This window comes from Oscarella lobularis, chromosome 6 (genome assembly GCF_947507565.1).
Source record: "Oscarella lobularis chromosome 6, ooOscLobu1.1, whole genome shotgun sequence".
Lineage (NCBI taxonomy): Eukaryota > Metazoa > Porifera > Homoscleromorpha > Homosclerophorida > Oscarellidae > Oscarella > Oscarella lobularis.
The window spans coordinates 2,120,147-2,187,739 of NC_089180.1; the positions used below are offsets into that span (position 1 = coordinate 2,120,147).

Genomic DNA, 67,593 nt, shown 5'->3' on the forward strand with positions numbered 1-67,593 from the left:
AACCTAAAAAATTAATAATAATAATAATAATAATAATAATAATAATAATAATAATCAAATTGTGTATTTATTTTAAAAACAACGGGTCCTATATATGGATCACTACTGCCCCTTTACGATGACCGCAATTGGCTTGAGAAACTATCGATTCTATTACTTGTTTCTCATTTACGTTCTTCTTGGTATTTCGTTTGCTGGACACTGTTGTTTCAATGCAGATGGTCGAGAGAGCGAGCCGACGAGGACTATTGTTTTGATTTGGGCACAAATAGCATCACGTTTCTACCAGTCGTCGTGGGATGGTGCAGCATGGGAACTCTGCTTCTCTTCCAGACGTTTCTCCTATTGGGTGACATGTCGACGCGAGATTTTCTTCGACAGCTCGGCTCGGATCCGCCGTCGCTGGCCATCTGTTTGGGCAACATTCGTCGTGGACGTGCACTAGCTGCGTCGGACAGTCGACTCAATTTGCTTCTGTTGAAGTCGTTTGAGCGACGGTGGCATTTTTTCTTACCAATTTATCCTGCTCTGCAATTGGCGTTGAGCACAATGAGTAATACGAAACAATGAGCACATATAAAAAGTGATTTGCTACCACACACACACCACTCGTGTCCAAAACATATTATACTCGTGTCTTTCACATCTGTCTCAGCTTTGCCAATCTTTGGGTCAGTTCATCCTAAAGATTATTTCAGTCAAAAGTCAGTCGATGTCATAATACGTCACATGTTTGTTGTTACCTGTTCTGCTGACGCCGTTGATGCCGTACCAACTGCAGTCGTTTGAGCACCAGGCAATTCCATTTTCAATTCAAGACTACGCACAATTGTTTATTTTAAAAAAAATATATATATACAGTGGGGTCAGAAAGTTTTCGGCACCTTTAAGATTAACATAGTTTATGCCTTGACGATGCAATCTGTACACTAATATCCACAAAACACTGTTTAGTGCCGAAAAACACGTTTAGAAACCCTTGGTGCCCGGTACGCCTTTGTTTCAACTAGCAAAAAGGGTAGGCGTTTTGACACTCACTGCAGTCAGGTGTTAAAAGCGATTTTCCTAGCTACTAGTATAAACAAAGGTGTCCCTATTATATCAGATACGTGGTTAGGGGAGTTTTGCTGATACGAAATATACGTATATTTGCATGTACTTTCCGGGTAAAGAAACTCATCAGATCGCACATGCATGAACTGAGTAAATTTGGATGGTGCCGAAAACTTTCTGACCCCACTGTATATACAGTAAATCTTACCCTGCTGCATCCGCAACTTCTTGCATTAGGCAATCCACTTGACCCTATCAGGTGAAGAAATGACTTGGTATTCTTACTGTAGGGTGAACTGCGCACTGACCTGAGGAACAGTTAGCGATGTAGTCGAACTCATAGCGTCTTCCATCGCCTGAGACTGAACGTCCAGCGTTTCAAACTGACGCTCAAACTTTTCCATTAGTGAGGCGACCTATAAAAATTTGAAATATAAATTCTTTCACTATTCTCCAACCAAAACGCCTCGACTTTTTCTAGATTCATCGACTTCAAAGCCGAGTCCATGGACTTGACGACGCCCGCCATCGATCTAGTAACCTTTAATTAAAGAAAAAAATTTTTGAAATATTACCGTTCTTCATTTCTCATTTATAGATCCAACCTGACGCATAGTGACAGCCGATTGGACTCTCTGGGCCACGGCGTCTACTCGTGCACCCATTCGCAAAAAGTTTAACGACTAAACGAGTTCTCCTACATAGAAATGACGTCATCTCGTCGTCATCTCCTTCGTACCTGGTTCTTCTGTCGAATGGCGTTTTCGGCGTGAATTCGAGCTCCATCCATGTTGCCTTTCTCTATCGCCTTGATTAGGATAGATTTGGGTTTGTTTTTATCGCGTTTTCGGTCAATTGTACCCTTTTCAATTTGACTTTTTCCGCCTTTTCCTCTTCGTCGCATTTCTTCGCGTTCCTATCCAATTGCTTTGCGGCAAACTAAATCGAAAGGAGGGTTTCGAGCGCGACAAAAGTGGTCACGATCGTGGCATATCACCTTCAGGTTGAATAAATGGTCTTCGAAACGAAGTGGAGCAAGTCAAGAAAAAAAAGCGACAACCCCCAAAGGAGACCCCAGTCCCCGAAAAACCGAGCAAAGGATACTACTATCCATCGTCGCGCAACGAACGTCTTCGCTCCTTTCGACGTGGACGCAACTTAACTTCAAGAGCGCGCGTTAAAATCAGCAAAGAATGTCGGAATCCGAGCGTTGTTACAGATTTGAAGACTGCTGTTCTTCTCCTGATCCTTTTTTTGAGGACTACGACGAATACGAGGGATCGGAAGTTCCAGTCGTAATAGACAACGGCGAGTTTCCCCTTCGCTCACGTTTCTGGCTTGAAAACATCTCGTTTACAGGAGGATACCAGTGCAAAGCCGGCTGGGCAGGCGAATCACAACCAAAACTGATATTTCGAAACGTGACGGCCAAATCGAAAAAGAAAAGGGTAAGAAGAACAGAGACAACGACGAACTTTTGAACCCGACTCTTTTTTAATTAAATTATTTAAGGAATTTGATGCGTCTACCGTTGGAAGCGATATAGGCAACTTGGAAACCGTTCGTTGGGCGTTGCGATCTCAGTTCGACAACGTCGTCACTCATTTCGAAACGCAGGTACAAAGATCGAATTCGAAAATTGCTTCTTCCGGGTCTTACGATTCTTTCCGAAGGAACTTGTTTTTGATCACGTGTTCAGTCGCTCGGGAATTGCTACGGAGAATTTCGTTGATCATCCTGTCGTTTTGACGGAACCGGTTTGCATTCCGGACTACTGTAGAGGAAGTGCGTTGGAAAGGTTTCTTTTTATGAGGGAAAATGATTGACGCGTTTTTGTTTATTTCTAGTGATGTCTGAACTTCTGTTTGAATGCTATGGAGTGCCGAGTGTGGCTTATGGAATTGATGCTCTGTTTGGCCTGCATTTTAATCAAAAGCCACCAAGTTAGAGCACATTATATCTGTTTGACTTTGGCTGAATTTTTTTCTTTTTTCAAGATTCAGTTGATTCACTAGTCGTTTCATGTGGCTATCAGACGACGCATATCTTGCCTGTTTTAAAAGGCAGACTTGACGCCAGTCAATGCAAACGGTGTCTCTTTCTATAGACCAAGTTAAGCTTTATTTGAATTTGCGTGCTTCTGGTGTATAGTATCAATGTTGGCGGCAGTCACATTGCCTGGTTTCTCCAGCGTCTTCTTCAGCTCAAACATCCAGCGCACCAGCAAGTGGTCACGCTGAGCCGAGCGGAAGAGCTCATCCATCGGTACGCGTACATGGCTCTCGATTTCGCAGAGGAACTCAACAAATGGCAAAATCCCAATCAAATGATTGACAGAATTATAAAGATGCAATTGCCATACACGCCGGTACGACGAGGTGATGAACAGTTAGGACTATGCTACTGCCGTCTCCAGATTCCTGTTTTGGATCGTGAAGCGGCTGCTCTAAAGGAGGAAAGAGAGAAAGAAAAGAAGGCAAGGCAGGGACAGCGTCTTCAGGAAATGGCAGCGAGAAAGCGCCATGAAAAGGTTGGATAAATGAAATTTGTAGAAACTAAAATGTAATCTTGGGACGCAGCTTGAAGAGAACGAGCGACAGTTGGAAGGTTGGCTGTCATTGCTGGCGTTGCGAAATAGTGATCCTGATCAATTTGAGGTACGGCGTAATTTTTGACCGCGTGTTATCTTCTTGTTCATCTCGTCTTTTAGAGATTATTATCACACTTCGGGTTCGACTCAGCTGATGTAAGATAATTGATGATTGAGATTGTTAAAGCCAGGGCTGCAATGGACGCATTTGTCAAAGACGAAGTGAAGATCTGATTTCGCATCAAAGTTAAACGTTATTTTTCTAATCAGGTCAACAATCATCGGCGGCGGAGATCGTTTGTTCGTTTCCCTAGTACGTAAAACGATCCCCGCCCGCCGCGCGGGCCCCCAACATGCATTCTCCGGCGGCAAGTCGCAATAAGTCCGTCAAGGAAAAGGTGTAAGTGTGAGGGAAAGCGGCCGGCGGCGGTGGCGGCGGCTGAGTGGTGGCAAAATCAAAAAGCTACGACGCTTCGGCTCTCTCACCTGCCGATTGAAAGCTTTTAGATCGTCACCAGAACCAGGATCGTCCGATTGGAGCGGTGCCGAACTCAGCCGAAGAGATTCGAGCGCACAATCCGTCTGTCTACAATAGAGGGGTTGCACGGTGACGTCATACCGCACGTGATCATTGACCGTGGTGGGCAAGCTAAAGCTGGGACAGCTGGTCCGCATAGGGTTATTTAGGGGTTTTTCGCCGATTTACCGTCGTCGTACTTAGATATGGTTCAAATATGCTGCGTAGTCGGACTCGGTGTTGATATCATGTAGATTATCATATCGCTCGATTTCACGTCGGGAATCTCATCAGGAGACGCCGTCCACTCATCAATCTTGTACGGATCAACGAGCAAGCCAGCAGCAATGACTTTCGTCCTATATCTCGCCTGTGACTCGCGAGAAAGACCAGAGACACGGCTCGAAAGTCGTTCCATCACACGCGCACCCAGAAAACGCAGCAAATACGCTTGACGCGAAATTCTGTGACAGTATGGAATAGCTACACGCGATAGGCACACCTTCTCCCGCTAAAGTAAGGTCCGAGTCAGCATAAATTAGAGCCTCGTCGTCAACGAGTCACGCCCCCCAAATTAGCTCGCCGCTCCGATACTTGCGGGTGTAGAGCGAAATTGGCAGTACTAAAGGCCTTAGAAAGACCATTCCCAAGTGATGAGTACGCGGTCCCCGACGGATAGGGTGGATTCTCATCGGTACACACAGCTGCCCGCAGGCGCGCCCACCAGTTTGCCCACCACGGTCAACGTCACATGGATCATGACGTCACATGCAACCCCTCTATACGGGACACTTTGTCACCTCGCCCACGCAACGAAGGACGAGCGTTCTTAGAAAGAGTCTCTAAATCTCTTTCTGAGCTAGTTCTTATTTTTGTAAACAAATCCTCCGTTTAAAATTAGGCCAAAATCACAATTTTTTGTCATTTTTTGCGAGAAATCAATGAGCAAAAAATTCATTTTCGCATCTCAAGCGAAAATGTAGCGAAATTATTACGTCATTACACTACTAGATGCGAAAAACCATAGCTTCTGTTTTTGGCGAGAAAGGGCCAATTACGCGAGAATGAGAGGAACGCCCACCTTCGTTTAACCTCCTAAGAGCTAAGTTGCGCTTTATGCGCTGGATAACCTAGTCTAGCTACATCTACAGAAGCTTTCGAGCTACTTTCGAAGAAGCGAAACTAAAGATTCGAGGCAGGAGAGCTATTTTCCGCCTATCGAACTGGACTTGTTGTCTTTATTCCAGCAACGAAACTTTTGAGGGAGCGGTTACTCAACTACAACAAGATATTAATAGTGTGACTTCATGGTACTCTGAGAATCTGATGGCTCTCAATGGTCAAAAATCGGCTTTTCTGCTTTTTCCCAAGTTTCGTGATACTGAAGACACGTCGATCTATACGGTTTCGGTCAATAATGTCATTCTGTCGCCTTCACCTCACGTGAGATACCTCGGGGTTTTGATTGATAGTCGTCTATCGTGGAAACCGCAGATGGACAACGTCATTAGGAAAGTTGGCCGAAAAATTGGTGTTCTTTACCGATGTCATCGTCTGTTATCCAACGCAGCTCGACTAGCGTTTGTTCGCTCAGTCATTCAACCGGACCTTGACTACGGGGCTGCCGTTTGGGCGGACGGATCAGCTGGCGTAATCAGCCGCTTAGCACAGATAGAAAAGAGGTATCTCCGTTGTCTGGCTGGTTTGCGTTATGACGATTCTACGGCCTCTGTTGGAGGAGTAGCAGCACTTCTCGATCTATTTCGTCTCAATCCAATTCGCACAAGGCATGCTACTCAACTAGGAATGTTGAGTTACCGCTGCTTGTGCAACTCCGCCACAGCTTCTGTTCTCGCGGCGAAAATTGGGCGTATTCAGCGCACCGGTGCCGCCACTCGTCTCAGTGCTTCTGGGGTCAACGTCATCCGACCACGCACCGAGGCATGCACTTCGTCGTTCTCCATTCTTTCGGGCTCAAACTCTATGGAATTCGCTTCCGGCAATCATAAGAGGGAGTAATGATCCCGCGATCTTTAAATTGGGCCTGAAGAACTATTTCAATCAAAACTCTGTGTACTGATTTAGAGGTTATATAGTTATAGTTGTAAATATTGTCATTTTTCTCTTTTCTCCTTTTGCTGTCATTCCCCTGTATACGGTTTCCTGGAAGATCGGCCCACGTGCTGAAGGATTTCCGTATTAAAATAAAACTGTGAACTGAACTGACTGAACTGAATGGCACACCCCCTGCCCAGTTCTCCGAAACCCCGCGTCGTCGGTCTTCGTTTGAACGTCCCACGGCGATCTTTCGTCGCCGCGAAGCTGTCTAACCGTTCGCTTTCGCCCGAAAACTTTCGGAAGGCTCCGTTTTCGAGCTGTCGCCATTATCGATCAAGTTCGAAAGTCGTTCGAACGGCTTTCTCGACATCAGGGTCGCTTTATTACGCCTCCCTAAATACCCTTCCACTTTCGACTGGCGCCGAGGCCCCCTTCAGGAACCCGGCGTTTTTCTCCGTAAAGCGCTCACTTCGGCGGGTCCATCGAAGTCCCGACGACGTTTTTCTACTCTTCGAAGCTTTTTCTCTCGCCGATTCGCGCTCACATCGCTTTCGAAGCCGTGTTTTCAAAGTCGCGCTACTGTGCTGTTGCGTTGATCGATTGCGCACAACCGCCTTCCAACATTATTCCCTGTATTGCATTTCTCTCCATTTCCGTTTTCTGTTCATTCGAAGACCTCCGCACAGTCGACGGCAATCTCTACACCAGCTTTCGCGAAGCGTGTCGTGCTCTTGGACTGCTCGAAGATGACGCTCATTGGAGAACTGGAATGGAAGAAGCTTCCGCCCACGCCTCACCTCATTCTCTGCGCGTCCCATTTTCCATTCTGCTCACTTCCTGTCAGTTGCTGATCCTCTTCATCTATGGGAAACGCACAAAAATTCAATGACCGAAGACTTTCTTCACCGCTATCGTCAAGCAACCCGCGAGTTTGACGCTCCTTTCACGCCGGCATTGTACAACGACGCTCTAATCCGAATTGAAGACATTGTGCACGAAATATCCGGTGACAACCTTACTCATTTTAGCTTTCCTACTACAAACAGAACTCATTCTGATTCCTCGGCATCCGATTACGCTAGAGAGACTGCTTACGACGTCACAGTTCTTCAACAATTTCTTGACGAATATGAGGACAACATTACACTTGATCAACGAATTATATACGACCGCATCAGTCAACTGATTGAGGAAAGACGAGGAGGATTCTTATTCATCGACGCACCAGGAGGAACAGGCAAAACCTACCTTGCGAAAATGGCTCTCAGTCGCATTCGAAGTCAACGACTTATAGCCCTTGCAACGGCCAGCAGTGGAATCGCTTCGCAACTACTTCCCAATGGACGAACATCGCATTCTACATTTAAAATCCCTCTCGACCTTACCTCTTCCGACCAACCAATGTGCAACATCAAGAAAGGAACGCAAACGCCAAAATTAATCAAAGAATGCTCTGCTGTCTTCTGGGATGAATCAACAATGATGAACAGAGTTGCACTCGAAGCGGTCGATCGCACTTTCCGAGACATACGAGAATGTCAAAATATTTTTGGCGGAGTTCTCTTTGTTCTTTCCGGGGACTTTCGCCAAACTCTTCCAGTCATCCGCGGAGGAACATGGGCAAACGAAACTCACTCTTACCTGAAATCGTCCCCACTATGGCGTTACGTAGAAACCCATTCTTGACATCGAACATGAGCACCTACACAACGATCTCAACGCAGCAGCGACAACCTGGAAGACAACCACGCCGACATTGACTGGCTGATGGAAAGAGCGATTCTGGCACCTCTCAACGAGACCGTCAACGCCATAAACAATACTCTACTCAATAGATTTCCAGGAAACGACGTCAAACCTATAATGCAATTGACAGCGTTCCAAACGAAGATGATGCTACTCAGTATCCTTTGGAGTTTTTGAACTCTCTGCAACCATCTGGAATGCCGCCCTATCAACTTCGTCTCAAAATCGGTTTGCCTGTCATGGTCCTTCGCAATCTCGCTCCAGGAATTGCAAACGGTATAAGACTCATCATAAGGAAGACTATGGAAAGATGTTTAGAAACCGTCATCTCCACCGGCTCACGAAAAGGGGAAATACTCTACCTTCCAATGATATCACTAACGCCATCGGACACCGGATTGCCTTTTACGTTTACTCGACGCCAGTTCCCAATCAAACCTGCAATGGCGATGACAATAAACAAGTCTCAAGGACAGGTCTCGAGTTACAAGACCCATGCTTTAGCCACGGCCAGTTCTACGTTGCATGCAGCAGAGTATCAAGCAACAGCAGTATCTTTATACACGTAAACACACCGTCCACCAGAAACGTTATCTACCACGAAGTTCTGTCCTAAACTGCCACCACCTATCTACATCACCCCTCTTAAAGTTTGTCTGTGTTTGTGTAGTTTTTGCCTCTCTCTGATTCGCATCTGTGCATGTATCCTCTCTGCGATTCGCATCTGTGTGTTTGTCTGTGTTCGCATCTGTGTGTTTGTTTGTATAGTTTCTGCACGTCTGTCTCCGCCTTCGTGTTCTGTCTGTGTACTTTCTCCCTTTCCGTCTTTGCATTTGTGTGTTTCTCTATGTAATGTCAGCCTGTCTGCCTTGCCATCTGTATGTAGTTTTTGCCTGTCTCTGATGCATCTGTGTGTTTGTCTCTGTACTGTACTGCTTGCCTCTCCACATATGTATATTTGTCTGTGTAGTCTCTGCCTGTCTGTGTCCGATGTATGTTTGTTAGCATAGTTCCTGCCTGTCTGTCTCCCCTTTCGTGTTTGTCTGCCTGTCTGTCCTTGCATTTGTCTGTCTGTCTGTCTGTCTGTCTGTCTAAAGTTTTTTCGCGTCTGTCTCCGCATATCTGTATTTGTCTGCGCGTAGTTTCTGCCTGTCTGTGTCCGCATCTGTGTGTTTGTTTGCACATTGTCTGTTTGTTTGCGTGTCTCCGCATATATTTATTTGTCTGTGTAGTTTCTGCCTGTCTGTATCCCAATTTGTCTGTTTGTTTGCGTACTTTCTGTCTGTGAGCCTACGCCTTCGTGATTTTTTGTGTAATTTCTGCCAGTCTGTCTTTGAATCTGTCTGTTTTGACCACTCAAAACGACCACCAGTTTGGGCAACGAAGCGTCTGGACCTCCACGCTGGTGTTGCCTGGGTAATGCTAACACAGACGCGAAAACATCACCTCAATACTCACGGGCTCCCGCCGAAGGCGGGTGACTTAGCTAGTCTCCTCTAAGATCCGTGGACAGACAAACACTTTGAGATTTTGGCCGATCACGTTTGAGAGCCCCTCCCACCAGGGCGCGCGCGGGCTTCGCCCGCGCGCGCCCTGGTGGGAGGGGAATTAGGAATAGATCATATTCATGTGACGTCAGGAGGTCATGTGTGGCAAGGTCTAACATGGTCAAAAGCTGTTGCGCGATAGGTTGCGCGAACCGCTTTGTGCGAGGATCTTCGATAAGCTTTTACCGGTTTCCTCCCGAGGGTACAGAGAGCCGGGAACGGTGGATAGCAGCGATTCGACGAAAAGATTGGCGCCCTAACGAATTTTCCTACGTATGCTCGTCTCACTTTGTCTCGGGAAGCGCGATGACGAAACCATTGGTCTGTTCTTCGATTGTTCTCGATTGAGATTCGGAAACAACGATTTTGCTAAAAACATCTTCGCTCGCTTCCAAAATCTCGGAATAAGAAAGGGTAGCTAATGAATCGTCATATAAATCTGTCAGGATCATGGGCTATCCGTTTCGAGAAAAGCATCCCAATAGTTTGGCTGCAGCGAAAGTATGACTGACTTGCCTTGCCCGCACTTCGACAAGTTTTCGTACACTGTAAATTGAGCTAGTCTCCTGAGCCCTTATACTGAGTTGGCCTGACACTCTGAGAACTAACACCTGGAGGTCTTCCTTATCACTCTCATGCAAAGTGCCTGGTTGCACCTTGTTAGTGCTCGTCCGCACTTTGGTGTTCCCTAAACCCGAAGTTTGGGATGGTTTTTGCCTCTATATCTTTGCATGATCTACAACCGCGATTTCGTGACGGAAAGAAAGTGCGTTGCTCGATCTGGCTCCAAAAGAAGCGTTTGATATATTCGTCTGTGTTTAGTGAGGCAAACGACCGATTCTGCTTTTGACTAGAATTAAAAGTAACGCACGCTATTTCATTACATTTGTGGTCGCAGACAGTCGATCGTGCGTGGATGGCACTCATCGCCTGAACTTTCTCCAAAGACACCGCGAGGTAAGAGTATCTCTAGAGAAATGCATGATCAATAGAATACGACCAATAGTACCCCGGTCTTTCATGCACACTTTTACGCACGACAAACTTCGCATTGCGTAGTTTGGAACCGTAGGCCTTAATACGACTCGATTTAATGCTTTGTAACTGCAAAAAAGTAATGGTAGAAAGCAGATAGAAGCAAATACCTAAAAGAAGGTGCGAATGTTGCACAGCAACGTTCACACCTGCAAACAGGTATGCAGCTTCATCTTTAGATTTCTAGCGCATACAGCCGCAAAAAGCTAACTTTTGTTAGTATGATGTAGTTCATGCATGGCCCTCTGCTCGAGATCGGTTCCTGTATGCTCGATTGGCTTTATTTGCCGTCGAGTGGCGACAAGGAGATCTCCGAACAGAACGCATGCGCGGGACTAAACAAATTACGGCTTTCCAAAAGATCCTGTATGCTCAACTGCTTGCAGATGAGTGGTGACATGGAAATGTGGAAAGTCATTTATAGACTAAAGTTTACTAATGAACTCGATCAGAACCTGTATGCTCGACTGCTAAGCAGAAGAGTGGTGACACGGAGGAAATCTGAGAATTTGGCAGTGTTACATTGAATTTTTTAAATTTCAAAACATTTTGCTAGAGGTACAAAATTATGGCTTTCCAAAAGATCCTGTATGCTCAACTGCTTGCAGATGAGTGGTGACATGGAAATGTGGACAAAGTCATTTACCAATTATAGACTAACGTTTGCTAATGAACTCGATCAGAACCTGTATGCTCGACTGCTAAGCAGAAGAGTGGTGACAAGGAGATCTGAGAATTTTGTAGTGTTACATTCAATATTATTTTTAAATTTCAAAACATACTTTGCTAGAGGTAGAAATTTCGCTACTGTGTAATAAAAGATGTCTTTCTTTAGGTTGGATGCGATAACAAAGTATTTTTGACAAACGACTTTCTCTTTTTCAATGCATAAGACTCTGTTTAATAATGTATAATTGTAAATTTTTTTAGGAATTATTTTAATGAAGTTGCAGTTATCGGTAAAGATATTTGTTTGAAGCATTGTTTATGTAATTATTTTTCTCTTTCAGTGGTTACGTCTTTTTTTCAAATAATACAAGAAATAATTTAGCGTATAATTAATGATGGTAAATTTTTAGTTGTCCTAATCTAATTTCTGCTCGGCTGCGACAAAAACATTCTTGAAATGACTCATTTCAAATGAATGTCTGACAGGTTAGTCTCTGTATATTTACTGTTGAAATCTCACAATAATTTTTGTATGTTTTAGTGCTATTTGCAAAATGTGAAGCAGAATTGGAAAACAAAAAATCTTGGTTGGTAAAATTTCTACGAAGAGAAGAAATCGTTCTGTATTATTTTTCATTTCTAGACGTATCAGGGAAGAGAAGAAATATCAGATTGTTTAGGCGGGAAAAATATCAGGAATGCATGATCAAATAGTTCATTTGCATGCCTTGTAAGGAAAATCATTATTTTAGAAAGCATGTATAAATTAGAATGAGTGCGCGTACAGTTTTAGAAATAGGGTCTGTTTTAAAAACAGCTATTATTTTTTAAATGAAGATTTAAGTAAATAAAAAGTAAAAACTCCATCACCGGATTTAAACTGCGTTTAGGAGGCTGCAGTACCAGCGAGGTAGTTTGCACAACCTCAAAGTTGTTCTAAGCAACACCCTTTGGAGGTTTGCGCAACTCCAAGAAAGCGGTTTTGGCAAACACCTATAAGAAGCGTTTCCCTAACACCTAAACTAGCTTAGAATAGTGGCAGACTTCTAAACTCCCATTTGGGGTCACGCGTCCACTAGCAATTTAACAGTGTAGAAGCTTTCTAATTCGTCGTTCGTCGGAGCGGAACAGGCCACTGCCTTAGTCCTTGGCGCAGTTGCGCTGCTGCTGCTGCTGCTTCCTGCATCAGCGCTACTCGCAGAGAGATTCATCTTCTTCTTCGGAGGGACAAAATCGATTTCGGCTGTTGGAGCGAAGGGAGCCGCTTTTCCAGATAGATCAGCCCACCGACATGGTACTGACGTACACGACGCATTATTTGCCCTTTCTGCTGTATAAATGGCAGCAAATAGCAGAGCCGCCACATGCGAGCACGCTTCACCCAATCCTGCCATGCACGTGCAGTGGGCACATAAGACGGTTCCATTCTCTTCGGCTCCCACCCAAGTGCGTAAATACGGAGCGTTAACTGCTTGAGAATTTCCAACCTTACCGAGGACGACGTATTTTGATGGCTTCGCTACACGAACGTCTGTTACCCACCCAGCCGTGAAAAACTTGTACCCGTCAAGACTTTTGTACGCCTTCAGCGATTCTTTCGTGTACAGGCTTGGGGTGTTGATAAGATAGTTGTAGACGTCAGGAAATTCGATGGAAGGCCAAGCATCACTCGTTGCAGCTGAATCTATCACGTACGGATCGTCAACGTCGGGACCGATGATGGCGAGTTTCTCCAAGTAGCGACTCTTAGCTTCGTCTTCGAGAGCGAAAAAGTAGGAGGAAAAGCGTTGCGAAGACATGGCAGTAAGCGAATAAGCCGCTGCTAGCGCGTGCGAGTGAACAGCGCATGCCACCCAAACCCCCAAGACTTTTTTGCCACCCATGCGCACGTCCCTGTGACGTCATGAATATGATCTATTGATTCGTTCGTCTTTGGTCATGCAGCACGAAAAAGGAACGCCGCACGCCTCCGGCGAACAGTTGAAATATTCGTTCAAATCCCAGTCGTTCTGATCGCAGCATTCGAAATATTCGTGAATCGAATCAATGACGTCGTTCGATGGCGTTACTAAGTATTTCTCGACCGCCGACGTGAGTTCGATGCGAAAAACAAAGGCGAGCACGGCGGTGATGATTTCGAGAAGAAAAATGACGGACCCTTGAGGATGAGTCCCGGACAAAACTGCAACGTGTGGTCTGGGCGTCAGTCCATCCTGACGCGCTTCCACGGCCCATCTCCCCGAGTCGAAAAGGTGAATATAATGGTAAGCCCTTCGTCGCGGGGATTTTGGGACTGGACTACGGCGATTTCTTTGTTGCGCAGACGACCGCGAGCGAAGGAATCGACGAAAGCGGATGCGAGACGATCCCGAATCGAATATTCGTCGGCGGCATTGCCTTCAGAGTGAGTGCACGGGAAGATACTAGTAGACACTCTAGTAGACGAGGGGAGATGGAGCGCAGAGTGTCGCGCGCCGTACGTGTTCACCTAGTATCTAACGTCTGACACTGTTTTTGACGTTCGTAGACAACAGAGCTCGAACTGAAGATGTACTTCCAGACGTTTGGCGCTGTGCGCGACTCGACGATCATCACCGATCAAAAAGGACTATCGAAAGGGTAAGAAAGCCGACGAAAAAAAGCAAAAACGAGCCAAACGATGGAAACATGGACTTTTTGGGGGGAGCCTAGGTACGGTTTCATTACGTTCGAGTGCCAAGAGGACGCCAGTCGCGTGCAAGAGCAGGTAGAACGTGCGCGTGTTTCGTTCTTTTAGACCCGTCTTTCTCTCGTGAGAAGAAAGGCGGGGCCTCTAACTCTCCTATTATACAGGGTACAGTGTACTTGAAGGGGAAGAAACTGAACATCGGACCAGCGATTCGTAAACAGGTGAGAAATCTAGACGATTCGACGCGTTGCATTGGCGAATTTCGACTGACGTAGCGATTTTAGTCGACGACGTCGAGAACACGGAAACGAAGCGTCGACCGATCGTCGGACGACGACAGTTTCGAGTCGCCGCAGCCGAGCGCCGCCTCGTCGCCGCCGAGCGCTCCAGTCGCTCCAGTCGACCTGTCTCAATTCAGTCACAAGACCGTGACGCCGATGTGTACCTTGTGTTGTACATGTCCCGCGGGGCTCGCTTACGCTGCCCCGCCGGCTCCCACGCATTCGCATTGCAGTCACCCGCCGGGATTCGTCCCTGTCGCCTCAACGCCGACGAATGCTTGGTATTATCCGGCACCGACTCAACAGTTTTGCCAGGTACTGTACGATTTCGATCGGTATCATAAAGGTCGATAACAGCTCCTCTTGCCTTTCGCAGGCTCCGTTAATGCAGCAATCGTTAATGCAGCAATCGCAGTGTCGACCTTACGTCGGGCAGGTGCTATCTATTCTAGTTAATTATAGGGCGTGCTACAAAACGCGCGTCTCGATCTTCCCAGACGAACAACGCCAGTTCGACGTATTATTATTATAACGGCGGCGCGCTCCTTTCTCCCGATCATCGTCTCGTTTTTCCGACGCCTACATCCGCTCGATGTATGAGGATGCCCCGCCTCCCTCCTCAATGACGGCTGGACCGCGTGGCGGAACTCCACCTCCCCAGTCTACGAAATAGAAGGAGGAGCGGGGTCTCTGCATGTCTCGCTGACTGTCTGTGCAACTGTGCATGTCGTCTGTCTCTTTTAGCTTTTATTAGAGTCTCTTTTCACTCACGACCGCTACACCAGCGCGGAAATATTTTCTTATGCGGTGCTAGCACCCGTGGGCGGACCGTGCTTCTACTAATTCTATTAGTCTTCTTCGTCGCTGTCCAGGGTCAAATCAATAACACGTGCTTTGGAGACGGGTGGTGTAGGAACGCTGTCTCTCTTCCCAATATTACCTTGATTTCAGAAGGAAGTTTTTTATGTAGATCTGCTTACTTTCCGCGTGGGGTAGTAGTGACGCAAGAGACCCCAATTCGCGTGTTTTACCTGTCCGCTTCTCCTTGAAAACACTCCATGAACCATCTTGACTAAACTCGATATCCAGCCCGCTTGGATTTGACGCCAGAATGTCAAGAAAGTATCTTAGTTAAGTCAAGGAATCGCTAACAGAATAAATAAATCATGATCAATATACCCGTCAACAGTCAAGTCATCAAAAGGCAGAAAATTCTTACAGAGAGGGCAACGCCAAGACGACTTTCTGTTGACAAAAAAAGTCAGGAAGATCCGTAGGTATTACGTAAAGCTTACTTTTCGTTCATCTGCACCTTTTCGTTCATCTGCACGTAGAGCTGCACGTAGAGCTCCCCGTCAAAGCACTGCAAATGCTTACAATCAGATCCCCTAGATAAAAAAACATGCAGTCTGTGATGAAAAACTCTCTTTCTTTATCGCTGACCTGCACGGCCATTTCATTTTCATTTTTCCCAACTACGGTTATCAGAAAAACCCTCCCCCCGTCAGTCTAACAATAAATTAATAAGATGCACGTACCGGGCATAGTAGGGACACCCTCAGACTCATCAGAGCCACTTCGCTCTCAAAGGAATTCTTCATTTTATCCTTGACTACACCGCCGTAAGTTCACTTTTTCTCCGTCTTCTTTTTCACTTACTCATTGCTCTTGTGTAATCCGAATTTCGAACTTTTGAACGCAACTTCGTTGTCAAGTCAGAGCCGGCGACCGCTTTGACAAGGCTGACTTGAAAGGCATACTGTTTTGGCCATGCATAGAAAAAGACTTAACTAAAGGCGACCTTTTGAAGATGCGTCGTCTCACTTCATGGTCATTTTTCCAATAAATAATCAAAACGTTCTTCCTTCCTTCTGTCAGTTCACAATTGGACGTCAAGTCAAACGGATAGTACGGATTGGCTGAAGAATCCTGGAGTAGGAAACGATAGAATTAATTTAAAAGCACACGCGGCTTCTTCTCACTTTATAGGACAAGTTGAATGGAACGGGAAGTTCGGTGTCATTCATTAGAATTGATTTGACTCTTGGGATTCTATCGCTTTGCTCGCAGCTTGATTCATATAGACAAAACCTTCAAAAAATCAAATTCAAGAAACTTTAATTAAGGTACGTCACTATTCTATTGACCTTAATATTAATTTTGTTTTATATGTCATCACGGCGGACCCTGAGATAACGTCCACACCTCTGAAAATGTCAAATATGTATTCCACCCCCAGCCACTCTCTCTCCACTCACTTTCCAGCCACTATTTGTTCAATCTGATTTCTCGTCAAAGAAAATTCACATCGCATCGAGTATCGCGACGTTCCATCACGCAGATACGAGCCCTCTGAGAAAAATAGTCACGTGGATGATTTTATCAGGTCCTCGTCATCTTGTTTCGTCGTACGTAAAAGTGACGGGTGAATAATGACGTCACACTGGTGAAGGAAGGACAGCGAACGAAATCGGACGTCGATCGGATCGTAAGACGTCTCGCTCCCTTTCGCCTTTTTGGTCGGTGACGATGACAACGGCGGCGGCGCGTGGTCGCCTCGAAAACGACGGGACGCGCTGCAATTTCCACGTCGCTATTTTCACGTCGACGCCTTGGTGTAGGAAGAGATTGACGATGTCGAAGCAGCCGTTTTTGGCTGCTACGTAGAGAGGCGTCTCGCCGATGAGAGAATGTGAATGAATCGACCGGAATCGGCGGTTGGTTTTCCTATCCAATCTCCCGATTTCATGATGTCGTTTGAATTGACTTTCATTATCGCTTTGCCTTGGAGAAGCTTGGCGAGGTATTTGCTCCAGGGTCCGATTGTCGCGTAGGATTCGATGTATTCGTCCGCCTTGGCGCTTTTACGAAAAAACAAAAAAATGATGAGAGCGTCAAATTTTCCTCTATCTTACTTCGAATTCTTTGAATGCGTCGAAAAGTACGGCACCCGGCTCCGATGAACCAATGAGAAAAACGTTCTCAACCGCCTCTGTAATACAAATATCAAGAAGTTAGGGCTTTGTACGAAATCGCGACGATTTTTCTAAGATTTGTTAGAAAACGAGGTCCACTTTCGACAGGCTAGTGTCTTCAACTCGAGCGACGCTTACGGATCAGGCGCAAGGAACGCCAGCGCATATAAAGAGTGCTGGAGGAAACGCCTACTTTTGGGGTGCAAGTGTCTTCTTTGTTTGCGCGCGAGTGACGCTTACGGATCAGGCGCATGGAACGCCACACGCGCATAAACAGTGCTGGCGGGAACGCCCACTTTCGGGGGGCAAGTGTCGTATGGAACGATAAACCGGCAAATATTCGCAACGCGCATATGCATTCGCAACGTGCGCATATGCATTCGCAACGTGCGCATATGCATTCGCAACGTGCGCATATGCATTCGCAACGTGCGCACATCTATACCTTTAATCTATACCTTTAAATCTATACCTTTAAAGCCCAAACGACGCCATCTATCTTCTTTCTTCTTCCCATCTTCTTCTTCTCTTCCCATAATTTACGGAGCTTCGTACGGGGCCTGCGTTTCCCATGCGGGACCTCGCGTTTTCGCCTTCAAATTTCGCCGCCCGACGCCGCCGTGACCGCGCTTCGATCGCGCCGCTGCGCTTCGAACGCCCTTCCGCGCGATCGATTGAACGCGCGTTCGTCGGGACCCCCGCCGCGGATCCTCCTCCGCCGCCGCTTTCCCGAGCCGCCGATCGCGCCGCAATTCCAAACGCCACGTCTCGCGCGGGTTCTCTACCGGTCCGAATCGAGCAATCGCCGCCGTGAAGTCGCGTTTCGCCACAATTCGAATCGCCTTAGAGTGCGCTATGCATATTTTCTCCGCCGCCATCTTCCTTTGTCTTTCCGTTTTTCCATGGCTTCTTCCGCGCGAAAGCGACCTCGCTGCGAAGTTCCAGCGACTCCTGGTAGAGTGCCCTGCCCTTGCAATACGTGTATCCCTGATGCATGTTTACCGCATAGTGGAATTCGCAGTGTACCATTCCCTGCTTGCAGAGTACGTATCACTGATGCATGTTTTTGTGCAATTGACACTGTACCACTTCCTGCTTGCAGGGTATGTATCCTTCAACAGAAAACACATTGAGTACCTAAAACAGAAAACATATTGAGTACCTACAACAGAAAACACATTGAGTACCTACAACAGAAAACATATTGAGTACCTAAAACAGAAAACATATTGAGTACCTACAACAGAAAACACGTTGAGTACCTACAACAGATCACACATTCAGTACCTTCAACAGAAAACACATTCAGTACCTTCAACAGAAAACATATTGAGTACCTACAACAGAAAACACGTTGAGTACCTACAACAGAAAACATATTGAGTATCTAAAACAGAAAACACATTGAGTACCTACAACAGAAAACACATTCAGTACCTTCAACAGAAAACACATTGAGTACCTACAACAGAAAACATTTTGAGTACCTACAACAGAAAACACATTGAGTACTTTCAACAGAAAACACATATTGCAGTTCACTTGCGTGGCAGCTTTAAATGATGGGAAGATAAACGATGTGCCGATTTTGAAAAGACAAAATCGTTAAACTCATCTTTTCTGCGAAATAGAATTAGGTTAATTTGCCCGGTTGCGGCTCTTGGACAAGGACCGGTCTATTCACAGCTGCAAAGCGGCTCCGGTCTATTAGTAGCGCTGGAAACGAGAGAGGTTATTTCGCATCTTCAGTAGGCTGGACCATATGCAACAGCTAAACGCGCGACTACTGCGCAGATTGATCTGAGCAGTGAATTGACAGACGCCACTACTGCTGCTGCTGTTTCTTCTGCTGCTGCATGCAGCGATTAGCCCGGTTGGAGCAGCTGTGAATAGATCGTGACCGTCTGCTTCTGCTGCGATGGGACCGCGCGATTGGGTAGAGGAGCGGTTTACTTATATGCCGAGGCCCGCTACTGAAGCTTTTTTAGTGGGCAAGGACTATCATGTACAGCAGTTACGAATGACTTACGACCGGATTCAGCGCAGCCGCAAATTACCAAGGATCGGCTGCTGTACATGGACCCGACCGATTACCGAATGTCCAAATAGATGACAAAATAGTTACGATATGTTAATCGGGCGCCTCCAAACAAACCAAGTTGGTTTACAGCGTAGGAAATGACCAGAGTATACAGCCTGCATGAGATTTCTCCTTGAATAGCTTTTGCAGCTGTAAATGAGCTTCGACAAGAAACTGCAGCTGTATTCCAATAAGCTAACGCGGGTAAAAAAGCCGTAGCTAGCCCACGTAGGTCGAATTGCAGCGGCGCTTAAGAGACCCGATTCGTGCATTAGAGATAGATATATAGCAGAATAGAGTCGTAACGGTCGCAGAAAAACCGGCCTATCAGCGAGCGGCACTGCGGGTTGACAACACGCTGTAAAATGCCGTTAGAATATTGCAAGAAACGGCCGAATAAGCATAATTTCATATTTTAATGGGCAAGGACTATCATGTGCAGCAGTTACGAATGACTGAAGAGCGTACTCAGCGCAGCTGCAAATTACCCTGGATCGGATGCTGTACATGGATCCGACGGATTACTGAATATCCAAATATAGATGACTAAATAGTTACGATATGTTAATCGGGAGCCACCAAATGAACCAAGTCGGTTTACAGCGTATATGCAATGACCAGACTATGTACAGCTTGAGATTTAACCTTTAAAAGCTTTTGCGGCTGCAAACAAGCTTCGACAAGAAACTGCAGCTCTCTTCCAATAAGCCTAACTCGGGTAGAAAAGCCGTAAGTAGGTCGAATTGCAGCGGCCCAAAACTATCTCTAATGCACGAATCGGGTCTCTTTTAATTAATTAAAGAGACCCGATTCGTGAAGTTATAGCATTAGATATAGCGTGCAGATATAGCGTTGGAGATATATAGCGGAATAGAGTCGTAACGGTCGCAGAAAGACCGGCCTATCAGCAGGCGCGGCACCGCGGGTTGACAACACGCTGTCAAATGCCGTTAGAATATTGCAAAAAACGGCCGATCAAGCATTATTTCATATGCGCTCATGTTTGAATACAAACGCCTAAACAACCCGTTCGATGAACGGGTAAATCAGCTAGTACCTTTAAAGCCCAAACGACGCCATTGCCGATACGGGACCGAGCGCCACGTGATCGCCCTCGATAATTTTACGTTGCCGTCGCGTTCCCCCCGTGACCTGCCGGGACCGCGCGGCGATGACGGCGATGCCCCACCGCGAACGGGCGCCGTCGAACAGCCTGCACTAGCCCGTCGCTCGGCTTACGCGCTCTTAGTATGCGTAGCTTCGAGCGTACGCCCGAGAAAGGCCCCGCCGAGAAAGGCCCCGCAGAGCGTCAGTGGGCGCCCGCTGGAGTATTTCGGCGATGGTGCAGTGATCCCGGAAAATCAATTCCGTAGAATTGGTGTAAATGAAGTGATTGGCCTAGGCGTCCTTCGTGTAGCCTCTACAGATCTAGCGAACGCCCGAAAAAAGCTTGCGGAGCGTTAGTACGTGGGCGCCGCAGTGAAGTCATCTCCGTCAGATTCCGGTAATGATAAATACCAGAAGTGATTAGCCTTCGTGGCCTCAAGCAAAAGCCGAAAAATGGCCACATACGCGGTAGCGGGCGCCGTAGTGGAATCATTCCCGGAAAATTCCGGTACTGATTAGGGAACGTGAAAAAATCTTATTCGCCAAATTTATTATTTTGTGAATATATTATAAGAGGGGTGATTAGCGGACGCGCCCTCAGTAGGCCTCAAGCGGTCGCACCACAATGGCCTGCGGAGCGTTAGTTGGCGCCGCAGTGAAGCCATTGCCGACAGATTTTGGTGATGTTAAAGGGACGTTGGAAAATCATATCTGTCAAGTTTATTCCGCTTTGAATAAATTGTAACAGACCTGATTAACCAAACCGCCCTTAATTCACACCAGAAAAGGCCTAGGCGTCTTTCGTGTAGCCTCTTCTACAGATCTAGCGAACGCCCCAAAAGAACCTGCGGAGCGTTAGTACGCGGGCGCCGCTATATATGAAATCATCGCCGTCAAATTCCGGTTATGATTAAAGGACGACGTCGGAGATTCATAACCGTCAAATTTATTTCGCTGCGAATAAATTATAACAGAAGTGATTGGCCGACGCGCCCTTCGCTGCCTCAATCAATCAAACGCCAGAAAATAGCCTCTAAAGCGGTAGCGGGCGCCTTAGTGGAATCAGTCCCGGCAAAGTCCGGTCATGATTACAGAGCGTAGAAAAATCTTTTTGTGAAATTTATTAGGTTGTAAATAAATTAGAACAGAGGTGTTAGCCGACACACCCTCAGTAAGCCTCAAGCGGACGCCCGACAATGGCCTGCGGAGCGTTAGTGAGCGCCGAAGTGAAGCCATTGCCAAAGGATTTGGTGATGATGAAAGGACGTCGGAAAATCATAACGGTCAAATTTATTCCGCTGCGAATAAATTATGACAGAAGTGGTTAGCCGACGCGTCCTTCGTGGCCTCAAGCAAACGCCAGAAAATGACCTGTAACGCAGTAGTGGGCGCCGTAATGAAATCATTTCCGAAAAATTTTGGTACCGATTAATTAAGGAACGTGGAAAAATCATATTCACAAAATTCATTGTTTTATAATTAACAGGGGTGATTAGCTAAGGCGCCCTCAGTTAGCCCCTCAAGCGGTCGCACGACAATGGCCTGTGCATGGAGCGTTAGTGAGCGCCGCAGTGAAGCCATTGCCGACAGATTTTGGTGATGGTAAAGGGACGTCGGAAAATAATATCTGTCAAATACATTCCGCTTTGAATAAATTGTAACAGAACTGATTAACCAAAGAGCCCTTTACACCAGAAAATGACCTGCGGAGCGTTAGTGGGCGCCGCAGTGGAATCATCACCGGCAAATTCCGGTAATGATAGAGTGACACTGGAAAATCTCATTTATTCGGTAATGAAAAATTATAACAGTAAACGGATTTGGCCCATGCTTATTTCGTACGTAGCCTCTATAGATCCAGCGGCCGCCCGAGAATGACCATTAGAGTTAGTGGGCGCGCAGTCAAATCACCGACGGCCGATTCCGCGGTGATGGAGAAGGGACCTCGGAAAACTCTGGTGAATAAATTATAACGTTTAAACTGACGTCGGTAAATCCCGTGTTTCAGATATCGAAACCTTAATTTACGGGTTCGATATTAAAATTATTTGATTTATACACCAGTAACCATACCTTTGGCTCCAGGTATAATAACTTAATTAGCAGTGAAAGATTTGCCAGAAAATGAAAATTCCCTACCCGTGCGAAGCACGGGTACAGCAGCTAGTAGATATTAGAGAGAGAGGGATTGGCAACTCCCGTTTGTCACGTGACTTTTCGTGACCCTATGGTAGTTACGTTTGTACCCGTATGCGATCGAGGAAACCACGGCAAAATAGGAGATAAAATAGGAAGAAGTGCTTCCCACGTTACTGGAAGTGTACTAAGGAATAGAAACATTGGCCGCCATGCAGTTTTCTGTCGCTAGAGCCGGTAGAATCGATCCGAGAGCACGCGATCATCTGCGACAGGGTTGCCTCCCTCCCGATCCAATTTTCGGGGTTCTCGGCCTAACCATCTTATGCCTATATAGTTTCTACATGCGGTAGGCGTATTTTTTACCAAATCGAAGAACGCTTCGATGTAGGAGCTCCTTTTTTGTGCGTAGGAGGTGCCTCAACTGTGACTTCCTGTGTAGTAGCTAGCGTCCATCAGTGTTTTGGAGTGTGTTTAGCAGGGATTCTTACATGCGGTAGGCATAATTGTTTTTCGGCAGGCCTCGTGGATCTCCTCAACGTTATATCCAAACTTTAGAGTTTCAGTCATTTCTGTACTCTGCAGCAAACAATTATGCCTACCGCATGTAAGAATCCCTGCTAAACACACTCCAAAACACTGATGGACGCTAGCTACTACACAGGAAGTCACAGTTGAGGCACCTCCTACGCACAAAAAAGGAGCTCCTACATCGAAGCGTTCTTCGATTTGGTAAAAAATACGCCTACCGCATGTAGAAACTATATAGGCATAAGATGGTTAGGCCTAGAACCCCGAAAATTGGATCGGGAGGGAGGCAACCCTGTCGCAGATGATCGCGTGCTCTCGGATCGATTCTACAGGCTCTAGCGACAGAAAACTGCATGGCGGCCACTGTTTCTATTCCTTAGTACACTTCCAGTAACGTGGGAAGCACTTCTTCCTATTTTATCTCCTATTTTGCCGTGGTTTCCTCGATCGCATACGTGTACAAACGTAACTATCACGAAAAGTCACGTGACAAACGGGAGTTGCCTCTCTCTCTCTAATATCTATGGTGCGCATATGCGAATGCGTATGGGTCGTCACGAATGCATTCGCGCACGTTGCGAATGCATATGCGCGTTGCGAATATTTGCCGGTTTATCGTTCCATATTGTTGCGCGCGAGCCGCGCTTACGAATCAAGCACATGCAACACCACTTGCGCATAATAATGGCGTGGTCAACGGCAGCGTCCGACTGCTGAAGTTTTTTCATCCTGCCATTACCACGCTATTACCACGCTACCACCGCAGTTGTACGGGTGGCAAACGCAGTTTGCGAGCCCGTATAACGGCGAGGGAGGCAGGGCGGACTTTCAAAGGCGCATGATCAAGCATCAATGAATAGTAGCCAATAATAGTTTATCTGTTTGCGCATGCACGAGTCCCTACCAACGAGATATGGCCTTTTGTGAGCCATCATGTGATCCCCGAACACACCCTCAGCTGGTCTGGTCGGTTGTAGCAAACGCCTCTGGCCAGCGAGTAAAATAATCGGAACAGACGAGTACGTAGCGATTTCCACGAGCCGTGCGCGGAAGTTCCAGAAAGTCGATGGCCAGCATGTCGAACGGACTACCAACTGCAATCGAGCGAAGGGGAGCTCTTGGTCGGGATGCCAATACGGACGTGCGCTGACACGTTGCATGGGCATTCGCGAATGTAGCGTTCGACATCTGCGGAGAAACCCGGCCAGTAGTAGCGCTCCAGAAGAACATCCACCGTCTTGTTAACACCGAGATGTCCGCTGAGTGGATCGTCATGCACTTGCCGGAGAATGGAAGGGACAAGAGGTGGCGGGACAACCAAAACCGTGACTTCGTCAAGACGGGCACCGAGTCGCCGTCGTCGCCGCAGAATGTCGTCGTCACCCAACTGCAGTTGATCCCAGAGCTGACGATAACGGCGGTATGCGCCCTCGCGCCAGCGACCTTCGGCGGGTGGACGTCCGCTGTTGTCACGAAGCTGAGAGATAACTGCTTTGATTGCTTCGTTGGAAGTCTGCAACGCACGCATTTCCGATTTGCTGATGCCCGCCGAAATGGTCGTTGCACCGCACATTCGGGAGAGCGCGTCGGCGTCGTCGTGAAGTCGACCCGGTTTATATTCCACGCTAAAGGAGTACTGGGAGATTGCGTGAAGCCAGCGACTGATTTTTCCTGACGTCTGTTTCATATTCTTGAGATGAACCAAGGGGCGGTGGTCTGTTATAACGACAAATGGCGATCCGAGCAAATAAGGATGGAAATGCGCCATCCCCCATTTGATAGCGTACAACTCCTTGTCGGTATAGCGCTGTATCTCTTTTCGACGTCGTTTAACTTTTTACTAGCAAACGCGATGGGATGCTCCTGCCCATCGATGAGCTGCGACAAAACAACACTCAGTCCAGTGTCGCTGGCGTCGGTCTTGAGGCGAAAAGGTTGAGAAAAACGAGGGAAAGCAAGAACAGGCGGGGAAGTCAGTTTTTGTTTTAACGTCACCCGTCTCCGCTTCAGGCGACCATTTGAAAAGCGCCTTTTGTGTAGTTAAGTCGTGGAGGGGAGCCGCGATTGTTGAAAAGTCCTGCACAAAGCGTCGATAGCAGCCAGCAAAGTTGATGAACGAGCGAATTTCCGTTTTGTTGCGCGGTTGAGGCCAATGGCGGACTTTCTCAACTTTTGAGGGGTCAGTAGCGATTCCCGCAGCGCTAATAATGTGACCGAGGTAGGGCACTTCCGAGCGAAAAAACTGACATTTTTCGGTCCGCAATTTCAGGCCAGCGGATCGCAAACGAGCAAACACCGCTTCGAGGTTCCGAATATGCTCTTCGAATGTGCGCGAGTGTACAAGGACGTCGTCCATGCAAATACACCAAGCAAGAGTCGAGTGGGAGCCCTCGTAGCACAAGGTCCATTAATCGCTGAAACGTTGCGGGCGCGTTGGTAAGGCCAAACGGCATAACTCATAGTGGCCTCCGTTGCACGAAAAGGCGGCCTTGGCACGATCTTCCGGAGCCATCCCAACCTGCCAGTACCCCGATGCGAGATCGAGAGTGGTGAAATATCGTGAACCGCCAAGACTATCAAGGGCGTCGTCGATACGCGGAATCGGGTAAGCGTCTTTTGTGGTGCAATCGTTGAGGCGGCGGAAGTCGACACAAAAACGTAGCTTCCCATTCTTCTTTGGTACGAGAATCATGGGTGATGACCACGGGCTGTTGCTGGGGGCGATAACGCCGGCATCGAGCATTTCTTCCACTTGACGCTGCGCTTCGGTGCGGAGATGAAAATATGTCGGTACGGGCGCTGGTGCAGAGGGCGCTCATTCTCCGTATGAATTGAATGTTGAAGGACATCTGTACGGCCCAAATTCGCGGAGTGCCGACTAAAAATGTCACTGTAATCCGAAAGCAAACGTTCCAGTTCTGCCCGTTCCGTAGACGACAATTTGGGAGTGTCAGGCAGCGGTGGTGTCCATTTGTCAGCTGTATGTGAACTTGAAACAGCACCGGTAAGCATTTTAGGATCAATTTCTTCCACCGTGCCTAGACGTGTCCCCTTGTAAAGTTTGCGTGCTCCGCCGACGTTGAGAATGCGCACCGGAATCACACCGTCATTGTTGTTTGCAAGAGAAGCGGTGATAACCAGCTCACGTTTTTCTGCTAGCGTCGGCAACGGCTCAAACAATATCGGAGACGTAGAAGAGTTGTATCGCTCCGTAGAATCCGCGCATTGAACAATGCCGGCAACAATCATCTCCGATTTTCCCGGCGGAAAGACTACGGACTCGGCAAGAACCACGGACAATGCCGGAGTGGGCTCCGCGCGAAACGACGGTGAGGGGGGAGGCGGGGCAATAAGAGGGTGTGAAGCGCCGTTTGGGAGTCGTAACTGACGTTTAGAGGTGATGATATCGATGTTGTTAGGGATGATGCAGTCAACACCCAAGATGGGGTTGGTAGAGATCGAAGCTACGCGGAAACCAAGTACCGATGCGGAGAGGAAAGTCCGCTGTGCCGATGACGTCGATTGAATGGCCACTGGCCATCGTTAATTGTTCGGTGGCGCGAGGCAGAGGTGCCGGCGCGTACGAAGGTGGCAAGATGGACAGGAATCAACCAGACAACGACTAGGAATTCCATTCACGACCGCATGGACTTGAAAAACAGGGGACGGAGGCGAGGATGCGTTGTGTTGTAAGGTTCCGCGGTGGGGGCACGCGACACGTATGGGTTGTGCGCTAAACTTAGTACAGTTCACGCTAATATGTCCGAATTCACCACAGTTCCAGCAACGGCGTTGAGCAACGGGCACGCGGGGACGACTCTGATATGACGTAGCGGTTGGCACAGCAAACGAAGGATATCCGGTGGTTTCCAAACGATGAAGGCGATCGGCAAGAGATGCCAGGAGGGAAGACTGCCGCTCCATTGTTTTCAGGACGGCGTCAGCATGTGTGGCCGTGGCGATAAGCGGAGGTGTTAAATCAATAACGAGACTTCTTACTAGAAACTGCAGCTGCAAAAAAAAGCAGCGACCTGGTAGAAAAAAACGGGCTGCAGGAGCCGATTAGGTCAGAAGCCCGTGCAGCGAAATGCCACAACAAAGAAATGCGAAAATTGGCCAGTGCGCTGTTTGTGCTAAGTTATGCTCCTATCAACCGCTACAATAGTGTGTTTCAAGAGAAAAAACGAAGATTTCAGGTAGGGGCGTGTTCCTAGCGCACTTTAGCAAAACCCCCCTGGTTGGCTGGTCGGTTGGGGGCCCGGTCGGTTGGCTGGTTGGCGAGGTTGGCGAGGCCAGGACGGAGTTTCAAACACGCATGCGTTGTAGTTAGGGTTACTCCCCGCCTTCGAATGTTCTCCGAAAGCGCTGAATTTACCTTATCTAGCCTCTGACAAGCGCATTTTCTTTGGCGAAAATGCGCAAATATGGCATTGCTTCACTGAAACAAACGCGCATCGGGCGGGGACCCTCGTACAAATAGTATCGTCTACAACTTCCCATTTTTGTCGCCGAGCTTTCCGAAAACGCCAGTAGTATAAATAAAAGGCAGTATTCTTTGGCTTTGAAGCTAAAAAGACGCTGTTTTTACCTAACATGTTTCGGCAAAATTCGAAACATCGTGGGTCGTTAGGCGCGATTGAGGCACGATTCAGCCGGTTGGCGAGGGCAGGCGGACTTTCAAACGCGCATGCTCTGCTAACAATGGCCAATGGAGCGCGACTGTGTGTATTCTATTAAGACCCACCCACAGAAAATGGCCTCGGATAAGGTCAATTCGAACCGGATAAGCTCATACTTTCGCATATCCAGACTTCAATAAATTTTCTTTCATATGAGATCCACGCGTTTTCTTTTCGAGAGGACGTCAATTGAGTACTACGCGTCGGAAGTTGGGCTGCCATTCTCAGATAGTAGAGATAACGAAGTCTGCTACATTTATGTTCGCTTTGCGCTTACGCGTAGCGATCGGAGCCTCGATACATTAAAAAAAACGGCTCTAACGGTCGATAAAATGCATTTCAGCTGATCTTGATCCGCGCAGACGCCTGCTCGATTGACTCGCTCTCAGCTGTCTTACGCTATGCAAACTGATCTCCCATGCTTTTACTCCAACCTTCCTGGCACTCGTGCTCGTCGCCTGTGCTTTGGGAGGACCACGTCCTTTTCGGGACGAAGAAGTCGCGAATGCGGATTCGTAGACGACGTCGCTCTTTGCCTAGAGCACTACAGGATCGCTAAAGGTACATCCAATAAATGCTGCGTTCTTTTCGATTCTGCTAGGTGCCGTGGTTCCCTACGCGCTTGTCCCGAGCGCCTCTTCGCCGTTCTCGACGACATCGTTGGTCAGCCCGCCGCGTTCCTCTGTCGAAGCCATTTAGAGACCATCGATTCTATGGAACAAGTCACCGCCCATCCCTTGTATCGCCCGCCTGCGAAACGCTCGGCGATTGAGTCATATAGCGGCAGTATAATATGCGCCGACTATAAAGTTTGTCTATATAGAATTTACCTGAAGCCGAAGAACCGGGGGCAGGAACCCATGCAGAGAGAATCTGAAGTCATATTTACTCGTATATATATGTACATTTAGGAATTCTATCGTTCTCACTAGTAGAACTTGCTCGAAACCATGCAGGAGCAACTTTTCGCGGCGTCTGTCCAATTGCAGCAGCTAATGTTTGAGAGAGACGCATTCCAGGAAGAGGCCGCGGCTGCCAAGTCTTATCTCGGTGCAGATATACCTTAATTTGTAATATCGCGAGATAGCCTTGATTTAGCGACGCTGAAACACGACGTAACAAACCTTACAAGCAATCTGGAAATGGCTGAAGCAGAAAACGGTAAATTCTGTTTTATTGCCTGCACTCACTTGGAGCAGTTGGAAAATTCAGATCGTCTGACAAGCCAGCTTACGGCAGCCAGCAATGAAGCGTCGACCCTAAAGATAGAAAACGAAAAATTAAAAAATGGTTGTTTAGCTAGCTAGCTCTTCTGCGTTTTTCAAATACATTTGAATAAATTTTAGAATCGTTTCCGGAACTGATAAAGTCTTTCAAGAAGCGTATCGACTGCACGTTCCTGAGCGCGGAAAGCTCTATAATGCTGACGAAATGGAGTCTTTTTGCGAGACGAATTCACCAGGGCTGTTCAATATTATTGAAAAATCGATAAAAAGCCATTACTCCGCCACTGTAGACTCAGAAAGAAGAACAGGCCTTCGGCGCAGTCGAGTGGTCGGAGAACTTCATCGATTAGCCTACCTTAGAAATCAAGTACGTAAATTAGTGACTCACCTATATTTAACCATGCAAACTACCTTCCTCAGCAAAATACAACATTTGCTAGTGATGTCGGTCTTCATTTGTCGCTGTCTGGCTGTTCTGAAGCGGCTTTAGAGTGCGGAAGACGCCTGGGAATATGTGACCATCCAACAACTATTCGCAGGCATCGAAGAAAACTATCAAGCGCCAACAGGCCGCTGGTATTCGTTTCTAAACTTTCTGAAATAAAATTATATGCCCAAGGGCACCTTTTCTAGGTAAACGATCGGCTGGACGAAGCTGGAAAAGACGGGCATTTGGCAGTGCTGATTGTGGACGACTTTCACAGCGTTCATACAATTCCACGTCCAACATCTGCAGAGACATCAAAAGCAACAGCAATAATTGATGTTCATTCTACCTTGGAAAGTCTTCCTCTTCAAAGCGCTTCAATCCATTTCTATCCGGAAGACACGTCCTGCAGAGGAGGAATAGCAATCAGCCATCTTACTAATTTCTTCTCTGAGCGCTTCTCCGCAGTTCTAGCTTCAACTTGGTTGGCGGATTTACCATCATCGTTTAGACAACTTGATACAGACAACATATACAAGTCTTTGGAAAATCAGAGGTTCATTTTATTCTAGTTATTTAGCTCAATTTACTCATTTTAAAATCACCGCTGTAGATGCTACGTAACTCCAAACCAAAAGGATCTTGACAGCTTAAAAAGCTGCTGCCTTCTAAGCGAACAGGAGCAACAGCTCAAGTCCTTGAGAAATTATAAAGACGTTATTGAAAATGTTCTTGAATTGTATCCAGCCTTAAAAATGTAAGACTATAGACAAGCAACACTGGTTACAAATAAAAAATCTTTTAGGTACCTGAGCCAATGCATTTTGCCTGCCGCTGGAGATTATCCAACATTTTATTTTCTAAAAAAACTTATTGCTCAGGTAATGTACAAAACAATTGAGATAATACGGCTTAACACTGCAAATTTTAGTGCAAAGATGAAAGATCACCTATTGTTTCCCTCCTCCCTATGTTGGGACCATTTCACATTTTCCTTAATGCAATGGAAAATCTTTTTCCCTTCACTACCCCATCTTCTCAGGTTAGCAAACTTTTTGCTCAGAATCTAAGCCTAACATTACACTCAACTTTAGATTTGTACAAACATCTATTTGGGAGAAGGAAAATGTTACCACGAAAACCAAGATTCCACCGAATGGCAACGCTAATTGCTTGCCTCTTCGGAGGTTGGCTTACCGCGTGAGAGACGACGTTCTCGGAATCTTCGGCGTTTGCAAAGATACGGAGTTTCTAGCAATGAGACAATTACTGGACGAGCTTCTGCCTCTTGTGTTGTACTACTACAGCACAATACACCGAGGATGTCGCTACTCATTGTGGCAGAATGCAACTCTACATCTGGCTATTATGTTCATTGTGCAACAGCGACACAATTACAACAAAGCGATGTTAGGTGTAATTAGCGATAACATTTACCGGGAGGCAGTTATACCTGAGTGGAAGACGACGTTCTCTTCCTATATGAATGTATTCTCTGAGAAAAAAGTCGAGACATTTCATTCGTTGCTGCGAATGCAGTGCCCGTCGTGGTCATCAGCAGAGCAGATTATTGAATTCGCTCAAGTCATCAGTGCGAACGGTTTTGATCACGAATTTTCATCAAATTTTCTAACTGATCCGCCTAAAAAAACGAACAAGCAAAGCGTCACTATTCTGGCCGGAAAATCTGCAGAGTACCTAGTGACAAAATTCGAGGAACTGTACAATCAACCGAACCAGTCGCATGAAGTACTTCCAACCGGAAGGCGAAAAAACAGGCGAACATTTTACCTAAAAACAATGAACTGCTCTGTTGACCAAAGAAGTCTTCCACTTGGGTTCTCTGCAGGCGAAATTCCCTCCCAAGACTTCCTCTGCGATTTCAAAGACTGTACCCATGCAGGATGACGGCACCGTTGTTTTGCTCAGCTGTGGGCACTACGTTATCTAATATAGGGAACCGTCTAAAGATTAAAGATCAGGGACTACGTTCTCTAATATACAGAACCCTCTAAAAATAAAAGATTAGGGACTACGTTCTCTAGTATTGGGAACCTTCTAAAAATCAAAGATTAGGGACTGCGTTCTCTAATATACGGAACCGTCTAAAGATTAGGGACTACGTTCTCTAATATAGGGAACCGTCTAAAGATTAAAGATTAGGTACGTACTACGTTCTCAAATAAATAAATAAATAACTCTACTAGAGCAAGAGGATCTGTGATGGCTTTATCGAGGTAGGCTCGCTTCGTCCGTGGCGTCTCTCAGCTGCTAACATGTGGTGCCTAGTTTCTTACCAGCACCAGTTCAAGCTCCGGCCGATTCGTTCGGCGCGTTTGGCCAAGACACCAGACAAACACAGGCAAGATATTCGAAACGCGTATCGCTCTCAATTCCCGTGTTACGCGGCGACGTTAGGTAGCGACTATACGATCGAAAGCGCCGCCATACGGTCACAGAAAGGGCTCGGTGCCCCGAACACCTCATGTAAGGCGATGACGTCACGAAAACGTCTCTCTTTCGAAAGGATTTCGGCGATGGAGGCGCTTTTCCGGAAATCCAAGTGGCACAGTATGTCTCCCAGTTCGATCATGGAACATTGTGAGAGTTAAATTCTTTAGATATCCTCTCGGAATGGGCCAAACACGAAACGTATGTGAACGAGAATTTATTAGTCGCGTAGTTTTGAAAGCAGGTTTGCGTAGAACGACTCGAATGCGATTCCGATTCAACTTGACAGCGAGGGAAAAATTAAATACGACGTATTGGCCAAGCAAGGCCAACGAAAAGACAAGGCAAAACAATCATCTCAATTTTTTATTTAATCGTGTATTAATTTCTGATTTACAGGTAGTTCACGCCCATTTTCGGGACTTACTGCCTACCGGTATGCATCTGAGACAAGGGGAGGAAGGCGTCGACTTATCGCGATCGCGACCTGATGACGAAGAAATAGAAAAGGTAATCCACAGCTACTCTTTATTAATTTATTTTTTTGTTGTGGTGCTAGACGACCGAAAAGACAAAGAACGCTTTGGAAAAACTCGTGTCACGCAAGATTTCGGCTGCCATGCCAACGCACGTCCCAGAGCAAGCGAGTGAAGCTAACCATTAGCGCACGTGGGTCATTTTACGTGAAGTGCAGCTCAACAACACTCTCAACAACTAGGTAAGCATATGTATACTTTTGTACAAAGGTTTTGGCGTCTTTTTCTTGGGTCCTGGGCATGACCCCGTCACAAAAAAAACTGCTCACTATGGGGTCCTGAGCATGACCCCGTATCAGAAATCAAAAACTGCTCGTAGACGAAAGGGGAGATACAGATAATTTATTAAATAAATCTATAAAAATTGTACATACTCTCCCCACATGCAAAGGCAGCTTTTGATGACGGGGTCTTGCCCAGGACCCCGGCTTAGGAGCAGTTTTTGATCAAGGGGTCATGCTCAGGACCCCAGACCTAAAAAAGAACATTTAGCCCAATAGACACGTACAACCTTCCCCTTACACTTGAATTCCATTTTTGTATAGAATTCCGGCGCCGTGGTGACGTTATTCGTCAACACGTTTCGCCAGTGAATGAAAAGAGCCGTCAAATTGACGACTCGAGTCGCCTCCAATCCTTCGAATAAAATAATCATTTATTTAATAAGCCGGATGCCCTTCGTCGCCGATCCGTAATCGCGCTGAGCATCCGAAACGTACGGAGCAACGTTGATCCATTGCCGAAGCATTGCTGCAATGCGCGCGCAACAAAAAACAAGCGCGCTCTGACGTCACAATGAATGGAATCTCTTACCAAAGCAATGCAGTCTCTCGCTTCCGAGTCCAGCTTGTGATGTAGCTCTTTCTCCGCCGAAGGAAAGAGAAATTCCTTATACGCTTTCTTCACCGCATCGCTTCTCAATCGATTCCAATTTTCCACTTCCAAACTAAACTCGTCCTAAATAAGAGAAAAAGTCCCCCTGTAGAAAATTCTTTTGAGAGTTTACGTACCCTGTAGTAGAGCTGCTTCATTTCATTGAGATAGGAAGTGGCGTTTCCATAGCTACAAGCCACCAAAGTTTCTACTAAAAAAGACGAGTTTGCGCAGGTCTTACTTGTCAGATGAAATCATGTCAATCCATATTGTTATAAATCCGTCTCGTTCTTCGGAATTGCCCCTAGAAAAAAGTAAACGATAAAATTATTATCTATTGGATGCTTTAAAACGTGTCCAAAACGTGACCGCTTGATACAAGGAAGAAACCATCTATTTTTAAAAAAATTAATTATTGGTTGCTATGGCAACCAAACTTGCTATGGCAACCAAACTTTGGCTACCAACAATCCCGGCGTCAGAGAGCCCAGATATTAAATCTTGGCTCGATCTGACGACGGGAAGGCACACCAAAAAACTTTTCGAGTTGAAATGTCACTCAAAGTTTGGCCTACCGCTACCAAACCTTTTCGTCCCTTACATACTACCTAATAGAATTCGGATCAGCGAAAAAACGCGGGCGAATTCCATCACGGGACGGAGAAAATCGAAAAACAATTTCGAATTTTCTCGTGCGCGATCAAACCGCGCCGTTTCGCCACGAAACATTGCACAGCGACCGGACCAAGACCAATCGAATCGCCGTAGACGATTCCACAAGATTGGTTCAGATTCGCGTCGAATTTCGCGAATTTTCGACATAAAAACGTGTCGAATATACCAACACGCCTACTCGCGTGCGTCGAAACCACCTCCCATTCACAACGCCGCCATGCCGTTAGGGCGCGACGTACGGCGACGAACCATACATCGATCGAAAGCCTATATCATCTAGTTTTCGAATATCTGTTCATCGACGGCGTACGATACGCCGTTTGCCGTTGAGCGAGCGCGAAAGAACAGGGCAACGCCCCCTTTTCGCGCAACGAGAAAGTCGTAAACGGCTGGAAATACGAAAGGAACGTAGCGAAACGCTCTAAAACGTTTCGAAAACACTATTCCGCGTCGACTTGGCGACGCGACGCAGCGATTTCGACCGTTTCGCACCTTCGCGAACGGCCGAAAAGGCTTCTAAACTACTGAATACAGTACTTACCTACTATCTCTTTCGACGTCGCTCGACCTTCGAATAGAGGGGTTGCATGTGACGTCATGATCCACGTGACGTTGACCGTGGTGGGCGCCGGTGGGCAGCCGATGTGAATCCGCTCTATCCGTCGGGGACCGCGTACGCATCACTTGGAAATGTTCTTTTTAGGGCCTTTAGTACTGCCAATTTCGCTCTACACAGTATCGGAGCGGCGAGCTAATTTTGGGGGGCGTTGACTACGGGGCTAACCGGACCTTGACTACGGGGCTAACCGGACCTTGACTACGGGGCTGCCGTTTGGGCGGACGGATCAGCTGGCGTAATCAGCCGCTTAGCACAGATAGAAAAGAGGTATCTCCGTTGTCTGGCTGGTTTGCGTTATGACGATTCTACGGCCTCTGTTGGAGGAGTAGCAGCACTTCTCGATCTATTTCGTCTCAATCCAATTCGCACAAGGCATGCTACTCAACTAGGAATGTTGAGTTACCGCTGCTTGTGCAACTCCGCCACAGCTTCTGTTCTCGCGGCGAAAATTGGGCGTATTCAGCGCACCGGTGCCGCCACTCGTCTCAGTGCTTCTGGGGTCAACGTCATCCGACCACGCACCGAGGCACTTCGTCGTTCTCCATTCTTTCGGGCTCAAACTCTATGGAATTCGCTTCCGGCAATCATAAGAGGGAGTAATGATCCCGCGATCTTTAAATTGGGCCTGAAGAACTATTTCAATCAAAACTCTGTGTACTGATTTAGAGGTTATATAGTGGAGCCGACCACCAGAGTTGTACGGGTGGAGCCCGTATAACGGCGGAGGGAGGCTCTCTCAAACGTGATCTTAGGGCCGGAAGTGTCTGTCTGTATGTCTGTTCGTCACGCTACGTATTGTGACGTAACATAAAAACCCGTTTTTTCGTACAGCGCATGCGCGACATAGGGCCCGAAACGGTGCCCCAAAAAAGGCGATTTACGGCGCGAAAAAAGCGTTTTTTCTATAACAAACAGAAAAAATGTTTAAAAAACCTTATTTTAAATTGCGCTGTGCTATTTTCCGTGTTATAAATGCCCTGAGAAACCGAAACGACGGTTTTGATTGTTACGCTCTGACGTCACAATCAAAAGTATCCACTCATGTACAGTATGTGGGTGGGTACGTACGTACGGGTAACAGGAAATATGACCCGTACACTCCCGTACACATGCATAGGTCCTCCTCAATACACACAGAGGGCTTGTGCACGTGACGTCACAGGCGACGTCACAGTCTTTTGTTTGGGCATGACGCGCGTTAGGCTTTCAGAAATTGTCCTCTATCTGCGCGATACTACCTTTCTTCCGCGTAACCACCATAAGATATATAGAAGCATGCTATAGGCGTCGTTCGGCGCCTATTCCGTGGTGTTTCTCCGTGTTTTCGGCGAGTTATATCGATGAATGGGCGGGGACTTCCGACGAAATGGGCGTTTTCGATGTGCTCTCATTCCTCACCAAAGCATCCGATTGCACCGAGACTTTACCACGTTATAGGCACATGATTGATCTTCACATTCATGGCCAAGATCTGGCAAGAAGAGGTTTAGTTTCGCACTTTGGGTCCTGTTTGTAACACCACTTAGCGCACGCGCTTCAACTCCTTCTTTCTCGTTTCTGTAGTTCTAACTCCCTGTGTCGTCGATGGAATGTTGAGAGAAGGTATTAGTTTGTACCTCGCCACGAAATCGCGAATGTGAACACACTATTTCGCGCCCTAATCAGGCACCCCAGCTCAAGGACGCAGCGCTTCTGCTGAGAATGCAGCTACGCTAATTCATGCACATAATTAACCAACGGCGTTCTTTTCTGCATAATGTACAGTGCGTCCTTGGGCTGTGGTGCGTGATACGGCGCGAAATTGTGTGCGAACATTTGAGATTGCGCGGCGGGATACAAAGTTATGCCTTCTCTCGACATGCGCGACATACGAAATCCATGGCACAGGGAGTTAGAACCACTGAAACGAAAAAAAAGCGAAAAAAAGCGTTGAAACACGTGCGCTAAGTGGTGCTACAAAGTAGGCCCAAAGTGCGAAACTAAATCTCTTCTTGCCTGGTCTTGGCCATGAATGTGAAGATCAATGATGTGCCTATAACGTGGTAAAGTCTCGGTGCAATCGGATGCTTTGGTGAGGAATGAGAGCACATCGAAAACGCCCATTTCGTTGGAAGTCCCCGCCCATTCATCGATATAACTCGCCGATATCACGGAGAAATGTCACGGAATAGGCGCCGAACGACGTCTAAATCATGCTTCTACATATCTTATGGTGGTTACGCGGTAGAAAGGTAGTATCGCGCAAATAGAGGACATTTTCTGAAAGCCTAACGCGCGTCATGCCCAAGCAAAAAGCTGTGACGTTGACTCTGACGTCACTGTGCACAAGCCCTATACAGTACGGCCTAATTAGGAAAAAAATTGCAATCTTGCAAGTATTTACAGTATGTAGGTAGGACTGAGCTGTAGTAGCTAAAACGGCTGTAATGACCACGTGAATATGTGACAACATAACTTATGTTGTCATAACATAGTGTGATGTCCATATGTTATGCACTCGCGTACGGTAAGCGGTGGGAGGCTCTGCATGATGGCAACACGGTGAACACCGGGCCATCATTCTCTAGTTATAGTTGTAAATATTGTCATTTTTCTCTTTTCTCCTTTTGCTGTCATTCCCCTGTATACGGTTTCCTGGAAGATCGGCCCACGTGCTGAAGGATTTCCGTATTAAAATAAAACTGTGAACTGAACTGGCGTGACTCCGTGACGACGAGTCTCTAATTTATCCTACTTTGTTTACTTTAGCCATAGAAGGTGTGCCTATCGCGTGTAACTCTTCCATACTGTCACAGAATTTCGCGTCAAACGTATATGCTGCGTTTTCTGGGCATACTTAGCGCGAGTGTGATGGACCGACTTTCGAAGGTCTTTCTCGCGAGTCACAGGCGAGATATAAAGCGAAAGTCACTGTTGCTGCCTTGCTCGTTGATCCGTACAAGATTGATGACTGGACGGCGTCTCCTGATGAGATTCCCGACGTGAAATCGAGCGATATGAAAGTCTACATAATATCAACATCAGGAGACGCTGTCGAGTCATCAATCTTGTACGGATCAACGAGCAAGGCAGCAGCAGTGACTTTCGCTTTATATCTCGCCTGTGACTCGCGAGAAAGACCGGAGACACGCTTCGAAAGTCGTTCCATCACACGCGCGCTAAGTATGCCCAGAAAACGCAGCATATACGTTTGACGCGAAATTCTGTGACAGTATGGAAGAGCTACACGCGATAGGCACACCTTCTATGGCTAAAGTAAACAAAGTAGAGACTAGTCGTCACGGAGTCACGCCCCCCCCCCAAATTAGCTCGCCGCTCCGATACTTGCGAGTGTAGAGCGAAATTGGCAGTACTAAAGGCCCTAAAAAGAACATTCCCAAGTGATGGGTACGCGGTCCCCCACGGATACATCGGATTCACAAGGAGCGATGGGAGCCCCAAGAGGAATAAAGGCTTAACAGTACAGTTACGTTGCCGTCGGGCAGCTCTGCTGTCACTGATGACTATAGAGAATCTAAATATGCTTTTTAGAGACGCATAGTGCCTCTAGCTAGGTTGCAGTGCGTTCTAAATACGCGCTCAGCGTCTATATCCGAGAAACGTGCCGACGGGATCACCTTCAATAATCCGATTCTCCTTGACTGAACTTTCTTTTCTTTACACGTAAGCACGAGACTTATGAAAAATCAAGACCACTGAGTTGATCCAATTATAGATGTACGTACGGTGTACAAATCAATAGCTGTTTGCTGTCTTGGAGAGTAATACGGTTATAAAAGCCAGTTGTAAAGCCAAGGCAGGTAACTATACCTCTGAAAAGAGGCTCAGTAAACTGGGTATTTGTGGTGTTAGCATCCAACTTTTCTACAACAGAATTATGCATAAAAATGACGCTGGGAAAATTTCTACACGTTCCATCTGACCCTGAGTCCTATCGATTAGTAGGTATGGCATCTGCTGTTCTTTTACTTACACAAATTTTGTAGCAGGCAGACGTCGAGAGTTTCTGCCGCATGCGCATTCGATCAGCTCACAGCTAGGAAAATCCGGGTTTGGCGAATTCTGGATGCAACATTCATGTGTTCATCTTCTCTTTTTCATCGTTTATGTAACAAAGCAGCTAGGATGTAGGTTGAGCCAGATCACTTGGAAGTGAGAAGCGAACTGATTTCCGGTGATTTTTAGCTGCACTCACATTCGTTGAAAATCCGGCGTTGATGGGAGTAATTTACACTCCACCTAAAGTAGCAGGAGATTTTGTTGTGACATGCTCTACGCAGAGTGCAGCAAAGATCAGTTTTCGTTCAGCTGATGGCATGATATATGAACCAGGGAACGGAGCCCTCAACATTACACAAGTCTCAGAGACAGAAATCGTTCTTTACGTCAGAAATAACGATAATAAGGCATTCGACACTTTGACTAGTCGTGACCGCGGATCCTTTCGATGTCATGCTCAAGATGTTAAAACTTTACAGGTCAATTCAACAGGTGAATTTCGTTTTCAGGTTGGAGGTGAGTGCATAGATTCTTTGGTGTTCAAAAGTTAACTATATGCTGTAGAGGAGCCGACAACAATATTGAGTCATTCACCGAGTTTGACTGAGCTATTTTTGGGAGAAAGCGATTCGTTGTTTTGTGTCACTTCAATAATCAGACCTCCTGTTAGTGCAGCGTGGGAGTTTCAAAGCGGGAATAGTAAACCAGTGCAACAAATATCCAAAAATAAAACAAGAGAGTCAGTAGACCTTCCAAAATTTAAACAAACAACCTTTTTGGATCTTGATGGGCGGAAAGAGGACAACGGAACATATCTATGTATCTTCAGAAACATGTTTGGATCTGTATCAACTGCAATGAATGTGATTGTCAAATGTGAGTTACAAATGCAGTGCGCACCTCAGAAAATATTTTTTTTCAGATTTGGGCCCTCTCAAGATTTCAGTCAATCCACCTTCCCATCGAGTAGTTGAAAATTATAACGTTAGCGTATTTGTACAAGTAGACTCCAACCCAGCTCCACGCAGCATCTCAATAAGCCTCAATGGCGTGGTGAAGAAGTCTGAGGCTAATAAGAAAACATTAGACTATGATTTCAAAGCAAATGTTTTTGACACAGGAACATACGTAGTAAGAGTGGTCCACGTGTCAGGGATTGGACAAGAAACCTTTAATTTGACTGTTCTCAGTAAGAGACAAAGCTCGTTGTCTTTGCTCTTGGTTAGCTCCTGTATTGTAGGTCCACCAAGTAGGGTGCAGTTTTTCATTCAGAAAATCACTCACAATTCAGTGACCTATAACTGGACGGTTGGCATTGACAGTAACGCTGCCATAACAAGAATTACACTTTGCTGTGAAGAGAGCGCAATTGACGTTGGTCAAAATCAGTGTTCCGCTTCTGCTAATTCACACGAGACAACTGTTCTAACCCGTTCCTCGGACACGTTAGAAGGCTTGCTTCCAAATACGACGTATTATTGTGAACTCTTTGCTATGAATGAAGTAGGTCAAACTCCAACTGGATTCCCACAAATAATTACAACAGAATCAACAGGTTAGCTGAAGTAATTTGAAAATACATCTCAGATCATTTTCTGAATAGTTCCAAGCAAGCCAAACATTACCAGCTGCGTTTCAAGACACGAAACGTTTCTGACCGTGAATTGGACGACGTCTAATGGTGGCAGCACAATTAAACGCTACATAATAAGATATCAAATCGTTGGTAGTATAAATAGCTGGACAAATCTCACACAGACAGAGAAAATTTTGCAAACAGAAGGCAGCATACAACTGACAGAGCTAAGCAAACAGTCGAAATACAGAGTAGAAGTAGCAGGAGAAAACAGTGTTGGAACGAGTCTGTTTGGAGAGACTCAAAATGGCGAATGTTTGACTACATGTGGTGAGTATGCATAATGAGAACTCCAACGTTTTTGGTGGAAACATGGGTTTGAGTAGATTTGTTGGCACCAATTCAAAGTCTGAGTCGATCACTAGTCGCTCTAAGAGGCGGTTATGCAGTTCAGTTGTTTGTGGAAGACAGGTGTGGAAATGCCACGGAATTTGTGTCCAAGTCTTGCGCGGAAAAGCCACTGAAAACCGAGTTTGCTCCACTCACTAGACAGATGTTTTGGGTGAATATTACAGGTTTGGAAATGGATCAACATTGCATCATGATCAAGGCAATCACAGACAATGGAGTAAGCAGCAAATACGCTACTATTGAAATAATTCTTCGTAGAGGTATAGTAGGAATTCAAAAGGCTTGCTTGCTTCTAGCAACCTTTTGTTCATTTGATTTGTTCAGAGTCAAATCCGGCAGATGAAATCAAACCTGTAGCGATTTCTGTGACCACCGCCGTCTTGGCGTCCTGCCTTGTTGTTGCTCTAACAGTTTTTCTCTACCGAAGATTCAAAAGAGGTACGGGGAAAGCAGTCATGTAGGGGAATAATAATCTATAGCTATTATGCACAAGGTCAAGTGACAAGACAGAAGGATAAACAGCCGAAGGACGGTGATCACACAGGCAAACGTTAGTTAGACACATGTGCAGTACTTTGATTTCTAGAAGAAGAGTCATTTGTGTCACAGGGTTACCAACAACTGGACCTTTGTACGAAGAAGTGGAACTGAACGCTGTGAAGCAGCTTGAGGCACCTATGCAAGACTCGAGAGCATACGGTACCCTTCCACAGGCAAGAGACGAGACATATCTCGTTGATTCGCCTGCTTATGCTCGAGTTCAAGCAAAAACATCTTAGGGATTTTGACTTACGCTTCTTTTGTTGTTTGCCTATATGCTCCTATGCAATAGCGTCTACTACAGTAGTTCAACCGTTCAATCATAGATTGCGAAGCCATGTTTAGTTCAACAGAGGCTCAAACAAACGCCAGTTAGGGCAACGTTGAAAAAGCCTTTTCGGAGGAAATCTGATTCAATCTTGTCTCTCACTTGCACACCTTCTGATCACTGTAGCCAGAGTAGACCTATTCTTCACTTTCACAGAAAGAAGGTTAGAGATATTCGGTCAAATTACTGCTATGATCATATTCTTAGGCTTGCCGCTGCCTGGTTTTTCAACTAAGTCTTTAGTTGTGGAAAGGTCATTCCAAGAGGCGTGGCCTGCCGTTTTTTTGTGTTACGCATTTTGGGTAGGAAATAATTTTATTTCGTTGGTACATGTCAACTTGAAGACACTCGGTCTATATGGATAACGCGTTAGATACGTTTGGGACTGGCGCACGTGGCAGAAAAAATACAGTTGTTTGCGAGGAATGCAAAACGCAGGGGATCGAGTTCCTATCGTGTGACTCGGAACTCGCGTGTCTATGCTCGACATATGTCGGAACTGGAGATCTGGATAGCTCTGTTTCTAGAAGAGCCGCTCTTGAACTTATCTAAACAAACCATTCTCTAGCAAAGGTGATAGAACCACGGGCCCGAACCACGGTTGCTCCAAGTCAAAACATCCGGGCCCACTCAAAGTTGAAACAAAGAACAAAGACTGGCATACTGTACTCTGAAGCCTCCTAGGCGCTACGCTTCGACTTGTCATCATCATTCGAACTTGGACATTGGTCTAAGGTCTTGCAGCACGGCATGAAAAGCGACGGAAGCCCCAAGAAGAGCCGCGCATGATGACCTAAATCTGCTTTTTTAGAAACGCACAGTGCCTCTAGCTAAGCGACAGGAGAAATACGCGCTCAACGTGTATCTGAGAAACGTGCCAGCGAATCACCTTGAGCAATCTAATTCTCCTTGACTGAACGTTGTCAAACTGCGGGACCCTTTTCTCCTTTTCCTTCATACGTAAGCACGAGACGTACATGTATGACTGTTGAAGTTTCCTGCCAAAAAATGAACTACAGTGTAACTGTCGTGAGAACCTTTGAAAGGCTCAATAAACTGAGGCTTTGTTGGCATCCAACTCGAGTTTCTAGAAGCAGCATGAGATGTCGCGTTGTACTGTCAGCAAACGGTCAAAACGCTACTGTTATTCAGCGTCATCACAAAAAGCTAATCAATGAACGAGGCTCTAAAGTCGACCTTCACTTCTCCAGAGTTCCTTAGAAACCAAAGTTTGGTCTACTTGGTAGGTTTTTACTGAATGCGGAGAATTACCCTCTATCCAACCTGTTTGGCGACGGCTGAGAGATTGATTCATCCGGCTTAGCATTGACGTACAATTTGTGATTTTTGGGTAGCATGGCATCTTTGTGTCACTTGTAAGCGAACGCTGATCTAAAGAGAAAGTCTTTGCGAACAAAAAAATTTGGGTCCGGGTTCGAAGGCTGAAGAAAAGATACAAAAGTCTGTGAATGATTTGGAGACTTGAGTGGAGCGGGGAAACACGTAAGCGCGCGGCCCATGACTGCTAAACTCTGCCGAAAAATAAAGACAAGACCGCTAAGTTTACCCAATTAACAATATAAATGGGATCAATCAATAACAGTTTCACATGCTGTCTTAGAGAATAAGACTATTATAGCCTAGAATCAAAACGGCAATTACAAACTATCCGATTCACTATCTCTGAACCATTACAGTGTAAATTGAGGTCTTCAAAAGGAAGCTACCATCTGTTTCTCGCGTAATCAGTGAGAACAAGGCTTCGACCATTGTATTCGTTTGGTCTGCTTATCACTGAATACAGTGGTGAATCTGCAGAGTCTCCCTCTGCTCACCGCCGAAATGTAGTTCATCCGGCTTGCCTTTTTGAAATCAAAAAAAATCTGTTCATTTTCCACGTTAGTACATATAGAAATGGCATTGATGCGGAAAAATCTGCCGCCGTTCGCTTTTCACAGCTTTCACACAATCACACAATCGCGAGTCCCCGCGTTGATTCCCGTACAGGGACTTGTCGACGCGGAATATTTCATCAAAACCGCAAAGCACGATGAGATCTAAGCACCACAAATGCAGTAAACAGAAGGAAATATGTTGCTTACCGGTAACATTGGAACAGAATTACCGTTCTTTTCTTCTTACACGTAACGTCATCATATCCGATTTGTGTGATCCGGATCCGCAAATCAAGGTCCGGAGCTCTACCGTTGAAATTGCTTAGATCATGTTGCTGATTTATGAATTAAAGTGCCTCGGTTGATTCTCAAAGCAGAGGTTAAATGATTTGTCCCTCTACATCAGTGATAAGCATATATGATTATGATTGATCCAAATATAGTAGTCTCTGTCACGTGTCACTATTTACATACTGTACACCGACAAGATCATAGTTCAGATTCCTAAGAAAAAAGAATAGAAAAGATGTTATCCCTAAAAGAAGAGAGTAGAAAAGAAAGGAGAAAGTTCTGTTAGTACGGTCATCACAACTGCTCTCTATCATCTTCAGTTTCATCTGTCTTCTGAACTGAAAGGGATCCTTTAATTTCGCTATACAGAGTAGGAGGGTCTGGGCGTCGTGCCCTGGGCCGTCCCTCTTTACTCGGTATAAAAATATCCGCATAAAGAAGTGCGTTTGGAGGCCGGGTACTCTCTAGGCTAACTGCTGCAACGTTATCTTCGATTACCTGTCGCGCTGGCATGCTTTCTCTTTCAGGCGTCGATTCGGAAGATGATTTACTAGCTATACTTTTTCTTTCTGGTGTCTTCTTTTTGCCAGGTTTCATTAACTCAGCAAGAACTGCTGTCAATTCATCAATCCTGTCTGACAGTTCAGTTGCTGATAGCATTCCACCGTCAGGACTCTCAGTCAGAGCTGCGTTTATTTCATCTATATTCTTTGACGCTTCATCCACTATCGATGGTGGCATTTCATAAACAGAGTTTAATACCTCAGTCAAAGTTGCTTTCAGGGACGGACGCGTCATGGCTGGCCACCTAGAAAAGGCCGTAGCGTCGATCGTTGGCCCATTCCTTCGATATGGGAGGGTGACGACATGCGCAGGGTTAGTGAATCCATACTGTAGTTCAGTGTACCGTATATCTGTACTGTGTTTCTTTATCCAGAGTTTTCACACGTGGCGCATTCAAACTTGTCTGGTCTGGCTGAGCCCACATCATGGTTTGGTCGTCGTTGGATTGGAACGTCGATTCGTCGTGATATATTGTGACGAGATGCTTTGCTGCAGATGGGTCTGCTAGTTCGTAAGCGGGATCCGGCTGTTGATCTGATGGCAGAGGGGGAGGCTTGTGCGTCGACTGGAGGAGAATGAGGGTAGAGATGAATTTTTCCAGGTAAGCAACAACGTCGGGCCTAAAAAGATATGTCAAAAAATACTTTAAAATTCCTTGTGGCAGAAATAACCTCTCGTGACCGTCCATATACACCGACTTCCGGTTCGCTGACTTTCGTTCAAAACGTAAGGAATGGAGAAAGCGGCACGCAGTGGGAGCGGATATGGTTGTGGGGAACCCCGGGGGAAGGTGCATGGAAGGTAAGAGTGTGTTGTTTATGTAGTATGCAAAGTCAGTCACGGTCATGTTAGGTTCGCCCCTGACGCGCGTGTGCACGTGCCCATTTAGCCGCACGAACACGACAATCCTCATGGGTCATGATGGACACGCGTGCGTATTTCCCCCGCATGTCCGGAGGGAACTCGCCTTCATTTTCTATAAAGTTGCGCCTCCATTCGTTGACGGTTCTTGCTGACCTTCCCACAATTTGCGCCGCCAATTTCGATGAGTCGCCGATGTTGAGGCCGACGTCGCGCCAATCTCATAACAGAGCAGAGAGAGCATTTGCAGATCGTGCATTGGACGCGACTGCACCCAGATGGTGACAGCGCTCTAGACGTCCTCATCGGTCATTGGAAGCGAGGAGGCAACGTTGGGTGTTGGGCCAGGATCTTCCTGAAGTATCTCTGGCTCGTGCGTAGGTGGAGTTGAGGGCGGAACTGAAACGTGAGGGAATCACACGAGCAATAACCCGCCCTAATTGCTTTTACCAGATGTTTCAGAGCGTTTCTGGTTTAACGCTTGCGCCCGACGACGGAAAGTTCGCTTTAGAGTCGGTCTGATAGGTTTTCGATGCATTCGCAAGGAACAGAACTTCGAGAAGCAGCGTGCGTTACCCATTTTCCAAGGTTACGGACGCATTGTAGGGGAAATTTAGTAACGGTTTTCTTAATGACGTAATACTCACGTGGGTGCGCGATCTACACGAAGAACGCGTCCTGTTTGACTATGAACTCTGGCACACCATGGTTTCTAAATTAAGAGACACATACTATTATGAACTTATGCAAACGCTCCTGAGTTGACTTCATAGCTTTTCTGTTATAAGCCTACTCTGAGATTAACCAGTGCAGCGCAGACGATCATTTCGTCATCCAAAATTCTTTTTTTCTGCCTATTTGCTTGCACTGAGTTGAGAATTCTGAACTCCCTGAGACGTCCAAAAGCTCTTTTTACATGCATTCTTCCAGACGCTATGAGACGGCTTTTAGTGCCTCTTCGCCGGACAGTTGGTTCCTTCCATTAATGCTGGCATTCATACAAATGCCCTTTTTCGTGCATCAAGGTATTGAATTTTAAAACCCCTCTCTGCTAAAATCCTCTGGCCAGGTAAGATGACGTCTAGGATTCCGGTTAATTAATGCCACAATGGCTCTATCGGATGTGCTATCTGGGTAGCCCGGTGACATAAAAACAAAAGTTCCACAATCTAGCTCGATTGCAGCAAGGTACTTCATTGTAGTATGACTTTTGTACTGCAAGTACACGGCTCTCTGCGCAGGTATTTTGTGTGGTCACTCTATTTGAATTTCTGTGCAATCAATGGCCGTAACGGCATTTGGAAAATGCACAAACACGCCATTCTTCGGACCGACAGTTGTCTGGAGCTATCTTAGCAAATTTTGAAGCTGAGCTCGAAGAAAAGGTATCCATACACGTACGACTGCGAGACTTCAAATGTATACGCCAAATCTATTTCCAGGAGGCCTAGCCTTAGACGAACGAGCACTAGGAAAAACTCGTCTTTCGTTGGCAGCTTCTGTGATTTGGAGAAGGCGTCTCGCTGCGGCTGCGCTTCAATATAGGCATGATCTAACTCCAGCGAGCTGACCAACGTTTCAGCGTCACGCGATGAACTCGACGAAGTCGATCCAAACAGACGAATACTGTCTGCAGCCGGCTCTATCCGCGTCCAAAGAGTGTTGAATAGTTCCACAGAAGAAACACTGGTAAAAATTCATAGCTTCGTCGCTTGCCACATTGTAACTTGAGAATTTTCTTCATCAACTTTTTCTTAGTGGCAGACAGCTTTTCCTGCAACCTGGCATATTCTTCCTGCAAACAAGCGTACTTCTCTTCAACAGTTGGCTCGTTTGATTTGATTTCCATCAGATTCAGCGCCATCTAATTCAGCTCCAAGTATTTCATTCGATTCATGTCGATCATATTCGTCAACACGTATTGCATGTCTGATGATGACTTCTGGTGGCTTCATATTGTCCGTGAGATGGAACTTCACAAGACGATCGAGAGAAAAACGGCGGTGAACAAAAACCCGTTTTATTTCTTTTCGATGGGCCCGAACGTTCTTCATAGTGCATATTGCAGTTCACGGAGTGAGCAATTGGCTTCTAGTTGCGTCCGTGACGGTCTTGTCGAGACACGCGCAAAACAACAACGTTACTGACGCTACACGGCATGTTGCAGAGCTTGTGGAGAACCAAGAGAGAGCTGAATCTCGGCAGGAAGAGTAGTTGAGCCTAGGGCAAACTCGCTCAAACGATCCAAGAAGCTCTGGACAACGTCTTTTTCGATTGTGACATTAATAAGCGCGGCATTGTCTTTGGCCGTAAGACCATATAACATCTATGGTGAGACGACGTAGCCATACGTATGTCAAGACTTTGAGAGATCGCTTGCGCAGACAAGACAATGCTATTGTAATATCAACTATGTTTAGAAATGACCCTTTCTGTCGCCATGCAGGTCAAAAACTACGATTGCGACGATATAAATACGTTTCCGTGCGCAAGGGTTCGACTCGTTAGTTCGTCCACTTCTGTTCTGGCGAGAAAAGGGCAAATTTATCCTTTAATTAACATAGGAGCGTGTTCCGGATATTGGATTCAGCTGACTGCTGGCGAAGAGAACTCTCTAAACAGCAAAACAATCAAAGCAGGGAGTGCGCGCAAAGTCTACGAGAAGCTTACCGTAAGGGCGAAAAGTAGAAATGGTACCACTGGAGCGGGAGACAACGCCGAATGCACCTCACACTGAACTTCACCCGCAGAGCGCGCATGCGCGGCCTTAGCCTGAAATCGTCCAGTGAAGAAGAAAATAAAGAATGGTAGAAATCATCTTCGTCTGATTGACGCTGCGGTTTGGACGTTTGCCAAAATCATGCCGCCTGTTCACACATTCCAAAGCTTCTCTTCCATTGCGGCTCTTCTTCGAACAGCTGTTAATGAAATTTTCAAGCAGTTTGAGCATTGACGCAAGCTTTTTACGGGACCAAGTGGCATCATATATTTAAATTTCGTCGACGTTTTCCAACTTCTTTACCTAATTAATTAAGGTAGAAGGGAGTGTGGTTAGGGGCGAGGTTGGTTCTTATTAGTTTTATGAATAAAGGTAACGTCACAAAGTAGACATGAAATAAAAAATTACTCGATAAAACAACTGGCATTTATTAGAGAATCTTCACAGGGGACCCGCGCGCTAGTAAGGCTTAGGGTTGGTGTAGGGTCAGGTACATCGAAAAACTCTTTTTGAGGTATGGGCGAAATATGTGTGACTGTGAATGTTATGTGAAGCCGCCCAACGCCGGAGGCGTGCGAGACAGAGGAACGGGTACCCCGTCTCCGTATTTAATTAATATCCCGACTTTACGGTAGTCTAAGCTACCGGAAAAACTGTTTGGAAAATGCTAAATTAGCCGGGACTTTTTTGCGTTTAGACGTGGGACGCACTGTAACGACTATATATCCGTTGAAGACGTGTACACGTATTCTAAAAGGAAAGGTATTCTACGACTACACGCATTCAACGGGGTATGCACGAGATGCCTACAGCACTTAGCTGGAATTTGACCATTATTAGACATAAAGAAAGAGGAGGACTTGGCCAACCAAGTCAATAGATAAAAGGGAAACTGAAGCATATTTAATAACATTTTTCTTAATTTATCCGCGTAATTGGGGAAGACGAGGCGGAGGAGAAATGTCATTTCGAGGATTTTTACCGCAATTTATATATTGTAAAAGGGAAATGATCTCGGCCATACAGCCATTCATATGATACATTAAAAACTGAAAGAGATAGCCTTAGCCTTAAGCATACTTTTCCTAACAGTATATGCATAGATAGATATAAAAACTGTCATACCTCTGCACGTTCAGCACTCTCTGAGGAGCCTTCGGAACAATAGGTACTATTACAAATGCTCCAGTATCTTTTATTACCTTTGTATAGGGTTGTATATTCTGGTAAATGTAAAGAGAGAGCAACTACATGGGTTGGCTTGCAGTTGGCCTTCACAGCAGCTCCACTTGCTCAAAAAATTCGAAACTGATGGCCAAATCTGTGGATGAAGCACCTTTGAATTCGTGAAGAAACTGCCCTATTTAGTACATGTATCTGTGTATTCTATGTAGTCTGAGCGACCCCAGCAGAAATCATTATTGTACCTCTCGGATTGCCTTGGCTTTTTGACACCGTCTTTGCGTGGACATCTCCAAGCTACACGTTGTGGATAGCCAGGCCAAACAACTTTGCGGCATTGACGGACACACGCATACGTGATGATCCGCCAGAAGACAATGTCATCGCAGCCACGCTACGGTTGTACAGGCATCATGCACAGTTCTGACTAATTCAACGTAGCCGATAAAAGGTTGGTCTCCTTGCGCTGGAACTGCACGAGCTATATCACAGGATTCAACGCGGTGTATGCAACTTTAATACGGATGAAGCAATAAATGAATTTGTAGGTTTGAATCCTCGTGAGGCGCCGAAGCGTAGTACACTTTCTTCTGAGCATTACTCTACTTAGTAACTGACCCAGCGTGCTACCGGTAGTACACGTCCTTCACTATAACCCGTCACATGATTCGCTGTGCCCGCCATTGCCTTGTCTCTTCTCGCGTTTCCCGACGTTTATCAAGAGCTTTTCCGCTATCGTTCGCCTCAGTGCTTGCTGCGATCATCCGTGCATTCTTTCTTTCCCGGTTTGCGAGAAGGCTTCTGAATCGGCTTCGACTACAGCGCGGCTCGGCTCCTTTCGTCTAATCGCAACCGCCTCGTCTCATACCGCTATGATTAACAACTATCTAGCCAAGAAGAGAGCGTGCGGTCGCCTTGGGGGCCCAATCCGTTCGGAAGCGCGCTCCCCGATGCACCTAAGCCCGTTCGGAGTCATTCCGAAGAGCAATCAACCGGGTCGGTGGCGCTTGATTGTAGATTTGTCGTTTCCTCACAGTCAAAGAGTGAGCGATGGCATCTTGCTGGCGCTGGCCTCACTGCGTTTTATCAGAATTGATGATGTCGGTTTTTGTCCGCCTTCAGGGGTCTTGTTGACCTTGCGAGACTGCGTATAGGATGATTCCCGTTCACCGCGTCGATTCGGCGTCACTAGAGTTGCTTTGGCATAGGGACGTGTTTGTCGATGCTACGCTCCCGTTTGGCTTGCGTTCGGCTACAAAAATTTCGGCAGTTGCCTTAACCATTAGAGGTTTGTTTAAACCTCATTATAGCAGTCGTAACCGTTTGCCTGTAATCTCTGCATGTCTGAAATGAATCGTTTTGCCTGATCTGCAACCTGTTACTTGCATAAACGCAAATTGTTGGACCATCCTTCCCTATCAGACATTATATTAACTTGCAGTGGTACTTTGGACAAAACATCACATTTCAAAGCTACGACAAGAAGGTGCTTGGGCAACCCAAGCTGAAATCCACGCAACTGCAATACTTTTTCAAATTGACGTCAGTATATTTACATGGATGGGTAAAGAGTGGACGTGGAATACATACAAACCGAAGTTTGATATAACTGTTTCGGCGCTAATTAGGCTGTCCGTTAACAGAATAGAGATACAACATTATTGAAACTACTGAAAAGACAGACTCCGTACGTTCGGCTAGTTTCGCTAAGCGTCGATATTCTCTTGAACGTAGTTTATAACTTTAGAACTTGTTTAAATGAGCAATACGCTCAAAATCTAAGCTTTGAATTAGGCAGTCATCTAAATTACGCACTTGAGATAACGCAACGTACGTAATTCCCGGTGCAAAATTTCGCTGCCCTATATTGATTACGGCCTTTTCAAGAGTGACAAGTCCCTGCTGCCGTCGCCCCGCTTTTGGCTGGTGCAATGCTGATCGCACTCAAGAAGGGTATTTCGTATGTCCGACCGATAGCGGTTGGAAATAGTTTTTGGCGTCTCGTCGCTAAAGCAGCAGCATCGGTGCTTGAGAGCAAGATTGCTTCGAAAATGTCACCATATTAGTTTGGAGTGTGCACGCCGAGCGGGACCAACGTGATTGTTAATCTTAGTCAGCTTGTACTCCGAAACCATTCGAGTTGGTGAGCTTTTCCCCCGACTGTCCTTCCGCGGAATGCTCCGAAACTTCGTTAACGCCATTCCGGATGATGTAGACGTTTCTGGTTCTTCCCTCGTTGTACTTCGAGACGCGACGATCGTCTGGAACTGAGTTCCACGGAAGCCAGCACGTTTGGATTTAGATTTTCAGCCTATTTTACAGCAATAACGACAAATCAAGCGAGAAAAGGCGAGAGAATGTGAGAAGAAGATGCGCGCGCGTTAGCGAAAAAGAAACGTCTTTGAAATCTGCGTATCTATAAGTTTTTAAGCTTCACCTGCGCCTAAGTTTCTGTATGTCAGAACGCATCGGCCTAGTGAATGAAACAGCACAGAATCAAATAATTGTCGAGATAGAAAAACCATTTCTAACTAATTCTTTTAACGGATACCACGTTTTGGCACTGCCATGACTTTTCCTTTTGCGCCGTTAATCAAAAGCTCTATTTTATTGGCATAAGAACTAACAACGTTTTATGTCTCGGACCCACCCCAAAAATAGTTTAGGCTTTAATCTGGCGATGCATTCGAGAGGCTCCTCGCGAAATTTAGGTTGATATAGCTTCTTGTAGACTTTGAAAGTTATTGGTAAATGGCACTGCATGTACATAACCGTGTATTTATACTTATCGTATAATTAATTGCAAAAATTAAAGACCTCACATAGATTGTGTACTGTCCGCATTTGATGATGATGCGGTGCCGATTGACAAAGAACTCTGTCGCGTCAATGGGATGCCAAGTGGGAATTGTGTGCGTATCCGTGTCTTATGAGTGGAGCGATCCTCGGATTGCGTTCAAGAGAAGTGCACTGTGATCCAGATGATAGCTGGGTTTAAGCTCTCGAATTACTATATTCTGTATATATTTAAATAAACGCCGTGTCTCGCAAAACATCAAACTGTTGCAAAGATTTGGGGCAGAAGGAGCCAAAAGGTTTGAGATTGATAGACGCCCGGGCTAGGGTTACACCATGTAGGGAATAACAAAAGTAGACAGCAAGGACGAGTCCCCCCATCGCTAATGCTACAGCCCAGGAGTTATCAATCCTCTCACGGTGCCAGTCGATAGCCGAGTACCCATATGTCACGTGAGCGATCCAGTATCCAAACATGGTCATTGGAAAACACCCGTCACATCGTCTAGAGTCAATATTGAGTCTCTATGTGGTTTACTCGACAGTGGACCGCTTGTTCCATATTGTGTTTTGAATCAGAGGAACAAAGTGGTACAATATTGCCTTGAACAAGGCTGGGAATCAATGTCCCTGCCTATACTGGGTTCAAGGGTTAGGGTTTGCACGGGTTAGGACACAACGATGAGAATGTACAGAGACTGGTTTCCATGTTCTCATTCAATGTGAGAAAACAGGGTCCAGGACTCTATTGCCTCAATTTCTGTGTTTGTGTGTCGCCATGGCAATTGGAAATCTCGTCCAATTAATAATCAAGGCTCAGCAATATTGTTCGTTATAAATTTGGACAATATTGCTTAATATCCAGTCACTGTGCGCATGCGCAACACGTGACAGCGAAGAACTGCCTCATGAGACCTGAACGGCTTCTCCCGCGTCGGAATCGAAATTCGAAACACAACCGGAGGACTTCAAAAGGTAAGTTTGTACTCTTAGAAGTAAAATGGGTTATTGTTAGAGCCAAAAGGACGCCCGGGCTAGGGTTAGGGTTAGGGGTAGTGAGATTTCAACCAAAGATGACTTTTGTTGTTCTAATGATGCGATGAAGAGATTGACAGACTTTGTCACACGCTGACAGACCTTAGTCTCAAGCTGCATGAGATGACGCAAGAAAGAGTTTCAAAAAAACGCTGCGAAGCCATCAGTTGTTCGTCTACACTGCAGAAATTCTTCAATAAAAACTGCGCGCCTCCCTCCCAAATGCTTACCCATTGTTTACGTTATTGAACTTGGTAAGACAGCTGTTGAGAAGCATTTTGACGTTCGCATCCTTTTCTGATTGCCTAAAGAGAATTCTTGAAAAAAAACATTGCTATGAATTTAATTAGGCATTCTAGTGGCAATCCATAGAAACAATCTCACCGGCCAGGTCATTGACATCATTTACTGAGATGAGAAAGGGTATGGGGCCAAAGAGGTATAGAGACAAGTCAAGACGCTGTGAAGCGAAACACGCAAATCGCGTTATTCAAACGTGTTGAGACAGTGGACCTTGGAATGGAGAAACAGGAATTTTTCTTGTGATCCAGTCTCAACATCAAAGACAACTCTATCGTCAGAACGCTTCGCGGATCTTATGTGTTGACAGCACTCACGCACTGTGTCACAGTGTCACAGATCACAGTGGCATAGTGGCACAGTGGCACAGTGACATGGTAGGGCTGTGTCACAGTGTCACAGTAGCACAGTAGTACAGTGTCAGAGTGGCATTGCAATGCGGTAACAGTCAGAGCGTGTTTTTAGAGTCTCTTGCAAAGAAGCAAAAGATCCAAACAGACATGACAGATTACTTTCAAACTCATTAATTGCTTGTGCCCTGAACGAACCATTAACTCCCATAGTTCTTTGTTGAAAGGGATGCGCTCTAAATGAAATCCCTTTTGGGTGTAGACAAAGAAGTCGCACCATTTTCTTCCTGTGACTCCTAGTTGTCCCTGTACTTGAAAGTAATAATCGTGCGAAGTTGCTAGCTGGATGTCGCCGTCTACAAGGCCCATGGAAGCTGCTTCTTGTGGACTAGCATTTCGCTGAGAGTATGGGCATTTGATTTCAAGTAGGCCATCCTAAAAAATAACCACTTAAAAAACACTATGCGTTTGGACTAGAACAACGTACCTCAATGACACCGTCAGGAGTTGCGCCTTTGTTGAATTTATTTACCAGATGTTGCATCATTTATCAAAACGACTACAGTAGAAGGAAAAATGAGATACACTGTCGTTTTGGCCGCGTTAGCTGTTGGAAGTAAACTTCCTCCTTTGCTGATTTTTTTGTTAAAGGCTCCGGAAGCGAACTGGGGACCGTTGTCGGACCTCAACACTTTCGGGATTCCATTTCTTCCGAAAATTGACTTGAGGTGCTCGATGACTGAGCTTGACGTAGTCGCCTCGAGCTTCGCGATCTCGGGATACCTTGAGAGGTAATCGACAACGAGCAGGTACTGGCTTCCGGAATATTCGAACAATTCTGTCCCGACCGTGTGCCAAGGGTATGCAGGGCTTTCCGTTGCGATCATAGGCTCAACCGGATTTGGCCTTTCTAACTTGCAAACGTCGCAGTTTTCGACGAGGGATTTGATCTCTTCTGCCAACCCAGGCCACCATACCGACTCTTGAGCTCTTGCCCGACATTTGACAATGCCCAAGTGGCCTGTGTGGATCTTTTCCAAGATTTCGTGACGTAAGGTTGCAGGAACGATGATTCGTGATCCCCTCAGCAACAGTCCGTTCTGAACCGTTATTTCTCCGGCGAAGGGTATTCTGCGCTGGCCATCCCTCCCTCGCAAAAGTGGCGATGAGGCGGCAATCCGGATCGGCTTTCTGCGCGTTCTTGATTTCTTCGAGTTTCCCCGGCGTAGCTGGGAGATCAACGAGGAAGACGTCGAGATACGCATCAGCTTCTACGGTTAATTCCGCGGCGGCGCAATCCGAATTTGAAAGTGGAGTCCTGGACAATGTGTCGGGTAGGTACATCCTTGATCCTGGGATGTGAAAAATCGTGAAATGATAGCGAGCTAACGCGAATGCGAAAGCGTTACACTCGCAGTGGCAGCTCGTCGAGGCGCTTATCTGGGCTCAACAACGGCACCAGTGGCTTGTGATCGGTGTGAATTTCGAATGTCGGCAAGCCGTAGAGATAATCATGGAAGCGCTTGCACGCCCACGTTAAGGCGAACGCTTCTTTCTCAATTTGCGCGTAGCGCTGCTGTGTCGCGTCCATTGAATGAGAGGCATAGGCAATCGGTTTGAGGTCGCCGGACGTCTGGCGTTGCAAAATAACCGCTCCTATTCCAAACGAGGACGCATCGGCGGACACCACAGTTTCTGCTTGTGGATCGTAATGAGCTAAGACGGATTCTGAAACTAACACGTCTTTGATTCTCTTGAAGGCTGTGACTTGGGCATCGCTTCAAGCCCAGTGGCTTCGCTTTGACAGTAAGCTTCGCAACGGCTCCGTAAGCTGCGCGAGGTTAGGAATAAACTTCCTGAGATGGTTCACCATTCCTAAGAATCGGCGAACGTCTGAAACGTTCTCAGGAGCTGGCATTTCGAGGATGGCCTTGACTTTAGCTGGGTCGCTTCGTATTCCGCTCGCATCGATGACGTGGCCCAGAAACGTAACGGAGTCGACAGAGAAAACACATTTCTCCGGATTGAGAGTAACGCCTGCTTCGACCAATCGTTGGCACACGCGAACCAAACGATCGTCGTGTTCGGCTTGACTTAGTCCGTAGACGAGGCAGTCGTCCATCAGAGAGATCAGCCCGGCGAGTATTTGTTGCATTTGTTTTTGAAAATACTCCGGCGCTGATGTAATTCCGAAAGGCAATCTATTGTAACAGAATCTCCCGAAAGGAGTAATGAAAGTCGTCAGCAGGGACGATTCTTTGGCGAGGAGGATCTGCCGCTGTTCGCATCTAACTTGCTAAATACGACGGCTCCTCGGAGTTGTCCAAGGGTGTGGTCGACCGCAGGAAGCATTAAACGCTCTCGTTTAACACATTCATTCAGTTTCCCTAGCTCGACGCAGATTCTGACCTTGGAAATCGACTTGGGTACGACTACCATGCCAGCGCACCACTCGGTTGGCTCGTCGACGGGCGATATGACTCCGATCGACTGCAACGCGGCCCGGCGTCGTCAACGCGAAGGGTTTGGCGCCGTCACGTAATCGGATGACGTATTCTCCTAGCATTGTCGGAAAAGCGCAGGGAACTGTTCGCGAATGCGAATCTCGTGTATAATCGCAGAATCTGAAGGGCTTCGATGGCAGGTCGTCCGAGAAGGGCGTGTCGTAGTAGTCGTACGACGTAAATACTCTGGATGGCTTCGTGCTCCCGGACGCTCATTTTCGCTGTGAACGCTCCCACCTCGGTTAATCGTTTTCCGCCGGCGGCGAAGATTTGAAGGGGCGTCGACGTTAATGGCTTCATCATCAGTGTAATCTTAACAATACCGAAGTTTTACTTGAAGAGCGCCGAGATATTAATTAATTAATTAAAGGCAGGTATAAAGTATAACTCTTTTTTTATATTTATTTGTTTAATTGCACAGGTGATGGACAAATCCATTGATGAAGATGACGATTACGATGGGGACTCAGAGGCAAACGTATCTTGTCTGGTCAGCCACAATGAAGCGGCAAGCATGCTTGAGCGGAGTCTTGTCTGGTTAGAGTGCCAGGAGAAAGCGAATATTGCTAGCGTTACTCTACTAAGAGAGTTGAGAGCTGGCATTTAGACACAGATCCCCCATTCTTAAACAAACCCAAATTGATAGCTTCTTTACATATTTCTTTTCAAAAAAGCATGATATTTACCTTCAATTTTCCGTATCTGTTGGCTAAGGTTAGAAAGGAAAGAGAAAGCCGGTAGAAAGGTAAGAGAAAGCCGGCAGAAAAGGGAAATAGTGAGAAACAGCAGCTAAGGCAGACTCATTGAATACCAACAGAAAAAAGCAATACGCTTCATCTCAGTAATGAAGGACACGCACTCTGGTCATCGCAGTATTTTAGCCTGCGTGCAGCGACCGCATAATTTAGTTAGGTACACGAGCAACAATTAAACACCTCTTGTGGTCGAAAGATTCTCGTAAGGCTGAGCTAAGTTTGCCTAAAACTCCGCGTAAACCAAGCACAACGTCAAGAACCGCAGAAAAAAGAACGACCTTGTGCACGACGAAAACGACCAGCGTACCGTCCAAGACCGTCGATGCCGAAACAAAGTACCTTGAAATTGCTCAAAAATTTCACCAAGAGCTGTCATGGGAACGAAAAAAGGAAGATCTACAAAAAGCCATCTGTATTGTTATACCCCTAATTTTGCCGTTGGATTATGACTATAACGTCACCAGCAATATCCATGTTAACGAAGAAGCGAAGCCGAAAGCTATTCCAGACGTGGTTGTCCAATTTGAATATCACGTGATCTCTATCAGCGAGATGAAGATTCCTCAAAGAATTGTTTAGACAATTCGCCTTCAAAGAATACCAGACCCTCTCTGGGACACCGTCATCATACGGGTGTTCTTGAGAGGGTCTGGGGACCAGGCTACGTGCTTTAGGGCTTCGTTCCCGTCGTTTTTTCTTTGAGTCCTTTGCTTTTCGTTGTAGTTTCGCCGTGTTATTAAGAAATCCCATCACACAATTTGTTAGCATACCGATTCGTTCGCGACAATTCGGGCACGAGAGTGCACGTGCCTTCGACGCCTCTTTGAACTGCGCCCAACAGCCGCGATGCATATCGTTGCGACACTGCGAACCCTGTTGCCGCGTTGGCCGGAACATTTACGAGGCAGATGCAGTACTGTGACATGACCTCGGTAATAGGAACAATACACAGTGACGTGTGTATACGCCTTCTAATTCACGTGCAAGATGACGGCCAATGAACAGGGCCAATGAACAATAAACAGAAGAGCCCGAATAAACGGGAAATCGTACAACGTCAAGTATTTAGCAAACGAGTAAAGAAGTGCTCTGGGAGAGACTCAACAGGTTTTCTGTCGGAGAAGAAACTTTTTTCTCATTTTCTTCGCGACGGAGTCGCCGCATCGAAGAGTTTGACCGACTACAGCGCCAGGCGGCAGCACTTACAAATCGGAAGTTGTTGGCGTGATCTAAACTATCTTCCCAAAGAGTGCGCGAGTTGATGCGACGTAATCCAACCGCTGCCGAAGCTCGCGAAAGCTAAGTGGTCGGCCATTTTAAAAACGCCTCCGAACTCCATAGTTGCCAACGCAACAGCCACGTCATTTTACGTAAAACAAACCTTAATTGTTACGAAAATACAGTACGCTAAGTCCAAAGAGCTTGTACAGGTCCATTTTCGTACACGCCGGCTTCGAAGGTGTGACGTCATCGGAACTCATGGATGGGGCTTTACTAGTGAACGCCTCGCATCCTTCGAATCCATGTACGGATTTCCGCGAATACAGTAGTATCTTCGACGTCACCATTGAATCTCCAGAAGAGTCCTCAATTATCGTAATAGTATTGATCCGAGTATAGAAGCACTCGCAATCGATTACAACGCCGAGAGAATGACGTAACACTTCCTCCTATCGAAATCGGCACCTTGACTCTCATCCAAGACCAATATTTCAAAACGTTTTCCTATTCACCTCGAACGGGACCCGCCCCTGCCAAAACCGATTCCAGAATTAATGACATTACGTATGGACAATACCAAACAAGATTTCGCTGTCATTTTGACAAACTTTGCCTCGACATACTAAAAGGGGCACTCCGGCGTTTTTTAAACCTATACTACTATTCGTTTGCTAATCGTTTCGCACCAGTTTCGCTGTCATCGTGTGATTCGGCTACGAGAACGAAGCGTTTTGACTCTGTAATTACGGGCGTTCTGTGACGCAACTGGTGCCACACAGCTACCCTGATACAAAAAATGAACTGGCGTTTATGCATGCCGAAGGCGTCACCTGCCAAGAAAGTTTGAAAGAAAAAAGTGTAGATCGTAAGGACTAGCTGAAGCCTTTCTGTACTGACTTAAATTCGCTAACTACAAGCGGAAACGAGATAAAGCCGGAAACGCGCTTTTGCGCGCTATGCGTTCGATGCTGTCTTCCGTGCTTTTACGATCATTGTCTCACTCAATTTATCATGTGCAAAGGTTCGCCCTTGTCGTGCAATTACAGGTTTGGACGGAAGGCACGGAAGACGGCATCGAATTCATGACGCGCAAAAGCGCGTTTCCGGCTTTATCTCGTTTCCGCTTTTAGTTAGCGAATTCAAGTCAGTACAGAAAGGTTTCAGTCCTTACGATCTACACTTTTTTCTTTCACAGAACGCCCGTAATTACAGAGTTAAAACGCTTCTTTCTCGTAGCCGAATCACACGATCACAGCGAGACCGGCGCGAAACGATTAGCAAACGTAAGTACTTCAATAGTATAGTATAGGTTTAAAAAACGCCGGAGTGCCCCTTTAAGGATCCGGACCCTGTAAAGGAATATCCGCCAGAAGTGATCGTAGCCCAAAGAATTCCGGGAAAATATTACCTCGCTGGAGATGGCCTGTTGATGTATGAGGTGGAGCAAAAGGAAAGGAGCAAAAGGAAAGCAGCAGCCGCGTTCCAGTCTTGCCCGCCCAAGCTCGTCGCTCTATTCTTCAGGTTCTGCATTCCTTGCCAATTTCCGGACACCTGGGGTACCGGAAGACCCTGAGGAAGGTGCAAAGTCAATACTTCTTGAAAGGCATGGCGTGTGATATAAAATCATTCTGCCATCAATGCGAAGTGAGAAAATCGCTTTAGTTCGCCGGAGCCGTTCCATACCGTCGGCATAGACATATTCGGGCCGTTGCCGAGAACCACGATTGGAAATCGCTACGTCGTGGTCAAAGTGGATCGTTTCTCCCGTTGGCTAGAGCTTGCAGCCGTTCCGGACATCACGGCGGAGACGATGGCAGAAGTACTCGTCGATCGAGAGACATGGGTGTCCCCGACGCCTATTGTCTGATCGAGGAAGTCAATAGAGGATAGCAGGCGTGATTGTAATCCAGCTCGTGCGCACTACTTGTTGGTGAGTCGTGAAAGGGGCGTGGCGCCTTTTTCTTGTCAAGGAAAAGCTCGATGGCAAAAACGAAAACCGAACAGTTAAACCTAATCATTGTACACCTGTTAGCAAAAGGTGCGTGGCTAAGAAGTAAAACATGGGAGCGCAATTAGGTTGAAAGCGAACAGTCACGTGACCACGAGCAGCAATAACTCGGTATTCTTATGCTTTCGGAGAATTCGTTTTTCGGGCACCTATTGTCCATAAAACGTAAGTTTGCCTCATTAGGCGCCTCTTTACGGCTCTCTTTTCGGCGTTTGGCCTTTCCTTTGACGCGAGTCAACCGGAAACGATCCATAATAGCAAGTACCTGAAATGAACCGGAAGTGCATAAAACTCATCCAAATGGCTCTTAGCGTAAAGCAAAAGACGGTGCAGGTGCAACAGTTGTGTACAATATAGTAAGCTGTGTGTAGCGATAACTGCGTGGTAACAGCCAAAGGACGGACTCTACACGTTCCCCCCAAATGACATGTCGGAACGCCCCTTTCTGAGAGAAATCGGCCTCAGGTGGAGGTATTTACGCTGCTTCCGAAAAGAATCGTATCCACCGAATCACATCGAAGAAAGCCTTACCTTTTTTTCGACATCTCCATTCGTTCGTTTTGCGCTGATCTCGAGCCTGCCGTCGTCATTCGGAACGTTTTCTCTACGAAACACTCGGCTCTCTGCGTTCGTTCGCCTTCTCCTGCAAACTCGCTCTTCAGCACGCCTTTCGTGTCGTCTGAGCAAGCAAATCGACTCGATTCTCGAGCGACATCGCCTTCAACGACGAATAGTCTCATTTCGAAGTTCGTTTTTTTCTGATTTCTTTTCTGATCATAATTCCCCCGTTTCTCTTAGTTTTGTTGCCCTGTTACTGGGTCACAATTACCAATATCACGATTTCGAGAGTATCACGAAGTCAAGAAAATCTTCATGCCGCGGAAGCGAAAATATTCTTCAGAACCGCGCTCCGCTAAAAGGCGCCGTGCCTCCCACCACGCCTCCAGCATCGTTCCAACGCCTGCGGAGGACTCTCCACCGTCCACGTCTGCCACAATACACGAATATTCTCCACCCCTTTCCTCTCCAAGTTGCCCTCCACCCTCTTCAAGTTCCTCTCACGCACCCCTTTGTCCGCGTATTCTACACGCGGAGCCTTCTTCTGAGGCGGCAGCTCCCTCTCACTCTCCCCCAAACCATGATACTCTCTCGCGCCCCTTGCCCCGACGACGTGTTCAAGAGCGAGCATCTCGCATCCAGTCAGCGAGAGGGAGCGCTTCTTCGCACCAACGACGCAACCGCCGAACTTTCTCATTTTCCAAAGCGGCTTTCGCTTACGACCCCGCCCTTTCGTTTGACTTCGGAAACATAGGTGGCATGGACTACGCTTGCGAGCACTGCGGTGCCAAAAAATGGCTTCGCGAACCGCCATCCATGTGCTGTTCTAACGGAAAAGTCATTTTGCAACCACTTCCCCAACCACCGATTCTTCTGAAACGCCTTCTGTGCAATACTGATCCCCAATCTATCCGCTTTCGCTCTCATACTCGCGCGTACAATTCTTGCTTTCAGATGACTTCTTTTGGAGCGAAAACATCGTTCGCTATCCCGGATACATGCCTACTTTTAAAATACAAGGACAGGTGTATCATTCAGGTTCAGTCACGCAACAACCCTGCTTCCTGCAAATTTACTTCATAGAGAATTATGAGCAACAGGCTCTCCGACGAGTGCAGTCCGACGCCGTTCGACATATCATCGATCGCACTCTGTTAGCGCAGTTACAGATCATGCTGCACATTGTAAATCCTTACATACGTGATTTCAAAACCGCGTTCGAAAAGGGGCTTATTAACGATAGCCATAAGATTGTCATTCGTGCTGACAAACGTCCCCCTGGTCAACATCCGCGAAGATACAACGCCCCCAGCTGCTCCGAAATTGCCGCGTTACTAATCAATGAGAACGCGGGTCACAGAGACATTGTACTTCATGCTAAAGATGCATGACAAAATCCATCGTGTCTCAGAAACAAACACGACTCCTGGCAATATCCTCTTTTGTTCCCTCGCGGAGAGGACGGTTACCACCTTGAAACGTATTTGTCCAATCCTCAAACAAAGCGCCCGACGTCGAAGAAAATGAGCCCACTTCAATTCTACGCTTATCGACTATATAATGCAAAGAGAGAACGAGTTCAACATTCTTCACCGAAGCGGACCGCTTTCCCACCAGTTCATTGTTGACGCATACGCTAAAATCGAGTCCGAGAGACTCAGTTTTATTCGTTATACAGTCAAGATACCCTACGCGTCGACGAGTACTGACGGTTCACCGAGCAGACGATGCATGTTGAAAGCATAGGACGCACTGTCGTACTCCCATCCACCTTTACCGGTTCTCCTAGATACATGCACGAACGCTTTCAGGATAATATGACTTACGTCAGAAAATTTGGAGCTCCTGACCTCTTCACTACCATGACATGCAATCCTCGATGCTCCGAAATTGAAAATGAACTTTTTGAAGGCCAATCTCCCGCCGACCGCCAAGACATCACAGCACGCGTATTCAAGCAAAAAGTCGAAAAACTCATGGACTTGATGGATCACAAAGAAATCTTCGGCAAAGTCCGTTGCCACGCTTATGCCATAGAGTGGCAAAAACGGGGCTTGCCTCATATACACTTGCTAACTTGGCTGTACGAAAAAGTTCGACCCGATGATATTGACAAAGTCATTTCAGCTGAACTACCCGATCCCGAAGCCGACCCCATCCTCTATGAACTGGTAAAAAAGCACATGGTCCATGCACGGACCATGTGGCGAACGGAACATGTCTTCCCCGTGCATGGAAAACGGCAGGTGCACATGCAAAAAAGTATCCAAGAGACTTTGCCTCCGAAACCCAGACGGGAGAAAACGGTTATCCTCTTTACATGCAGACGTCGTTCTCCCGATCAAGGAGGTAAAACCGCAGAAACTAAGTCCGGGACGCATGCACCGTCGACAACCGATGGATTGTTCCCTACAACCCCTTTCTTCTTCGCACATTCAAATGCCACATCAACGTCGAAATCTCCAATTCCGTCAAAAGCGTCAAATACATTTGCAAATATGTACATAAAGGACAAGATATGGAAGTCTTTGGCGTGCGACCGCAAGACACAATTAAACGACGAAATTACCTGTTTCCAAGCAGCCAGGTACATCAGCACAAACGAAGCTGTCTCCATGGAGAATATGCGCATTTCTCATTCACCATCACCACCCCGCTGTCCAAAAGCTGCACGTCCACTTGGAAAATGGCCAAAGGGTGACCTTTAATGCCGAAAATGCCGCTGATAAAGCAGAGCAACCTCCCAAAACCACTCTCACAGAATTCTTCGCGCTCTGCCAAAAGGACGCCTTTGCACGAACACTTCTATACGTGGATGTACCCAAATACTACACGTGGCAAAGCAAATCATGGCGCCGCCGGCAACGAGGACATGCAGTGCGTCGAAGGATATCCGCTAATTTATGAATCCGACTGCCTCGGGCGAGTCTACACCGTTCATCCGAACGACACCGAATGCTACCACTTACGCCTTCTTCTCCACACTGTCCGAGGTCCGACCAGCTTCGAAGCATTGCGCACCTTTAATGAAACGGTGTATCCTACCTACCAAGAAGCCTGCAAGCACAGAGGACTCTTGGAAAGCGACGATCACTGGCACAATGCACTTACCGAAGCCGCAGTTTCCCAAATGCCACGAAATCTTCGTGACATCTTTGCATGCCATCATGCATGCTTCACATGTGCTCTGTCGCCGATCCTCCTGCATTGTGGGAAGCCCACAAAGAACCCATGTCAGAGGATTTTCTGCATCGCCGACGACAACTTTTATCTCAAAACGACTTGCCTTTCTCCGACATCCTTTTCAACCAAGCGTTAATATACATTGAAGACAAGCTCCTATCGTTTCCTAGCGGAAAGCCACTTTCTCACTATACGGCATACAATCTCCCGACCGAAGTTCTCAAGGCATAGCAGATATAACACTCCGCGCAAGAAATATTAGCAGAACTGTCGTATAACCTTCGCGAAATGAACCACATTATTGAGACCAGGACCCCGACTCTTAGCCCCGACCAACACGAAGCCTATACGATGCCATTTGCTCCAATATCACAGAAACCGATCAGCCTTTGACGGGCCGAATCATATTTCTTGACGCGCCAGGGGGAACGGGAAAAACCTACCTTCTTAATCTTCTCGCAAAAGTTCGAGCCTCGGGACAAATTGCACTTGCAGTGGCCTCTTCCGGAATTGCCGCCACTCTCCTTCAGGGGGGTAAAACGGCTCACTCTACTTTCAAATTACCACTATAGACCTCTCCAAGGAAGCTAGACCACCCCTCCTGCAACATCGAAAGAGGCACAGTTAAAGCTCGACTTCTTCAACACTGTAAATTGAGCTAGTGTCCTGAGCCCTTATATTGAGTTTGCCTGACACTCTGAGAACTAACACCAGAAGGTCTTCCTTATCACTATCATAAAAAGTGTCTGGTTGCACCTTGTAAGTGTTAGTCCGCACTTCGGTGTTCAGTAAACACCAAGTTTGGGATGATTTTTGCCCTTCCATATCTTAGCGTGATCTAAAACCGCGATTTCATGACGGAAAGAGAGTGCGTTGCTCAATCTGGCTCTGAAAGCAGCGTTTGATATATCAGTCTGTGTTTAGTGAGACAAACGACCGATTAAACGCTTTTGTTTCTGACTAGAATAAAAGATAGCGCACGCTATTTCATTACGTTTGTTGTCGCAGCATGGTCGCAGGCAGTCGTGCATGGATAGAACTCATCGCCTGAACTTTCTAATTATGTCCAAAGACAACGTTTGGTAAGAATATCCCTAGGTAAATGCATGATCTGTGGAATACGATCAATATTACCTCGGTCTTTCACGCACACGTTTACGGACGACAAACTTCGCATTGCGTAGTTTGGAGCCGTAAGTCTTACTCCTCGATTCAATGCTTTGTAATTGCAAAAAGTAATGGTAGAAAGCAGATAGAAGGAAATACCTGAAAGAAGGTGCGAATGTTGCACAGCAACGTTCACACCTGCAAACAGGTATGCCGCTCCTACTTTAGATTTCTAGCCGCATAAACCTAACTGTTTCACTATAATGTATATAGTTCATGCATGGCCCTCTGCTCGAGAATCTCGGTTCCTGTATGCTCGATTGGCTTTATTTGCCGTCGAGTGGCGACAAGGAGATCTCCAAACAGAACGCATGCGCGAGACTAAACAAATTATGGCTTTCCACAAGATCCTGTATGCTCAACTGCTTGCAGATGAGTGGTGACATGGAAATGTGGACAAAGTCGTATACCAATTATAGACTAACGTTTGTTAGTCAACTCGATCAGAACCTGTATGCTCGACTGCTAAGCAGAAGAGTGGCGACAAGGAGATCTGAGAAATTTGTAATAATACATTAAATATTTTTTAAAATTTCTAGACATAATTTGCTAGAGGTACAAATTGCGCTATTGGGTATTAAAAGATGTCTTTCTTTAGGTTGGCTGGCTGCTATAACAAACTATTCTTGACAAACGTCTTCCTCTTTTTCAATACATAAGACTCTGTTAATTCATTTTAATTGTAAAAGTGTTTTAGGAATTATTTTATTGAAATTTCAGTGAGCGACAGAAGATATTTGTTCAAAGCACTATTCAAAAACTCAGGCGACCATGTAACAATTTGCACCAATATTTTCAAAGGTTTTTGATTATTTTCCTCTTTTCAGTGGTGATGTTGTCTTTTTTCAAATTATGCGAAAAATAATTTTAGGGTATATATAGCTAATAGTGGTAAAGTTTTGTGTCTGCTTATTCTTACAGACAAAATTTCTGCTCGGCTGTAATAAAAACATCCTTGAAATGACTCATTTCAGCAGAACAGGTTAGTCTGTATATTTTTACTATTGAAATCTGATAGTAATTTTTGTATTTTTTAGTGCTATTTGCAAAATGTGAAGCAGAATTAAAGAACGAAAAAGCTCGGTCGCGTGGAATAAGAGTTCACTTGGTAAAATTTCTACGAAGGGAAGAAATTGTTCTGTATTCTTTTTCATTTCTAGACGTGGCAGGAAAGAGAAGAAAGATGCGCTTTTTAGGCAGGAGAAATATCAAGAACGCATGATCAAATTGTGAATGTGCATGCCTTGTCAGGACAAATATTATTTTAGAAAGCATGTATAAATTAGAATGAGTGCGTGTACAATTTTAGAAATAGGGTCTGTTTTACAAGCATTTTTATCTCTTAATTTCAAATTAAATAAAGATGTAATTACGTAAATAAAAAGTAGAAACTCTATCACTGGATTTAAACAGCGTTTTGGTGGCTGCAGTACCAGCGAGGTAGTTTGCACAACCTCGACGATGTTCTAAGCAACACCCTTTTGAGGTCTGCGCAACTCCAAGAAAGCGGTGTTGGTAAACACCTATAAGAAGCGATTCCCTATCACCTGAACTAGCTTAGTATAGTGGCAGACTTCCAAACTCCCATTTGGGGTCACGCGTTCACTAGCAATTTAAAAGTGAACGCACTATAAACTGATTGTCTGGGACGAATGCACTATGACCCATAGGCGCGCTCTTGAAGCTCTTGATCGCACGCTCCGAGACATTCGGCAAAACGACACTTTGATGGGCGGCCGCATGCACTCTTCTCTTAGCAGGCGACTTTCGTCAATTAAACCCTCCCAATCGTGCCTAGAGGTACGCGTCTTGACCAATTACATGCAGGCGTCTCTGAAAGCATCTAGAACACTCTGGCCAACCGTAAGAACCTTGCATCTCCGCACAAATATGAGAGTGCACCTCGAAAATGACGTTCTCGCAGGCCAATACGCCGACCTCCTTCTGCGAATAGGAAACGGTGAAATCCCAACAGACGAATGCAACTTTCTCGAAATTCCGTACGGAAATCCTATTTACTCTCCCGAACAACTTGAAAACGCCGTTTTTCCCGACCTCGCCGCTAATTTCATGCACCGACCAAAGCTGGCTATCGAATTTAAACGAGCAATTCTTGCACCTACAAACGATGCAATTGCGACAATTAACGACTCTCTACTTGACCAAATACCAACCGAACTTAAAGAATACCCCTCGATGGACACTCCAGTTGACGATGACGGAGCAGTACTTTTTCCCGCAGAACTTCTTAATTCCCTTGACCCCCCTGGTTTTCCTCCGCATATACTACGTCTAAAGAAAGGTGTTCCCGTTATCCTTCTACGTAATCTCGATGCCCCTAAACTTTGCAACGGCACCAAGCTATAATCACTGCATGCAAATTGAGCTAGTGTCCTGAGCCCTTATATTGAGTTTGCCTGACACTCTGAGAACTAACACCAAAAGGTCTTCCTTATCACTATCATAAAAAGTGTCTGGTTGCACCTTGTAAGTGTTAGTCCGCACTTCGGTGTTCAGTAAACACCAAGTTTGGGATGATTTTTGCCCTTCCATATCTTAGCGTGATCTAAAACCGCGATTTCATGACGGAAAGAGAGTGCGTTGCTCAATCTGGCTCTGAAAGCAGCGTTTGATATATCAGTCTGTGTTTAGTGAGACAAACGACCGATTAAACGCTTTTGTTTCTGACTAGAATAAAAGATAGCGCACGCTATTTCATTACGTTGTCGCAGCATGGTCGCAGTCGTGCATGGATAGAACTCATCGCCTGAACTTTCTAATTATGTCCAAAGACAACGTTTGGTAAGAATATCCCTAGGTAAATGCATGATCTGTAGAATACGATCAATATTACCTCGGTCTTTCACGCAC

General features: G+C 46.2%; 7 protein-coding genes and 5 long non-coding RNA genes across 12 annotated transcripts; 6 read left to right on the forward strand and 6 right to left on the reverse strand.

Moving 5' to 3' along the window:
- Window positions 1–557: 557 nt before the first annotated feature.
- On the reverse strand, window positions 558–2,216 carry LOC136188576 (charged multivesicular body protein 1b-like). Its single transcript, XM_065976307.1, has 10 exons — window positions 2,158–2,216; window positions 2,051–2,070; window positions 1,915–1,992; window positions 1,793–1,861; window positions 1,659–1,736; window positions 1,526–1,594; window positions 1,362–1,469; window positions 1,262–1,305; window positions 744–819; window positions 558–682 (listed from the first exon to the last, which is right to left on the reverse strand). Exons 1-10 carry the CDS (start codon window positions 2,165–2,167, stop codon window positions 641–643), a joined length of 594 nt encoding a protein of 197 aa, XP_065832379.1. The 5' UTR covers window positions 2,168–2,216; the 3' UTR covers window positions 558–640.
- A 30-nt stretch (window positions 2,217–2,246) lies between these two features.
- On the forward strand, window positions 2,247–3,896 carry LOC136188164 (actin-related protein 5-like). The gene is made up of 10 exons (XM_065975897.1): window positions 2,247–2,361; window positions 2,413–2,501; window positions 2,566–2,670; window positions 2,727–2,838; window positions 2,901–2,996; window positions 3,051–3,144; window positions 3,205–3,421; window positions 3,470–3,583; window positions 3,633–3,710; window positions 3,764–3,896. The coding sequence occupies exons 1-10, from the start codon at window positions 2,247–2,249 to the stop codon at window positions 3,806–3,808; spliced, it is 1,065 nt and encodes a 354-aa protein (XP_065831969.1). The 3' UTR covers window positions 3,809–3,896.
- Window positions 3,897–10,051: 6,155 nt separating this feature from the next.
- Window positions 10,052–11,553, forward strand: LOC136188062 (uncharacterized). The gene is made up of 3 exons (XR_010670095.1): window positions 10,052–10,277; window positions 10,334–10,468; window positions 11,382–11,553. It is a non-coding gene; the product is annotated as an uncharacterized lncRNA (long non-coding RNA).
- A 1,827-nt stretch (window positions 11,554–13,380) lies between these two features.
- Window positions 13,381–14,914, forward strand: LOC136188165 (protein boule-like). Its single transcript, XM_065975898.1, has 8 exons — window positions 13,381–13,479; window positions 13,539–13,619; window positions 13,743–13,834; window positions 13,907–13,961; window positions 14,048–14,104; window positions 14,168–14,479; window positions 14,541–14,600; window positions 14,662–14,914. The coding sequence occupies exons 1-8, from the start codon at window positions 13,381–13,383 to the stop codon at window positions 14,788–14,790; spliced, it is 885 nt and encodes a 294-aa protein (XP_065831970.1). The 3' UTR covers window positions 14,791–14,914.
- Window positions 14,915–15,012: 98 nt separating this feature from the next.
- On the reverse strand, window positions 15,013–15,921 carry LOC136188166 (E3 SUMO-protein ligase PIAS3-like). The gene is made up of 7 exons (XM_065975899.1): window positions 15,824–15,921; window positions 15,703–15,776; window positions 15,608–15,639; window positions 15,460–15,552; window positions 15,344–15,409; window positions 15,196–15,290; window positions 15,013–15,104 (listed from the first exon to the last, which is right to left on the reverse strand). The coding sequence occupies exons 1-7, from the start codon at window positions 15,825–15,827 to the stop codon at window positions 15,013–15,015; spliced, it is 456 nt and encodes a 151-aa protein (XP_065831971.1). The 5' UTR covers window positions 15,828–15,921.
- Window positions 15,922–16,309: 388 nt separating this feature from the next.
- Window positions 16,310–16,744, reverse strand: LOC136188274 (uncharacterized). Its single transcript, XR_010670187.1, has 3 exons — window positions 16,577–16,744; window positions 16,423–16,516; window positions 16,310–16,371 (listed from the first exon to the last, which is right to left on the reverse strand). It is a non-coding gene; the product is annotated as an uncharacterized lncRNA (long non-coding RNA).
- A 12,019-nt stretch (window positions 16,745–28,763) lies between these two features.
- LOC136188101 (uncharacterized) lies at window positions 28,764–29,446 on the reverse strand. The gene is made up of 3 exons (XR_010670112.1): window positions 29,310–29,446; window positions 29,002–29,253; window positions 28,764–28,931 (listed from the first exon to the last, which is right to left on the reverse strand). It is a non-coding gene; the product is annotated as an uncharacterized lncRNA (long non-coding RNA).
- An 81-nt stretch (window positions 29,447–29,527) lies between these two features.
- On the reverse strand, window positions 29,528–29,888 carry LOC136188102 (uncharacterized). Its single transcript, XR_010670113.1, has 3 exons — window positions 29,765–29,888; window positions 29,675–29,713; window positions 29,528–29,628 (listed from the first exon to the last, which is right to left on the reverse strand). It is a non-coding gene; the product is annotated as an uncharacterized lncRNA (long non-coding RNA).
- A 1,650-nt stretch (window positions 29,889–31,538) lies between these two features.
- On the forward strand, window positions 31,539–32,150 carry LOC136188167 (SNW domain-containing protein 1-like). The gene is made up of 6 exons (XM_065975901.1): window positions 31,539–31,562; window positions 31,615–31,687; window positions 31,744–31,812; window positions 31,853–31,896; window positions 31,947–31,977; window positions 32,031–32,150. The coding sequence occupies exons 1-6, from the start codon at window positions 31,549–31,551 to the stop codon at window positions 32,148–32,150; spliced, it is 351 nt and encodes a 116-aa protein (XP_065831973.1). The 5' UTR covers window positions 31,539–31,548.
- Window positions 32,151–32,642: 492 nt separating this feature from the next.
- LOC136187915 (transcription elongation factor SPT6-like) lies at window positions 32,643–34,431 on the reverse strand. Its single transcript, XM_065975628.1, has 4 exons — window positions 34,402–34,431; window positions 33,427–33,489; window positions 33,323–33,374; window positions 32,643–33,269 (listed from the first exon to the last, which is right to left on the reverse strand). The coding sequence occupies exons 2-4, from the start codon at window positions 33,441–33,443 to the stop codon at window positions 32,964–32,966; spliced, it is 375 nt and encodes a 124-aa protein (XP_065831700.1). The 5' UTR covers window positions 33,444–33,489; window positions 34,402–34,431; the 3' UTR covers window positions 32,643–32,963.
- Window positions 34,432–38,525: 4,094 nt separating this feature from the next.
- Window positions 38,526–40,398, forward strand: LOC136188168 (protein sidekick-2-like). Its single transcript, XM_065975902.1, has 6 exons — window positions 38,526–38,606; window positions 38,665–38,994; window positions 39,043–39,354; window positions 39,401–39,667; window positions 39,719–40,033; window positions 40,082–40,398. The coding sequence occupies exons 1-6, from the start codon at window positions 38,546–38,548 to the stop codon at window positions 40,396–40,398; spliced, it is 1,602 nt and encodes a 533-aa protein (XP_065831974.1). The 5' UTR covers window positions 38,526–38,545.
- An 86-nt stretch (window positions 40,399–40,484) lies between these two features.
- On the forward strand, window positions 40,485–41,224 carry LOC136187898 (uncharacterized). The gene is made up of 3 exons (XR_010670025.1): window positions 40,485–40,725; window positions 40,790–40,903; window positions 40,959–41,224. It is a non-coding gene; the product is annotated as an uncharacterized lncRNA (long non-coding RNA).
- Window positions 41,225–67,593: the final 26,369 nt, after the last annotated feature.

What these genes read in the sequence shown, in the direction of transcription:
- LOC136188576 (XM_065976307.1), bottom strand. An exon ending in CCATTCGACAGAAGAACCAG is followed by an intron (nt 1,737 to 1,792) that starts GTACGAAGGAGA and finishes GAACTCGTTTAG; the next exon opens with TCGTTAAACTTTTTGCGAAT. An exon ending in AGTCGATGAATCTAGAAAAA is followed by an intron (nt 1,470 to 1,525) that starts GTCGAGGCGTTT and finishes AAATTTTTATAG; the next exon opens with GTCGCCTCACTAATGGAAAA.
- LOC136188164 (XM_065975897.1), top strand. Translation starts at nt 2,247, where the DNA reads ATGTCGGAATCCGAGCGTTGTTACAGATTTGAAGACTGCTGTTCTTCT. An exon ending in GACGCCAGTCAATGCAAACG is followed by an intron (nt 3,145 to 3,204) that starts GTGTCTCTTTCT and finishes TCTGGTGTATAG; the next exon opens with TATCAATGTTGGCGGCAGTC. An exon ending in TGCAATTGCCATACACGCCG is followed by an intron (nt 3,422 to 3,469) that starts GTACGACGAGGT and finishes TGCCGTCTCCAG; the next exon opens with ATTCCTGTTTTGGATCGTGA.
- LOC136188165 (XM_065975898.1), top strand. Translation starts at nt 13,381, where the DNA reads ATGAGTCCCGGACAAAACTGCAACGTGTGGTCTGGGCGTCAGTCCATC. An exon ending in CCAGTCGCGTGCAAGAGCAG is followed by an intron (nt 13,962 to 14,047) that starts GTAGAACGTGCG and finishes CCTATTATACAG; the next exon opens with GGTACAGTGTACTTGAAGGG. An exon ending in GTCGACCTTACGTCGGGCAG is followed by an intron (nt 14,601 to 14,661) that starts GTGCTATCTATT and finishes CGATCTTCCCAG; the next exon opens with ACGAACAACGCCAGTTCGAC.
- LOC136188166 (XM_065975899.1), bottom strand. An exon ending in AAAATGAAATGGCCGTGCAG is followed by an intron (nt 15,553 to 15,607) that starts GTCAGCGATAAA and finishes TTTTTTATCTAG; the next exon opens with GGGATCTGATTGTAAGCATT. An exon ending in TTTCAAGGAGAAGCGGACAG is followed by an intron (nt 15,105 to 15,195) that starts GTAAAACACGCG and finishes TCTGAAATCAAG; the next exon opens with GTAATATTGGGAAGAGAGAC.
- LOC136188167 (XM_065975901.1), top strand. An exon ending in CGGTGCCCCGAACACCTCAT is followed by an intron (nt 31,813 to 31,852) that starts GTAAGGCGATGA and finishes CTCTTTCGAAAG; the next exon opens with GATTTCGGCGATGGAGGCGC. An exon ending in CCGGAAATCCAAGTGGCACA is followed by an intron (nt 31,897 to 31,946) that starts GTATGTCTCCCA and finishes TAAATTCTTTAG; the next exon opens with ATATCCTCTCGGAATGGGCC.
- LOC136187915 (XM_065975628.1), bottom strand. An exon ending in TGAAGCAGCTCTACTACAGG is followed by an intron (nt 33,270 to 33,322) that starts GTACGTAAACTC and finishes TCTCTTATTTAG; the next exon opens with GACGAGTTTAGTTTGGAAGT.
- LOC136188168 (XM_065975902.1), top strand. Translation starts at nt 38,546, where the DNA reads ATGCAACATTCATGTGTTCATCTTCTCTTTTTCATCGTTTATGTAACA. An exon ending in TGTAACAAAGCAGCTAGGAT is followed by an intron (nt 38,607 to 38,664) that starts GTAGGTTGAGCC and finishes GGTGATTTTTAG; the next exon opens with CTGCACTCACATTCGTTGAA. An exon ending in CTTTAATTTGACTGTTCTCA is followed by an intron (nt 39,668 to 39,718) that starts GTAAGAGACAAA and finishes CCTGTATTGTAG; the next exon opens with GTCCACCAAGTAGGGTGCAG.